We start from the raw sequence: 70,338 nt of genomic DNA on the forward strand, positions 1-70,338 counted from the left end.
GGGTTGTCTACTGTCTAGGAGGAAGGGGCTAGGGGTTGTCTACTGTCTAGGAGGAAGGGGCTAGGGGTTGTCTACTGTCTAGGAGGAAGGGGCTAGGGGTTGTCTACTGTCTAGGAGGAAGGGGCTAGGGGTTGTTGTCTACTGTCTAGGAGGAAGGGGCTAGGGGTTGTCTACTGTCTAGGAGGAAGGGGCTAGGGGTTGTCTACTGTCTAGGAGGAAGGGGCTAGGGGTTGTCTACTGTCTAGGAGGAAGGGGCTAGGGGTTGTCTACTGTCTAGGAGGAAGGGGCTAGGGGTTGTCTACTGTCTAGGAGGAAGGGGCTAGGGGGTTGTCTACTGTCTAGGAGGAAGGGGCTAGGGGTTGTCTACTGTCTAGGAGGAAGGGGCTAGGGGTTGTCTACTGTCTAGGAGGAAGGGGCTAGGAGGAAGGGGGGTTGTCTACTGTCTAGGAGGAAGGGGCTAGGGGTTGTCTACTGTCTAGGAGGAAGGGGCTAGGGGTGTCTACTGTCTAGGAGGAAGGGGCTAGGGGTTGTCTACTGTCTAGGAGGAAGGGGCTAGGGGTTGTCTACTGTCTAGGAGGAAGGGGCTAGGGGTTGTCTACTGTCTAGGAGGAAGGGGCTAGGGGTTGTCTACTGTCTAGGAGGAGGAAGGGGCTAGGGGTTGTGTCTACTGTCTAGGAGGAAGGGGCTAGGGGTTGTGTCTACTGTCTAGGAGGAAGGGGCTAGGGGTTGTGTCTACTGTCTAGGAGGAAGGGGCTAGGGGTTGTGTCTACTGTCTAGGAGGAAGGGGCTAGGGGTTGTGTCTACTGTCTAGGAGGAAGGGGCTAGGGGTTGTGTCTACTGTCTAGGAGGAAGGGGCTAGGGGTTGTCTACTGTCTAGGAGGAAGGGGCTAGGGGTTGTCTACTGTCTAGGAGGAAGGGGCTAGGGGTTGTCTACTGTCTAGGAGGAAGGGGCTAGGGGTTGTCTACTGTCTAGGAGGAAGGGGCTAGGGGTTGTCTACTGTCTAGGAGGAAGGGGCTAGGGGTTGTGTCTACTGTCTAGGAGGAAGGGGCTAGGGGTTGTCTACTGTCTAGGAGGTAGGGGCTAGGGGTTGTCTACTGTCTAGGAGGAAGGGGTTAGGGGTTGTCTACTGTCAACTGTCGTTATTTGAGATTCAGGGGCGGTAACATGTTTTGGTGGTTGTCTCCAGGGGAAAGTAGAGGCGGAGTTCCACCTGGTGACATCAGAGGAGGCAGAGAAGAATCCGGTTGGTCGAGCCCGCAAGGAGCCTGAACCCCTGGAAAAACCCAAGTATGATCTGCATTTTTTATTGGCTAATTACAAAACGATTCTATCAACCCTATTCTTCTCTCTAGCCGTCCATACAAGTAAGTCCTCCTCCTGCTTCACGAACCCGTTTAACTGCAGATCTAGGACCAGTTTTATAATTTAGCTCATAGTAAATAGGATTACATAGAGAGCGGGAGACCTGATCCTATATCAGCAGCTCTACTCTGAGCCCTGTTTAAAGTGTTTTTCTCTCTCTCTCCCATCTCTAGCCGTCCAGACACGTCATTCTCGTGGTTTGTGAACCCTTTTAAGTGCTTCTTCCACCTGATCTGGAGGAACTATAAGAAGTACATCATCATCGCTCTGGTTCTGCTCATCACAGCTCTGTTCATCGCCCTGCTGCTCTACACCCTGCCAGCAGCCATCTCACAGAAGATAGTCAATGGTTAACACACTGCACTACCACAGCTGACTGACTAGCTGGCTGACTGAATAGCTGGCTGACTGAATAGCTGGCTGACTGAATAGCTGGCTGACTGAATAATTGGCTGACTGTCAGGTCTAGGCTGACTGACTGACTGGCTGACTGGCTAGGTTGTCTACTGACTAGGAGCTGACTGACCAGGGGTTGACTCACTGACCAGCTAGGGCTTGTCTACTGTCTGAGGAAGGGGCTGACTGACCAGCTGACTGACTGACCAGCTAGGGGTTGACTGACTAGCTAGGCTGAGGGACCAGCTGACTTGTCTGACTGTCTAGGAGGAAGGGGCTAGGGTTGACTGTCAGGGGCTGACTGACTAGCTGGCTGACTGACTAGCTGGCTGACTGACTAGCTGACTGACCAGCTGACTGACCAGCTGGCTGACTGACCAGCTGACTGACTGACCAGCTGACTGACCAGCTGACTGACCAGTTGTGTCTACTGACCAGCTGACTGAAGGGGAGGGGTTGTCTAAATCAAGGACAGGGTCAGGGGTTGTGTCTAATCTAGGAAGGGGCAGGGTTGTGGACTGAATCTATAGAAAGGGGCTAGGGTTGTTACTAACTCAGGAGGAAATGATGTTGTCTAATATCAGAATAGGGGCTAGGGGTTGTCTATTAACATTTATTTAGGTAGTTGCAGAAAGGTATGTCTACTTTTAGATTCAACAATATTGACTAAGTTTGCCCAAGGGAAAAAAAATTCACTACAGTACCCTCCATGTTATTCAGTACAGTACCCTCCATGTTATTCAGTACAGTACCCATGTTATTCAGATTCAGGGCCCATGTTATTCAGTTGTCTCCATGTTATTCAGTACAGTACCACCTGTTATTCAGTACAGTACCCATGTTATTCAGCACAGTACGCCTCCATGTTATTCAGTACAGTCTCCATTTTAAGCTACAGTACCCATGTTATTCAGTACAACCCTCCATGTTATTCAGTACAGTACCCTCCATGTTATTCAGTACAGTCCTCCTCCATGTTATTCACAGAACCTCCATGTTATGCAGATCAGGATCCATGTTATCATTACAGCTCCATGTTATTACAGTACAGACCTCCATCCTATTCAGCAGTACCTCCATGTTATTCAGTACAGTATCCATTTCTCTCTCTCCATGTTATTCAGTACAGTCATCCTGTTGGTCAGTATCCATTTATTCAGTACTTCTTCCATGTTATTCAGAAGTACATCCATGTTATTCAGCTACATACCTCCATGTTATTCAGTACAGCCCTCCATGTTATTCACCCTACAGTAGCCATCTCATGTTACAGAAGATAGTCCATGTTATTCACTGCACTACCCAGCCATGTTATTCAGCTGACAGTACCCTCCATGTTATTCAGTACAGTAGCTCCATGTTATTCAGTACAGACTCCATGTTATTCAGTACAGTACCCTCCATGTTATTCAGTACAGTATCCATGTTATTCAGTACAGTACCCTCCATGTTATTCAGTGACAGTATCCTCCAGCTGTTATTCTGACAGCTGGCATGTTACAGTACCAGCTGACTCCTCTGACTGACCATTCAGACAGCTACCCTCCATGTTATTCAGACAGACCCTCCATGTTATGACTGACAGTATCCTCCAGTTATTCAGTACCAGCTGGCCTCCATGTTATTCAGTACAGTACCTCCATGTTATTCAGTACAGTATCCTCCATGTTATTCAGTGACAGTACCCTCCATGTTATTCAGCTGACAGTACCAGCTCCATGTTATTCAGTACAGTACCTCCAGTTATTCATAATCTCCATGTTATTCAGTACAGTATCCATGTTATTCAGTACAGTACCCTCCATGTTATTCAGTACAGTATCTCCATGTTATTCATACAGTATTCCATGTTATTCAGTACAGTACCCTCCATGTTATTCAGTACAGTACCCTCCATGTTATTCAGTACAGTATCCATGTTATTCAGTAATATTACAGTTTGCCTCCATGTTATTCAGTACAGTACCCTCCATGTTATTCAGTACAGTACCCTCCATGTTATTCAGTACAGTATCCTCCATGTTATTCAGTACAGTACCCTCCATGTTATTCAGTACAGTACCCTCCATGTTATTCAGTACAGTACCTCCATGTTATTCAGTACAGTACCCTCCATGTTATTCAGTACAGTACCCTCCATGTTATTCAGTACAGTACCCTCCATGTTATTCAGTACAGTATCCTCCATGTTATTCAGTACAGTATCCATGTTATTCAGTACAGTACCCTCCATGTTATTCAGTACAGTATCCATGTTATTCAGTACAGTATCCATGTTATTCAGTACAGTACCCTCCATGTTATTCAGTACAGTATCCATGTTATTCAGTACAGTACCCTCCATGTTATTCAGTACAGTACCCTCCATGTTATTCAGTACAGTATCCTCCATGTTATTCAGTACAGTACCCTCCATGTTATTCAGTACAGTACCCTCCATGTTATTCAGTACAGTACCCTCCATGTTATTCAGTACAGTATCCTCCATGTTATTCAGTACAGTATCCTCCATGTTATTCAGTACAGTACCCTCCATGTTATTCAGTACAGTACCCTCCATGTTATTCAGTACAGTACCCTCCATGTTATTCAGTATCCTCCAGTACCCTCCATGTTATTCAGTATCCAGTACCCTCCATGTTATTCAGTACAGTACCCTCCATGTTATTCAGTACAGTACCCTCCATGTTATTCAGTCCAGTATTCCTCCATGTTATTCAGTACAGTACCCTCCATGTTATTCAGTACAGTACCCTCCATGTTATTCAGTACAGTACCCTCCATGTTATTCAGTACAGTATCCAGTACAGTACCCTCCATGTTATTCAGTACAGTACCCTCCATGTTATTCAGTACAGTACCCTCCATGTTATTCAGTACAGTACCCTCCATGTTATTCAGTACAGTACCCTCCATGTTATTCAGTACAGTACCCTCCATGTTATTCAGTACAGTACCCTCCATGTTATTCAGTACAGTACAGTCCTCCATGTTATTCAGTACAGTACCCTCCATGTTATTCAGTACAGTACCCTCCATGTTATTCAGTACAGTACCCTCCATGTTATTCAGTACAGTACCCTCCATGTTATTCAGTACAGTACCCTCCATGTTATTCAGTACAGTACCCTCCATGTTATTCAGTACAGTACCCTCCATGTTATTCAGTACAGTATCCATGTTATTCAGTACAGTACCCTCCATGTTATTCAGTACAGTACCCTCCATGTTATTCAGTACAGTACCCTCCATGTTATTCAGTACAGTACCCTCCATGTTATTCAGTACAGTACCCTCCATGTTATTCAGTACAGTACCCTCCATGTTATTCAGTACAGTATCCATGTTATTCAGTACAGTATCCATGTTATTCAGTACAGTACCCTCCATGTTATTCAGTACAGTACCCTCCATGTTATTCAGTACAGTATCCATGTTATTCAGTACAGTACCCTCCATGTTATTCAGTACAGTACCCTCCATGTTATTCAGTACAGTACCCTCCATGTTATTCCATGTACAGTACCCTCCATGTTATTCAGTACAGTATCCTCCATGTTATTCAGTACAGTACCCTCCATGTTATTCAGTACAGTATCCTCCATGTTATTCAGTACAGTACCCTCCATGTTATTCAGTACAGTACCCTCCATGTTATTCAGTACAGTACCCTCCATGTTATTCAGTACAGTATCCATGTTATTCAGTACAGTATCCATGTTATTCAGTACAGTACCCTCCATGTTATTCAGTACAGTATCCATGTTATTCAGTACAGTACCCTCCATGTTATTCAGTACAGTACCCTCCATGTTATTCAGTACAGTACCCTCCATGTTATTCAGTACAGTATCCTCCATGTTATTCAGTACAGTACCCTCCATGTTATTCAGGACAGTATCCATGTTATTCAGTACAGTACCCTCCATGTTATTCAGTACAGTACCCTCCATGTTATTCAGTACAGTATCCTCCATGTTATTCAGTACAGTATCCTCCATGTTATTCAGTACAGTATCCATGTTATTCAGTACAGTACCCTCCATGTTATTCAGTACAGTACCCTCCATGTTATTCAGTACAGTACCCTCCATGTTATTCAGTACAGTACCCTCCATGTTATTCAGTACAGTACCCTCCATGTTATTCAGTACAGTACCCTCCATGTTATTCAGTACAGTATCCTCCATGTTATTCAGTACAGTATCCTCCATGTTATTCAGTACAGTATCCATGTTATTCAGTACAGTACCCTCCATGTTATTCAGTACAGTATCCATGTTATTCAGTACAGTATCCATGTTATTCAGTACAGTACCCTCCATGTTATTCAGTACAGTATCCTCCATGTTATTCAGTACAGTATCCTCCATGTTATTCAGTACAGTACCCTCCATGTTATTCAGTACAGTACCCTCCATGTTATTCAGTACAGTACCCTCCATGTTATTCAGTACAGTACCCTCCATGTTATTCAGTACAGTATCCTCCATGTTATTCAGTACAGTACCCTCCATGTTATTCAGTACAGTACCCTCCATGTTATTCAGTACAGTATCCATGTTATTCAGTACAGTATCCTCCATGTTATTCAGTACAGTACCCTCCATGTTATTCAGTACAGTACCCATGTTATTCAGTACAGTATCCTCCATGTTATTCAGTACAGTACCCTCCATGTTATTCAGTACAGTACCCTCCATGTTATTCAGTACAGTACCCTCCATGTTATTCAGTACAGTACCCTCCATGTTATTCAGTACAGTATCCTCCATGTTATTCAGTACAGTACCCTCCATGTTATTCAGTACAGTACCCTCCATGTTATTCAGTACAGTACCCTCCATGTTATTCAGTACAGTACCCTCCATGTTATTCAGTACCCTCCATGTTATTCAGTACAGTACCCTCCATGTTATTCAGTACAGTATCCATGTTATTCAGTACAGTACCCTCCATGTTATTCAGTACAGTACCCATGTTATTCAGTACAGTACCCTCCATGTTATTCAGTACAGTACCCTCCATGTTATTCAGTACAGTACCCATGTTATTCAGTACAGTATCCATGTTATTCAGTACAGTACCCTCCATGTTATTCAGTACAGTACCCTCCATGTTATTCAGTACAGTACCCTCCATGTTATTCAGTACAGTATCCTCCATGTTATTCAGTACAGTACCCTCCATGTTATTCAGTACAGTATCCATGTTATTCAGTACAGTACCCTCCATGTTATGATCCTAGCAGTTATTCATGTAGTGTGTATATTTCTAGACATGTAAGGATGGTCAATGTCTCTATTTTAACATTAATAAAGAATTGTTGTACACAAAAAACACATTTTGGGGTTATTTTTTTGTTAGCAAATTAAATAATTATTAGGCTGTTATACTAAAATAAAAGCACATTTAAATAGATTTATCTTAGACAGTTAGATAATTATGCGTTCACACAATTCCATGTGAAAGATCTCATGTTATTAGCCAGAAGTAATAGGTTGTGTCCCATAAGTCAAAGTGTTCCCGAGGAAGCCAAAAAGGCCCTTGTCCAAAGTAGAGCACCACATAGGGAATAGATGCCTTACAATACTCTACACATAGGGAATAGATGCCTTACAATACTCAACAAAAGTGTACTCTGATTGGATCTCCTGTTACTGGTAGAGTAGACCTGGTACTGTTGTTCTCCTGTTACTGGTAGAGTAGACCTGGTACCGTTGTTCTCCTGTAGAGTAGACCTGGTACTGTTGTTCTCCTGTAGAGTAGACCTGGTACTGTTGTTCTCCTGTTACTGGTAGAGTAGACCTGGTACCGTTGTTCTCCTGTAGAGTAGACCTGGTACCGTTGTTCTCCTGTAGAGTAGACCTGGTACTGTTGTTCTCCTGTAGAGTAGACCTGGTACTGTTGTTCTCCTGTAGAGTAGACCTGGTACTGTTGTTCTCCTGTAGAGTAGACCTGGTACTGTTGTTCTCCTGTTACTGGTAGAGTAGACCTGGTACCGTTGTTCTCCTGTAGTGTAGACCTGGTACTGTTGTTCTCCTGTAGAGTAGACCTGGTACTGTTGTTCTCCTGTAGAGTAGACCTGGTACTGTTGTTCTCCTGTAGAGTAGACCTGGTACTGTTGTCTCTAGAGTAGACCTGGTACTGTTGTTCTCCTGTTAGTAGAGACCTGGTACTGTTGTTCTCCTGGTACTGTTGTTCTCCTGTAGAGTAGACCTGGTACTGTTGTTCTCCTGTAGAGTAGACCTGGTACTGTTGTTCTCCTGTAGAGTAGACCTGGTACTGTTGTTCTCCTGTAGAGTAGACTTGGTACTGTTGTTCTCCTGTAGAGTAGACCTGGTACTGTTGTTCTCCTGTAGAGTAGACCTGGTACTGTTGTTCTCCTGTAGAGTAGACCTGGTACTGTTGTTCTCCTGTAGAGTAGACCTGGTACTGTTGTTCTCCTGTAGAGTAGACCTGGTACTGTTGTTCTCCTGTAGAGTAGACCTGGTACTGTTGTTCTCCTGTAGAGTAGACCTGGTAATGTTGTTCTCCTGTAGAGTAGACCTGGTACTGTTGTTCTCCTGTAGAGTAGACCTGGTACTGTTGTTCTCCTGTAGAGTAGACCTGGTACTGTTGATCTCCTGTAGAGTAGACCTGGTACTGTTGTTCTCCTGTAGAGTAGACCTGGTACTGTTGTTCTCCTGTAGAGTAGACCTGGTACTGTTGTTCTCCTGTAGAGTAGACCTGGTACTGTTGTTCTCCTGTTACTGTTAGAGTAGACCTGGTACTGTTGTTCTCCTGTAGAGTAGACCTGGTACTGTTGTTCTCCTGTAGAGTAGACCTGGTACTGTTGTTCTCCTGTAGAGTAGACCTGGTACTGTTGTTCTCCTGTAGAGTAGACCTGGTACTGTTGTTCTCCTGTAGAGTAGACCTGGTACTGTTGTTCTCCTGTAGAGTAGACCTGGTACTGTTGTTCTCCTGTAGAGTAGACCTGGTACTGTTGTTCTCCTGTAGAGTAGACCTGGTACTGTTGTTCTCCTGTAGAGTAGACCTGGTACTGTTGTTCTCCTGTAGAGTAGACCTGGTACTGTTGTTCTCCTGTTACTGGTACAGCTCTGAGTCAGTCAGTGAGAGGCCCTGCTGTGAGGATGATATCATGACAGGCTCCATCATATTGTGTCCTCCGTGTTGTCCCAGCATTAGAGAGGAGGAGTTGAACTGCAGAGGAGGGTAGTTAACATTACTAGCCCCAGTCTCACAGTGACTTCTGTTGTACAAAAAACTGTTGTTGTACTGCGATTGAGAGATGGCAGCACGGTTCCTCTGCGGAGTCTGAGTGGGGCCTGTGGTTTTGTGCTGTGTGTGTTGGCTAATCGGGCTATGATTCGCCAGCCCACTGTTCCCCTGACCCAGACCAGGTCCAGCCTGGTGTTGTGTCTGGCTCATCTGAGTCAGTTGGCAGGCCTGCAGCTTCCTCTTGGCTCTCCAGCGGGCCACTCTGAGCCGGGTCTTCTCCCGTCTCTCCTTCACCAGGTCAGCTAAGAGAGGCTGGGGAAGGTTCTTCTCCATCTCCCTCCGACGGGTCTGGCTCCTCCTCCTCAGCTCAGTTCGTCTCATTTTAAACTCCTCGTACAGACTCAGGTCTTTGGGCCACGGACGCACCATCGGCCTGGGAGCAACTCCTCGTGACATGGACATCGCTGGCTGGGACAGCCCATCTTGAGAATGAAGAGGACAGACAACAAGTCATTAGTTCAGGTGTATAATATGTAGCCTGGTTCCAGATCTGTTTGTGCTGTCTGGCCAAGTCCTCTGGTAATAGGATCATAGGACTTGGCTATACAACACAAACAGATCTGGGACCAGGCTAGGTAACATCCTACTGAACTGACACACAGTAACAACAACACAGCAGAACGTTACTCTACTCACATGTACAAGGGCTGGCTGAGCTGAACACTGTGTGCTCTGTTAATGTCCTCTGGCTCTGTGAGGAAAGGGAAGCTGTCCTCTCTCTCTGGCCCTGTGAGGGTACTGTCCTCTCTCTCTGGCCCTGTGAGGGTACTGTCCTCTCTCTCTGGCCCTGTGAGGGTACTGTCCTGTGACAGTCCAGGAGGCTCCCCTGAGTGTGCCTGTCTAAAAGGTTGCCCTGGGAGTTGAGGACCTCAGCAGCCAGGTTGAACAGCAAACTCTCAACGTCCTCCGGTTCCTGCTTGATACAGATGATCTCCACCTCGGCCTCCTCCTCTTTCACCTGGAGCTGAGGCTGGGCACTCCCAGCAGCCATGGTGGCAAAGCAATCTGCTCCGTCAGTCCTTGGTGGGGAGAGGACCAGCTGGTCCCCAGGGTCTGTGCTGGTCTCTGGTGGCTGTGTAATGATGGTCCACTCAGCCTGACACTCTTCTTCCTCCTCCCTCCTCTGGCTCTCATCAGACACCTCGGGGTCCAGGGGGGCTGGGGGCTCCTCTGGAGAGATAGAGAGGTAACATGGTGGTCAACCAACACAGGGAGAATATAGAGGGATATACTACGTCTCAGTCACTAGGGCCGTACTGGGTCAGTCACTAGGGCCGTACTGGGTCTCAGTCACTAGGGCCGTACTGGGTCTCAGTCACTAGGGCCGTACTGGGTCTCAGTCACTAGGGCCGTACTGGGTCTCAGTCACTAGGGCCGTACTGGGTCTCAGTCACTAGGGCCGTACTGGGTCTCAGTCAATAGGGCCATCAATTTACATATTCAAGCAAAAACTGAAAAATACCCATACATACTCAACAAAGCATATTTTATTTTACCTTTCAAAGGTTCCAGGTGCTCTGATGAACTGTTTATTGCAGAGACAGGGGTGATCAATGATGGGCTCTCCAGAGCTTGTGAGACCGTGGCAGTCAGGTCATCATGGTTGTCAAACGATGACGATGATGATGTGGCCCTTATAATATTCTCAGAAGGTTGGGAGGATCTGGCCAAGTTATCAGAGGGTAGAGCGATAGTGATTTGATTCCTTGACTGTACGTTTCCATTTGTAATGGCAACGTGGGTGTTGGTAACCGTCCTTCTCTGTGGTTGTGATAAACCAGAGGACTGTGCTGCCTCGGATGCAGCCGCTGAGGAACAGTGAGGTCTATGCGGATCCGAATGACCGAATGCTGTACTCTGGTTGGTCTGGTAAGTGGCAGAGTGCTCCTGCTGCCTGGCACTCAGAGCGTTCATGTACTTCCGCATTGTCTTCATCTGAGATCGGGATATGTCCAGCATCTGTCTGATGCTCTCGGTCTCTTTTTCTTTTGCTGCGACCTCCCTCTTCAGCTCGTCGAATTTAATACCGACCACCTTCAGCATCTCCCCTAACACCGTCTCAACAGCGGCACTCACCGCTCTCTCTATCACGGTACCCATCTGGCCCTGCATTAGGGAAACTGTTAGACTGATATCCATTTTTTTTCTTTACTTTTATAAATATTTTAATATCTTAATAACATCGGAGGTCAAATATCATAGTCAGTCGTCCTCCGTGAGCTGTTTAGCTAGCGACTGATTGTTGCTAATGTCGAGATAGCTAGCTAGCTACCGTCGTAGCAAGCTGACATCATCACCATGCTCCAAAGATCTAACTAAACAAGACTATTGGATCGTTTTTCATTGTTTGCAAAGTGATTCAACAAGAACGTGCCTAGATCATTTCTAAACTAATCAAATTGAAGCGTTTCCTGCTTCTTCGGACCCATGTAAACAAAGATATTCTTCATTTGATATTTCCTGTGTTTCATCAAATGCGTCCGTCATCTCTGGTGGTTTAAGTTCCGGGAAGGAACAATACATATTTGATGACCAACACAAACTGGTTGAATCACAATTGTTTCAACGTAATTTGTCGACGTATTGTGATGTGGAATCTATGTGAATTATACTTTGGATTAGTAATCAACTGTTGTTTTGATGGTGAAATTACAATCACAGTATTATATCAATGGTAACCAATTTTCAATATAGTATCAACATAGTATTTCAACCTTGTATAAAATATGTTGAATTTGTACCAACATCAGATCTTCAACGTTATATCCACTACCAAAAAACAAATAGGCTGGACAGCACCTCCTACTCTACAACTATCTATTTGGTCTCCCATCCAGGGTTTTAACCTGCTTAACTGGGATATTTATCACTGACTACTGTCAATGTGTTATCTTTCAAAATAATTATTGAGAGATCTCTTGATAACTTAAAAGATTCACTATTGTTATCAAGGTCAATCCAAAGGGTAGATTTAACAGATCAAATTAAATGTACAGTAAACCATACTTTATATATAATCAATTCAACTATTTAGGCCTATATTATATATTATATATTATATATTGCATTAGGGAAGTCATCAACAGCTACTGTTTCAATTCAACTAAAAATAGACTAGCTTTGGCTGATTTGAAATTGGATATTCAAGTTAATAATTAATATGTTGGATTCATATCTCTATCTCAACCAAATATCAATGTTAAAGAATAGGACTAAATTAAACGTTAAAGTGTATTTTGTAGTCCTAATCTTCAAATTAGATGTTTGGATGAGATGGATATGTGAATCTAACGTATCAATTCTTAGTTTGTAGTACAAACTGGATATTAAATAGTCTTTGGTTGTCAACATGGATAGTTCCATCTGAGACACTGACTTAGTTTGGCTTTAATTCCAGTTTGTCTACAAATTCATAATTAATTTGTTGGATTCATGTCTCCATCTCAACTTAAAAATCACAGTTAAAGAACAGAACTAAATCAAACTTGAAGTCCTATTCTTTCATTTAGATATTTGGTTGCGTTGACAACTAAACAAAACAATCTATATTACTTTTGTAATACAGTTTAATAGACTAAAGTTCAGACTATTTTACAAACGAATGTAAGAGTATTTATTCGACCTTAAAATGAGTATCATCCATGGCCATATTTGGAAGTTCCTGTAACTATAAATGTCTTCTTATGTCGTCATAGAAAGCGTGCAGGTCTGTGGAGATCTTCACAATTACTGTCATAGTCTGTGCAGAATCTCCAACAGCATTTACCATGTGCAGTATGTACTTGAAATGTAATCTCAACTCTAATCCAGTTCATTTGGTTGTGCTGTTATATGAAGCACAGTGGAAACACATTCATTTGTTGTATAAATACAAAATATCTGACCATTTATTCCCACTTTGAAACTTGGTTGTGCTTTTAAATGGTTGAATGCATAGCGATAACACATTTTGGGAATTCAACAGGCTTTTTGATTGGGTGAAAATAGGTTCAAATCTTCATTGATCAACACCAAATATTACACACGTTTCCAGGTTGGAATGATGTGGTGTGCCTACTGGGTAAAAAAGGTTTGCTGTGCAAATTCTGGATTTATTAGGCTTAATATAATGTTGTTTGCTAAAAATGTGAATTTAAAGTTGCATTTAGTCACATAGGAGTACTTGACTTTAAAGCATAGTGATATACTTTGCTCTCAGTGGAAGTAGGTAGGCCTATACCCTGACACATGACTGTTGACTCCTATATGGCTTTAGACACACATCAAGGCTTGTTTTGGAAAATATATATATATATATTTCACCTTTATTTAACCAGGTAGGCCAGTTGAGAACACCTTTATTTAACCAGGTAGGCCAGTTGAGAACACCTTTATTTAACCAGGTAGGCCGGTTGAGAACACCTTTATTTAACCAGGTAGGCCGGTTGAGAACACCTTTATTTAACCAGGTAGGCCAGTTGAGAACACCTTTATTTAACCAGGTAGGCCAGTTGAGAACACCTTTATTTAACCAGGTAGGCTAGTTGAGAACACCTTTATTTAACCAGGTAGGCCAGTTGAGAACACCTTTATTTAACCAGGTAGGCCAGTTGAGAACACCTTTATTTAACCAGGGAGGCCGGTTGAGAACAAGTTCTCATTTACAACTGGCCAAGATAAAGCAAAGCAGTGTGACACAAACAACAACACAGAGTTACACATAAACAACAACACAGAGTTACACACAAACAACAACACAGAGTTACACATAAAGAACAACACAGAGTTACACACAAACAACAACACAGAGTTACACACAAACAACAACACAGAGTTACACACAAACAACAACACAGAGTTACACACAAACAACAACACAGAGTTACACACAAACAACAACACAGAGTTACACATAAACAACAACACAGAGTTACACACAAACAACAACACAGAGTTACACACAAACAACAACACAGAGTTACACACAAACAACAACACAGAGTTACACACAAACAACAACACAGAGTTACACACGGACAAATTAGGCTTGTAGATCTAATGTTATTGCTGTTTTCAGCAGTTCGTCACAACCAGATGAGTGCGGACGTGATGTTGTGGCGATGCTGTGGCCTGTTTGATGATGAAAGAACCAGTAATCGTGTCTGAGTGACTCACACCCAGGCAGTTTTCAGCTGACTGGGAAAGTTTTGAGATGGAAACAAAGATAGATCAGTATGGTGCGATGTTGTTGACGAGGTGGAGTGGTGAGTAGGATCTCAAACGTTACCTTGATTTCATCTTTATTTAACCAGGCAAGTCAGTTAAAATAACAAATTCTTATTTACAATGACGGCCTACCTCGGCCAATTGTGTGCCGCCCTATGGGACTCCCAATCACCACCGTTTGTGATTCAGCCTGGATTTGAACCAGGGACTGTAGTGACGCCTCTTGCACTGAGATGCAGTGCCTCCACTGGGAGTGGTGTAGGGGATAGATGTTACGATGTTGAGGAAATGTTAACTTCGACATACAGTTCTAAATACAAAGCTTCCATATTCACAAAAGCCCATATTTACAAAGCGTCTCAGAGTTAGAGTGCTGGATCTAGGATCAGTTTGACCTTTAGGCCTAAATCACAATGAATAACCTGATCCTAGATCAGAACTCCTGTTCTTAGGCTTTTGAATAGGCTCTTAATAGGCTCTTCTGAGGCTCTTAATCCTCATGTGTTTATAACCTGATCCTAGATCAGAACTCCTGTTCTGAGGCTATTAATCCTCATATGTTTATAACCTGATCCTAGATCAGAACTCCTGTTCTTAGGCTTTTGAATAGGCTCTTAATAGGCTCTTCTGAGGCTCTTAATCCTCATGTGTTTATAACCTGATCCTAGATCAGAACTCCTGTTCTGAGGCTATTAATCCTCATATGTTTATAACCTGATCCTAGATCAGAACTCCTGTTCTGAGGCTCTTAATCCTCATATGTTTATAACCTGATCCTAGATCAGAACTCCTGTTCTGAGGCTCTTAATCCTCATATGTTTAGTGATTAACTAACCCAGCGTGCGTATGAGTGGTTACTAAAGGAATCATAATATATATATATATATATATACGTTCTCTATGCCTGTACGCATAAAGGAATGATAATATATATGTTCTCTATGTATATATACATAAAGGAAGGGATAAGAAGCCAACCATGCTACTAAACACACCATGCTAGCTTACTTAGCTAATTGACACTCTTAGCCACTGACATAAACAATATTACCGGTTTACTAAAGTCTGAGGGAGATATGGTGTGCTAACTTAAAGCTGTACAGGATTAATACAATGTAAACAATGTCATTTCACATCTGCAGTGAGAACCATGGCACTGTGCAGGAAGTGACGTCACAACTACAGTGAGAACCATGGCACTGTGCAGGAAGTGACGTCACAACTACAGTGAGAACCATGGCACTGTGCAGGAAGTGACGTCACAACTACAGTGAGAACCATGGCACTGTGCAGGAAGTGACGTCACAACTACAGTGAGAACCATGGCACTGTGCAGGAAGTGACGTCACAACTACAGTGAGAACCATGGCACTGTGCAGGAAGTGACGTCACAACTACAGTGAGAACAGGTCGAAAGAGGCAGCTTTTCGTACAACTTCTGAACTACTACTGCAGTGGTTCTCAAAGTGAGGTTCTGACTTTGTTTTAAAGGTACGAATTCAACATATTTTATCCAATATCTTTGTTGACGTTTGGTTACCATAATGACAATTCTGTGGTTATAATTTCACCCTCGAAACAACAGTTTACAGTGATTACTTTTTAAAAATCCAAAGCATTTTCCACATCACCATACGTTGACAAATTACGTTGAAACAACGTTGATTTAATCAGTTTGGATCAGATGGAAAGCATAGTCTGTCCGACCAGTGGACCGTTTACATTATCCATATAAAATACAGTTCAGAAATCTACTACGGAGGCGTCTTTGCCAGAGCAATAACCCGTCGATTTGATTGACCGTGTTCATGTTTCAGATAAGCCCAGTTTGGGTGGCTACTGGCTATAGGTATAAAGATAAACAGCTGTAACATAGTACTGCCTTCAATATTATGGGATGAAGATGGAACATATTCTGGTATATGTTGTGGGGGGGAAAAGGGGCTACCTAGTTAGCGACTAGCATTCTGCAGGCAGGCTGCCCTTCAAAGTGATAGTGTTCAGTGCAGACAGACCAACCTGGTCTCATAGATTCGACGGAACATAGTAAACGTTAATCCAGCACACTCAATTTAGTATGATATCTATTAATTTATGGTGCTTGACGCCTCAAGCACTGAGATGCATTAGAGCGCTGCGCCACACCGGGATCCCATGTTATGAGTACAGGAGGGGATTGTGGGGCCCCAGTGTTGAGGATCAGGGAATAACTACACTGTTTGTATTCGGCCATATTCCCACGTTTGAATGCGTTGGTTTGCGCTTTCAAATTTTGCTCGAATAATGCCATCTATCCATGGTTTCTGGTTAAGAGTAGGTTTTAATAGTCACAGTGGGTACAACATCTCCTATACACTTCCTGATAAACTCAGGAGGAGTATATGACTTTTTGAGTTTATGAGTATATGTTACGAATGGCAATTCATACAATATGTGACAAATTGCAATTTGTACAATATGTTACAAATTTACAAAACATATGTGTTACGAAATCCAATTTGTTGTGGCTAATGTTTGCTATGTGGCTAATGTTTGCTATGTGGCTAATGTTTGCTATGTGGCTAATGTTTGCTATGTGGCTAATGTTTGCTATGTGGCTAAGGTTTGCTATGTGGCTAATGTTTGCTATGTCACTAATGTTTGCTATGTGGCTAATGTTTGCTATGTCACTAATGTTTGCTATGTCACTAATGTTTGCTATGTGGCTAATGTTAGCCAGGTTAGGAAACGGGGATACCTAATCAGTTGTACAACTAAAATTAAATGTGTCTTCCGCATTTAACCCCTCTGAATCAGAGAGGTGCGGGGGGCAGCCTTAATCGACATCGGTGCCCGGGGACCAGTGGGTTAACTGCCTTGCTCAGGGGCAGAACCACATATTTTTGCCTTGGGGATTCGATCCAGCAACCTTTTCGGCCACTGGCCCAACACTCCTACACTTCATAGGGTTAATGTTTAAGGTTACGGTTAGGGTTAAGGTTAAGGTTATGGTTAGGGTTAGGGTTAAGGTTAAGGTTAGGGTTAGGAGTTAGGAGTTAGTTTAGGGCTAACATGCTTAGAAGTTGCAAAGTAGCAAGTAGTTGCAAAATTGCTCAAATGTTATAGTTGTCCTTGATGAGATTCAAACATGTAACCTTTGGGTTGCTAGATGTTTGCGTTATTCGCCCAGCAATCCACAACCATCCATCCATCCAAACAACATCCAAATCTTGCAACCCAGGGTCCATACAGGCCGTATGAAATCCTGCAACCCAGGGTCCATACAGTATGATTCTGTTTGTTTTGCACTCCAGAAAAGATATGATCTCCAGTTGATATTGGCTGCTAACATGAATGACTTTCAGCTAAAAAATCCAGGTGTAAAACACAGTTTATTTTTGTATCTTGCATTTTGAAAATGCATGGCTGTAGTGACCAGTAATTCACATGTACACTAGACGACAGACAGGGCGCTGTTTTGAAGCCACTGCGCCTCCATCTTAGCACTCCCCCATCAGTGTAAAAAAAATATTTTAGAAGCTATAAAAAATGCATTTATTAATGTCTACATTTGTTTTTGCCAAGTTTATTCTATTACAGACAATTGAAAGCCTACTTTTAAGTTATATTATGTGAGCTAAACATGTGTATATTTTTAATAAAATGTATAAAAACATTTTCCGTCAAGTATCATTTTTTTAAATGTATACTGTCCTTAAAACAACAAGAAAATACTTTAATACATGTAATTTTGTCCTTGAAACATCTAATTGAAAAACAGTGGAATTCCATCCATTCCTATGGAGGACTCCTTCTTCTGGGGAGTACCAATATGGCCGACCTGTGGCTTCAAACCCTCTCACTGGCAAATACATGGCAGTCGGCCATCCAGGGTTTATATACATCATTGCAGTGTCACAATCTTGAACCAACGGTCCCGAGTCAAATAGCTTGAGAACCGCTGCTTTACTATCATGTACAAACTTGTGAAACATAGACACCTACGATTGGTTCAGATTAGATCCGGTCCAAACCAATCAAATATTTGGTCTTGTTTAGGGGCGGAGCTCATTAGAATAATAGCCAGTGTGTAGAATAATACCCAAATATGCAAAGGAGAGTATTGCATAATTCTACCTTTGTGTATCTATTTTAGGATACATCACCATGACGACCATGACATTCATATTCAGAATGATGCATTTCTGTGTAGTACAGATCAGGGACCCATGATGAAATTCTGTTACCCAGATGTAAATCCACCTCGCGTACTATATAGTTCAATAACTAAAATAAAAACGGTCAAACTCAACGTGTGATGTCATAGCTGACACGTCATTCTTTTCTTTTGAGACGTCTTTGAATCTTAATTCGGAGAAGAAATTTAAAAGGAGAGTTTTGATAAAACGTGGTCGCCTAAAAAAAACAGAGGGACATTTTTACCGTAATTCTGTTATAGTGTCTCCTGACCCCTCCTGTCTCAGCCTCCAGTATTTATGCTGCAGTAGTTTATGTGTCGGGGGCTAGGGTCAGTTTGTTATATCTGGAGTACTTCTCCTGTCCTATTCGCTGTCCTGTGTGAATCTAAGTGTGCGTTCTCTAATTTTCTGCTTCTCTCTTTCTTTCTCTCTCTCGGAGAACCTGAGCCCTAGGACCATGCCTCAGGACTACCTGACATGATGACTCCTTGCTGTCCCCAGTCCACCTGGCCATGCTGCTGCTCCAGTTTCAACTGACCTGAGCCCTAGGACCATGTCCCAGGACTACCTGACATGATTACATTTACATTTACATTTAAGTCATTTAGCAGACGCTCTTATCCAGAGCGACTTACAAATTGGTGCGTTCACCTTAAGACATCCAGTGGAACAGCCACTTTACAATAGTGCATCTAAATCTTTTAAGGGGGGTTGAGAAGGATTACTTTATCCTATCCTAGGTATTCCTGAAAGAGGTGGGGTTTCAGGTGTCTCCGGAAGGTGGTGATTGACTCCGCTGTCCTGGCGTCGTGAGGGAGTTTGTTCCACCATTGGGGGCCAGAGCAGCGAACAGTTTTGACTGGGCTGCGCGGGAACTGTACTTCCTCAGTGGTAGGGAGGCGAGCAGGCCAGAGGTGGATGAACGCAGTGCCCTTGTTTGGGTGTAGGGCCTGATCAGAGCCTGGAGGTACTTAGGTGCCGTTCCCTCACAGCTCCGTAGGCAAGCACCATGGTCTTGTAGCGGATGCGAGCTTCAACTGGAAGCCAGTGGAGAGAGCGGAGGAGCGGGGTGACGTGAGAGAACTTGGGAAGGTTGAACACCAGACGGGCTGCGGCGTTCTGGATGAGTTGTAGGGGTTTAATGGCACAGGCAGGGAGCCCAGCCAACAGCGAGTTGCAGTAATCCAGACGGGAGATGACAAGTGCCTGGATTAGGACCTGCGCTGCTTCCTGTGTGAGGCAGGGTCGTACTCTGCGGATGTTGTAGAGCATGAACCTACAAGAACGGGCCACCGCCTTGATGTTAGTTGAGAACGACAGGGTGTTGTCCAGGATCACGCCAAGGTTCTTAGCGCTCTGGGAGGAGGACACAATGGAGTTGTCAACCGTGATGGCGAGATCATGGAATGGGCAGTCCTTCCCCGGGAGGAAGAGCAGCTCCGTCTTGCCGAGGTTCAGCTTGAGGTGGTGATCCGTCATCCACACTGATATGTCTGCCAGACATGCAGAGATGCGATTCGCCACCTGGTCATCAGAAGGGGGAAAGGAGAAGATTAATTGTGTGTCGTCTGCATAGCAATGATAGGAGAGACCATGTGAGGTTATGACAGAGCCAAGTGACTTGGTGTATAGCGAGAATAGGAGAGGGCCTAGAACAGAGCCCTGGGGACGCCAGTGGTGAGAGCACGTGGTGAGGAGACAGATTCTCGCCACGCCACCTGGTAGGAGCGACCTGTCAGGTAGGACGCAATCAAGCGTGGGCCGCGCCGGAGATGCCCAACTCGGAGAGGGTGGAGAGGAGGATCTGATGGTTCACAGTATCGAAGGCAGCCGATAGGTCTAGAAGGATGAGAGCAGAGGAGAGAGAGTTAGCTTTAGCAGTGCGGAGGGCCTCCGTGATACAGAGAAGAGCAGTCTCAGTTGAATGACTAGTCTTGAAACCTGACTGATTTGGATCAAGAAGGTCATTCTGAGAGAGATAGCGGGAGAGCTGGCAAAGGACGGCACGTTCAAGAGTTTTGGAGAGAAAAGAAAGAAGGGATACTGGTCTGTAGTTGTTGACATCGGAGGGATCGAGTGTAGGTTTTTTCAGAAGGGGTGCAACTCTCGCTCTCTTGAAGACAGAAGGGACGTAGCCAGCGGTCAGGGATGAGTTGATGAGCGAGGTGAGGTAAGGGAGAAGGTCTCCGGAAATGGTCTGGAGAAGAGAGGAGGGAATAGGGTCAAGCGGGCAGGTTGTTGGGCGGCCGGCCGTCACAAGACGCGAGATTTCATCTGAGAGAGAGGGGAGAAAGAGTTCAGAGCACAGGGTAGGGCAGTGTGAGCAGAACCAGCGGTGTCGTTTGACTTAGCAAACGAGGATCGGAAGTCGTCGACCTTCTTTTCAAAATGGTTGACGAAGTCATCTGCAGAGAGGGAGGAGGGGGGGGGAGGGGGAGGAGGATTCAGGAGGGAGGAGAAGGTGGCAAAGAGCTTCCTAGGGTTAGAGGCAGATGCTTGGAATTTAGAGTGGTAGAAAGTGGCTTTAGCAGCAGAGACAGAAGAGGAAAATGTAGAGAGGAGGGAGTGAAAGGATGCCAGGTCCGCAGGGAGGCGAGTTTTCCTCCATTTCCGCTCGGCTGCCCGGAGCCCTGTTCTGTGAGCTCGCAATGAGTCGTCGAGCCACGGAGCAGGAGGGGAGGACCGAGCCGGCCTGGAGGATAGGGGACATAGAGAATCAAGGGATGCAGAAAGGGAGGAGAGGATGATGATGATGACTCCTTGCTGTCCCCAGTCCACCTGGCCATGCTGCTGCTCCAGTTTCAACTGACCTGAGCCCTAGGACCATGCCCCAGGACTACCTGACATGATGACTCCTTGCTGTCCCCAGTCCACTTGACTGTGCTGCTGCTCCAGTTTCAACTGTTCTGCCTTATTATTATTCGACCATGCTGGTCATTTATGAACATTTGAACATCTTGGCCATGTTCTGTTATAATCTCCACCCGGCACAGCCAGAAGAGGACTGGCCACCCCACATAGCCTGGTTCCTCTCTAGGTTTCTTCCTAGGTTTTGGCCTTTCTAGGGAGTTTTTCCTAGCCACCGTGCTTCTACACCTGCATTGCTTGCTGTTTGGGGTTTTAGGCTGGGTTTCTTTACAGCACTTTGAGATATCAGCTGATGTACGAAGGGCTATATAAATAAATTTGATTTGATTTGATTTATCAAACTTTGCATCTTCACAGTTCTTCTAGTAAATGTGTTTTTGGGACATATTCTGTGTATATTGTTCAAAGTAGTCCTTGTGCATAGAGTTACATGGTTTGTTAAACTTTGAAATCATTGTTGTTGTTGTTGTTTTGTGAAATAAATAAGTCTGCTTGTTTATTTCCCATATCACTCTGCTCTCTCCAATATGCATCATACGTTTATTACAATTACATTCGAATATAACAAGCAGCACTTTTTTTGTTTCTTACATTCATTGTGACGAGTCGGGAAAGTCTCACCTAGGCACTTCTATCAAACACATTCTAGACTAGTAAGTAGCATCGCACTTGGCAAAAAAAAAACGCAACCTCACATCATTTAAAACCTTTTTTTCCTCTCGGTGTGATGATGCTGAATCAACGTGCAAAATGTCATCAACGTAAAGAAATCATTGTTTTCACCCAACTTGCAACATTTAAAAAAAAAGAAAGCCTCCTATACATTCTTATAACTAATAAATAACTAATAAAGCATTGGGCCTTTAAGTGTGACCAGCTCTTTCATACATTAGGCTTCAAAAGGAATGGTTCTGAATCTAATTGATTGATCTGATCAGTTGAAGGTCTCTTTACTTGGTCAACAAATGTGTCGGGAATTGTGGTTGATGGATCGTGAGCCTCTCACTCCAACTGGTACCTTCCTCATATCCATGTAGGTTGAGTTAATGTTCCCTCTTCCCGTCTGAAATACAGAAAATATTAACTGTGTCAACTTGAACCTCTTAGCATTTACCCTTTTAGCATTTACCCTTTTAGCATTTATCCTTTTAGCCTTTACCCTTTTAGCATTTACCCTTTTAGCATTTACCCTTTTAGCCTTTACCCTTTTAGCATTTACCCTTTTAGCATTTACCCTTTTAGCATTTACCCTTTTAGCGTTTACCCTTTAAGCGTTTACCCTTTTAGCGTTTACCCTTTAAGCGTTTATCCTTTTAGCACTTTGAAAGCCAAGTCAACAAACAGGTCACTGACCATCTCAAATCCCACCGTACCTTCTCCGCTGTGCAATCTGGTTTCCGAGCCGGTCACGGGTGCACCTCAGCCACACTCAAGGTACTAAACGATATCATAACCGCCATCGATAAAAGACAGTACTGTGCAGCCGTCTTCATCGACCTCGCCAAGGCTTTCGACTCTGTCAATCACCATATTCTTATCGGCAGACTCAATAGCCTCGGTTTTTCGGATGACTGCCTTGCCTGGTTCACCAATTACTTTGCAGACAGACTCCAGTGTGTCAAATCGGAGGGCATGCTGTCCGGTCCTCTGGCAGTCTCTATGGGGATGCCACAGGGTTCAATTCTCGGGCCGACTCTTTTCTCTGTATATATCAATGATGTTGCTCTTGCTGCGGGCGATTCCCTGATCCACCTCTACGCAGACGACACCATTCTATATACTTTCGGCCCGTCATTGGACACTGTGCTATCTAACCTCCAAACGAGCTTCAATGCCATACAGCACTCCTTCCGTGGCCTCCAACTGCACTTAAACGCGAGTAAAACCAAATGCATGCTTTTCAACCGATCGCTGCCTGCACCCGCATGCCCGACTAGCATCACCACCCTGGATGGTTCCGACCTTGAATATGTGGACATCTATAAGTACCTAGGTGTCTGGCTAGACTGCAAACTCTCCTTCCAGACTCACATCAAATATCTCCAATCGAAAATCAAATCAAGAGTCGGCTTTCTATTCCGCAACAAAGCCTCCTTCACTCACGCCGCCAAGCTTACCCTAGTAAAACTGACTATCCTACCGATCCTCGACTTCGGCGATGTCATCTACAAAATGGCTTCCAACACTCTACTCAGCAAACTGGATGCAGTCTATCACAGTGCCATCCGTTTTGTCACCAAAGCACCTTATACCACCCACCACTGCGACTTGTATGCTCTAGTCGGCTGGCCCTCGCTACATATTCGTCGCCAGACCCACTGGCTCCAGGTCATCTACAAGTCCATGCTAGGTAAAGCTCCGCCTTATCTCAGTTCACTGGTCACGATGGCAACACCCATCCGTAGCACGCGCTCCAGCAGGTGTATCTCACTGATCATCCCTAAAGCCAACACCTCATTTGGCCGCCTTTCGTTCCAGTACTCTGCTGCCTGTGACTGGAACGAACTGCAAAAATCGCTGAAGTTGGAGACTTTTATCTCCCTCACCAACTTCAAACATCAGCTATCCGAGCAGCTAACCGATCGCTGCAGCTGTACACAGTCTATTGGTAAATAGCCCACCCATTCTCACCTACCTCATTCCCATACTGTTTTTATACTGTTTTTTATTTATTTACTTTTCTGCTCTTTTGCACACCAATATCTCTACCTGTACATGACCATCTGATCATTTATCACTCCAGTGTTAATCTGCAAAATTGTATTATTCGCCTACCTCCTCATGCCTTTTGCACACATTGTATATAGACTGCCCATTTTTTCTACTGTGTTATTGACTTGTTAATTGTTTACTCCATGTGTAACTCTGTGTTGTCTGTTCACACTGCTATGCTTTATCTTGGCCAGGTCGCAGTTGCAAATGAGAACTTGTTCTCAACTAGCCTACCTGGTTAAATAAAGGTGAAATAAAAAATTTAAAAATTTTCAAAAAATTATCCTTTTAGCATTTACCCTTTTAGCATTTACCCCTTTAGCATTTATCCTTTTAGCATTTATCCTTTTACCGTTTACCCTTTTAGCATTTACCCTTTTAGAATTTATCCTTTTAGCATTTACCCTTTTAGCATTTACCCTTTAAGCGTTTACCCTTTTAGCATTTATCCTTTTAGCATTTATCCTTTTAGCATTTACCCTTTTAGCATTTACCCTTTTAGCATTTACCCTTTTAGCATTTATCCTTTTAGCATTTACCCTTTTAGCATTCACCATTTACCCTTTTAGCATTTACCCTTTTAGCATTTATTTAGCATTTACCCTTTTAGCATTTACCCTTTTAGCATTTACCATTTACCCTTTTAGCATTTACCCTTTTAGCGTTTACCCTTTAAGCATTTACTCTTTTAGCGTTTACCCTTTAAGCATTTACTCTTTTAGCGTTTACCCTTTTAGCGTTTACCCTTTTAGCATTTACCCTTTTAGCATTTACCCTTTTAGCATTTAACCTTTTAGCCTTTACCCTTTTAGTGTTTACCCTTTTAGCGTTTACCCTTTTAGCGTTTACCCTTTTAGCTTTTACCCTTTTAGCGTTTACCCTTTAAGCATTTACCCTTTAAGCATTTACCCTTTAAGCATTTACCCTTTTAGCATTTAACCTTTTACCCTTTACCTTTTTAGCATTTACCCTTTAATATTTACCCTTTAATATTTACCCTTTTAGCATTTACCCATTTAGCATGTATCCTTTTAGCATTTACCCTTTTAGCATTTACCCTTTAAGCATTTACCCTTTTAGCATTTACCATTTACCCTTTTAGCATTTACCCGTTTAGCATGTATCCTTTTAGCATTTACCCTTTTAGCATTTACCCTTTAAGCATTTACCCTTTAAGCATTTACCCTTTTAGCATTTACCCTTTTAGCATTTACCCTTTAAGCATTTACCCTTTTAGCATTTACCCTTTTAGCATTTACCCTTTTAGCATTTACCCTTTTAGCATTTACCCTTTTAGCGTTTACCCTTTTAGCATTTACCCTTTTAGCGTTTACCCTTTACCTTTTAACATTTACCCTTTAAGCATTTACCCTTTAAGCATTTACCCTTTTAGCATTTACCATTTACCCTTTTATCATTTACCCTTTTAGCATGTATCCTTTTAGCGTTTACCCTTTTAGCGTTTACCCTTTTAGCGTTTACCCTTTTAGCATTTACCCTTTTAGCATGTATCCTTTACCCTTTTAGCATTTACCCTTTTAGCATGTACCCTTTTAGTGTTTACCCTTTTAGCATTTACCATTTACCCTTTTAGCATTTACCCTTTTAGCATTTACCCTTTTAGCATTTACCCTTTAAGCATTTACCCTTTTAGCATTTATCCTTTTACATTTACGTTGGAAGCCTGTGAACTACTGTTGAGACAATGTTGGAAGCCTGTGAACTACTGTTATGACAACGTTGGAAGCCTGTGTATTGAATATGCTCACCATAGGTTGGGTCTGATTAGGCTGAGGAAACAAATTAAAACAGAAATATTATTATTTTAACATTTTCATTATTTCCTTTTGAAGATTATGTACAGAATTGTCCAAAATATTGGCATCAATTATATGCTTTTATAACAGTCTTGTTAGGTTAAAATTGATTAAATTGTTACTTTTCCTCATCAATCTACACACAATGCCCCATAACAACGTAGCAAAAACAGTTTATTTTTTATTTTTGCTAAAATACAGAAATCTCACATTTACATAAGTATTCAGACCCTTTACTCAGTACTTTGTTGAAGCACCTTTGGCAGTATTTACAGCCTCAAGTCTTCTTGTGTATGACACTACAATCGTGGCACACCTGTATTTGGGGAGTTTATCCCATTCTTCTCTGCAGATCCTCTCAAGCACTGTCAGGTTGGATGGGGAGCATTGCTGCACAGCTACTTTCAAGACTCTAGAGATGTTCGATCAGGTACAAGTCCGGGCTCTGGCTGGGCCAGTCAAGGACATTCAGAGACTTGTCCCGAAGCTACTCCTGCATTGTCTTGGCTGTGTTCTTAGGGTTGTTGTCCTGTTGGAAGGTGAACCTTCGCCCCAGTCTGATGTCCTGAAAGCTCTGGAGCAGGTTTTCATCAAGAATCTCTCTGTACTTTTCTCCATTCATCTTTGCCTCGATCCTGACTAGTCTCCCAGTCCCTGCCGCTGAAAAACATCCCCACAGCATGATGCTGCCACCACCATGCTTCACCGTAGGGATGGTGCCAGGTTTCTTCCAGACGTGACGCTTGGCATTCAGGCCAAAGAGTTCAATCTTGGTTTCATCAGACCAGAGAATCTTGTTTCTTATGGTCTGAGAGTCCTTTAGGTGCCTTTTTGGCAAACTCCAAGTGGGCTGTCATGTGCCTTTTACTGAGGAGTTGCTACTGTCTGGCCACTCTACCGTAAAGGCCTGATTGGTGGACTGCTGCAAGGTTCTGGAAGGTTCTCCCGGGTTCTTGGTCACCTCCCTGCCCAAGGCCCTTCTCCCCCGATTGCTCAGTTTAGCCGGGCGGCCAGCTCTTGGAAAAGTCTTGGTGGTTCCCAAACTTCTATTTAATAATGATGGAGGCCTCTGTATTCTTGGGACCTTCAATGCTGCAGACATTTTTTTGGTACCCTTTCCCAGATCAGTGCCTTGACACAATCCTGTCTCGGAGCTCTACAGAATTTTTTATTTTTATTTAACTACGCAAGTCAGTTAAGAACAAAGTCTGATTTACAATGATGGCCTACCGGGGAACAGTGGGTTAACTGCCTTGTTCAGGGGCAGAACGACAGATTTTTACCTTTTCAGCTCAGGGATTCGATTTAGCAATCTTTCGGTTACTAGTCCAATGCTCTAACCACTAGGCTACCTGCCTACTCTAACCACTAGGCTACCTGCCTCCTCTAACCACTAGGCTACCTGCCTCCTCTAACCACTAGGTTACCTGCCTCCTCTAACCACTAGGCTACCTGCCACCCCCACAAATCATGTCCAATCAATTGAATTTACTACAAGTGGACTCCAATGAAGTAGCAGAAACATCTCAATGATGATCAATGGAAACAGGATGCACCTGAGCTCAATTTCAAGTCTCATAGCAAAGGGTCTGAATACTTATGTAAATAAGGTATTTCTGTTTTACATTTTTTTTATAAATCTGTTTTCGCTTTGTCATTATGGGGTTTTGTGTCGATTTTAGAATAAGGTTATAACGTAACAAAATGTGGAAAAAGTCAAAGGGTCTGAATACTTTCTGAAGGCTCCATACATAGTTATGTTTCTCACTGCAACAACTTGAACTCAGAGCTTTAGGTTGTGCAGAACCAGCACTTCAAACATTAATGGACCGTTTCCCGGGCACAGATTGAGCCTAGTCCAAGACGTCATCTGTTTCCAGGAAACCAGTCCTATATTGGTTGGGCTCAAATCTGATCTCTCATAAAAAAATAAAGGATCCAAACCTGCATGGGGACGTATGTCAGCGAATCATACAGCTCCTCAGATCGAAGAACCTGGAAAAAAAATGACCCCAAAACATCAGAGATCAGAGAAGGGAGCAAAAGAAAAGTCCGGTGTTTGGCAATGAATAACATTAAGGAAGAGAAACTCCAATCTTCACAAACATAGCTTGAAATAATGATGGCTTTGACATGAATACTATATAAAGTAACTAACACAAGTTGTACTTGAAGCCTGTTGATTGTTTTTCTCTGACATTTCAATCAGCCAATCAGCTGTAACGGTGTATATTATAATGAGCCTGACCCTCAGCCAATCAGCTGTAACGGTGTGTATTATAATGAGCCTGACCCTCAGCCAATCAGCTGTAACGGTGTATATTATAATGAGCCTGACCCTCAGCCAATCAGCTGTAACGGTGTATATTATAATGAGCCTGACCCTCAGCCTGATATAGAAGAAGGTGATGGTGAAGCTGTAGAAGCAGAGGAACACAGACAGGCCAATCACAATCCACTTCAGTTGGTCAATCGGCTCAGCCTCAGGAGACTCAGGAGACTCAGGTAGAGGGGAAGGACACACGAGGACAGGAGCATCTCCTGCTAGTCCTAGGAACAGACAGTTAAAAACATGGAATATTTTAAACACAACCTTTTCTGGGAAAACAGGAAGTATAGCAAACACAACAGACGAGGAAATGGAGTTTAGACATGATAAAATACATTATCATAATACATTATGAAGTACTTCATGGAACATCTAGAAACTACCATTATCATAGTACATTATTATTTAAAAAAAAATATATATATATATATTGACAATCCAAGATGGCGTAGCAGTAGTTGTCCTGTCGTATCGTCTCTCTGTAAATATCGTCTCTTTTTCGTTTTAGATATTTTTAGATATTTTTTTCTTCGCATATCTTTAAAAACATTTTGCTAAACCTAAGCTTCCAAATACTCTTCTGCAACCCGCCAATGTAGCTACTTTTCCTAAAGTAGTTATATTTACTTCGGAACCGGACCCCCTCAACTGAAGCTAGCCAGCTAACTACCAGCTATGCTAGCGGTCTTCAGCTAACCGGTCATCAACTAACCTTTAGCTCGGAAAGCTCTCGCCAGTTCGAACAACGCGACGCTAACCAGAGCATAACGGACCTATTTAAAAAAAAATTACCCCCGGATTCCCACCACAAACGGAACATTCTTCAGCTGGATCTTCGCAACTAGCTATCGAGCTAAACAGCAACCCTGGTTGATTACTCCTGGCTAGCGTTTCCACCCACGTAGCTTGAAGCTAGCCCGGCCAGAGCTCCTAGCATACTCCTGGGCTACAATACCTTGACTACGACCGGTCTATCGATATCACTGCATGAAGAGGAATAAACAGACTCACCCCATCGCGACGTCCTCCAAAGGCTAACTCTCTAGCCCTCGCTATCTCCTTGCTTGCTAGTTCGGCATGCTAACTGCTAGCTTGTTTAGCCCAGGTCCGCTAATCTGTTAGCTTGTTAGCACAGGCCTGCTAACCGTCTGCATCGCCGCATCCCAAAACGCAGTGGCCCATATGTACTCTATCTCTGCCCGATTTAAAAAAAAAATTGTTTATACCTTCCGGAAACCTGCCTCACCCAATGTGATACGGAATCGCTATTATCTTTATTTTTAGAACACACTCAAGAACCTCCAGAAGCTAACCAGCTAGCTAGCTACAAGCTATTTAGTCACTGTTAGTTTTCTTAACCTGGATAACACTCGCCAGCCCAGCCCCCCTGCCCCATCCACCGCTGCCCCCTGGACTCTGATCACTTGGCTACATAGCTGACGCACGCTGGACTGTCCATTAATCACGGTACTCCATTCTGCTTGTTTGTTTTATCTGTCGGCCGAGTTGCCTAGTCAATGCCATCTCACCTGCTGTTGTTATGCTAGCTGATTAGCTGTTGTCTCACCCACTGTTTTAGCTAGCTTTCCCAATTCAACACCTGTGTTTACTGTATGCCTCGCTGTATGTATCTCTCAAATGTCAATATGCCTTGTATACTGTTGCTCAGGTTAGTTATCATTGTTTTAGTTCACAATGGAGCCCCTAGTCCCATTCCTCAGACCCCTGATACCTCCTTTGTCCCACCTCCCACATATGCGGTGACCTCACCCATTACAACCAGCATGTCCAGAGATAAAACCTCTCTCATCATCACCCAGTGCCTGGGCTTACCTCCGCCGTACCCGCACCCCACCATACCCCTGTCTGTGCATTATGCCCTGAATATATTCTACCATGCCCAGAAACCTGCTCCTCTTATTCTCTGTCCCCAACACTCTAGGCGACCAGTTTTGATAGCCCTTAGCCGCACCCTCATACTACTCCTTCTCTGTTCCGCGGGTGATGTGGAGGTAAACCCAGGCCCTGCATGTCCCCAGGCACCCTCATTTGTTGACTTCTGTGATCGAAAAAGCCTTGGTTTCATGCATGTCAACATTAGAAGCCTCCTCCCTAAGTTTGTTTTACTCACTGCTTTAGCACACTCTGCTAACCCTGATGTCCTTGCCGTGTCTGAATCCTGGCTCAGGAAGGCCACCAAAAATTGAGAGATTTCCATACCCAACTATAACATCTTCCGTCAAGATAGAACTGCCAAAGGGGGAGGAGTCGCAGTCTACTGCAGAGATAGCCTGCAAAGTAATGTCATACTTTCCAGGTCCATACCCAAACAGTTCGAACTACTAATTCTGAAAATTACTCTCTCCAGAAATAAGTCTCTCACTGTTGCCGCCTGCTACCGACCCCCCTCAGCTCCCAGCTGTGCCCTGGACACCATTTGTGAATTGATTGCCCCCCATCTAGCTTCTGAGTTTGTTCTGTTAGGTGACCTAAACTGGGATATGCTTAACACCCCGGCAGTCCTACAATCTAAGCTAGATGCCCTCAATCTCACACAAATCATCAAGGAACCCACCAGGTACAACCCTAACTCTGTAAGCAAGGGCACCCTCATAGACGTCATCCTGACCAACTGGCCCTCCAAATACACCTCCGCTGTCTTCAACCAGGATCTCAGTGACCACTGCCTCATATCCTGTATCCGCTACGGTGCCGCAGTCAAACGACCACCCCTCATCACTGTCAAACGCTCCCTAAAACACTTCTGTGAGCAGGCCTTTCTAATCGACCTGGCCCGGGTATCCTGGAAGGACATTGACCTCATCCCGTCAGTTGAGGATGCCTGGTCATTCTTTAAGAGTAACTTCCTCACCATATTAGATAAGCATGCTCCGTTCAAAAAATGCAGAACTAAGAACAGATACAGCCCTTGGTTCACTCCAGACCTGACTGCCCTCGACCAGCACAAAAACATCCTGTGGCGGACTGCAATAGCATCGAACAGTCCCCGCGATATGCAACTGTTCAGGGAAGTCAGGAACCAATACACGCAGTCAGTCAGGAAAGCTAAGGCCAGCTTCTTCAGGCAGAAGTTTGCATCCTGTAGCTCCAACTCCAAAAAGTTCTGGGACACTGTGAAGTCCATGGAGAACAAGAGCACCTCCTCCCAGCTGCCCACTGCACTGAGGCTAGGGAACACGGTCACCACCGACAAATCCATGATTATCGAAAACTTCAACAAGCATTTCTCAACGGCTGGCCATGCCTTCCGCCTGGCTACCTATACCTCGGCCAACAGCTCCGGCCCCCCCGCAGCTCCTCGCCCAAGCCTCTCCAGGTTCTCCTTTACCCAAATCCAGATAGCAGATGTTCTGAAAGAGCTGCAAAACCTGGACCCGTATAAATCAGCTGGGCTTGACAATCTGGACCCTCTATTTCTGAAACTATCCGCCGCCATTGTCGCAACCCCTATTACCAGCCTGTTCAACCTCTCTTTCATATCGTCTGAGATCCCCAAGGATTGGAAAGCTGCCGCAGTCATCCCCCTCTTCAAAGGGGGAGACACCCTGGACCCAAACTGTTACAGACCTATATCCATTCTGCCCTGCCTATCTAAGGTCTTCGAAAGCCAAGTCAACAAACAGGTCACTGACCATCTCGAATCCCACCGTACCTTCTCCGCTATGCAATCTGGTTTCCGAGCCGGTCACGGGTGCACCTCAGCCACACTCAAGGTACTAAACGACATCATAACCGCCATCGATAAAAGACAGTACTGTGCAGCCGTCTTCATCGACCTTGCCAAGGCTTTCGACTCTGTCAATCATCATATTCTTATCGGCAGACTCAGTAGCCTCGGTTTTTCGGATGACTGCCTTGCCTGGTTCACCAATTACTTTGCAGACAGAGTTCAGTGTGTCAAATCGGAGGGCATGTTGTCCGGTCCTCTGGCAGTCTCTATGGGGGTGGCACAGGGTTCAATTCTCGGGCCGACTCTTTTCTCTGTGTATATCAATGATGTTGCTCTTGCTGCGGGCGATTCCCTGATCCACCTCTACGCAGACGACACCATTCTATACTCTTTCGGCCCGTCATTGGACACTGTGCTATCTAACCTCCAATCGAGCTTCAATGCCATACAACACTCCTTCCGTGGCCTCCAACTGCTCTTAAACGCTAGTAAAACCAAATGCATGCTTTTCAACCGATCGCTGCCTGCACCCGCTTGCCCGACTAGCATCACCACACTGGATGGTTCCGACCTTGAATATGTGGACACCTATAAGTACCTAGGTGTCTGGCTAGACTGCAAACTCTCCTTCCAGACCCATATCAAACATCTCCAATCGAAAATCAAATCAAGAGTCGGCTTTCTATTCCGCAACAAAGCCTCCTTCACTCACGCTGCCAAGCTTACCCTAGTAAAACTGACTATCCTACCGATCCTCAACTTCGGCGACGTCATCTACAAAATTGCTTCCAACACTCTTCTCAGCAAACTGGATGCAGTTTATCACAGTGCCATCCGTTTTGTCACCAAAGCATCTTATACTACCCACCACTGCGACTTGTATGCTCTAGTCGGCTGGCCCTCGCTACATATTCGTCGCCAAACCCACTGGCTCCAGGTCATCTACAAGGCCATGCTAGGCAAAGCTCCGCCTTATCTCAGCTTACTGGTCACGATGGCAACACCCATCCGTAGCACGCGCTCCAGCAGGTGTATCTCATTGATCATCCCTAAAGCCAACACCTCATTCGGCCGCCTTTCGTTCCAGTATTCTGCTGCCTGTGACTGGAACGAATTGCAAAAATCGCTGAAGTTGGAGACTTTTATCTCCCTCACCAACTTCAAACATCAGCTATCTGAGCAGCTAACCGATCGCTGCAGCTGTACATAATCTATTGGTAAATAGCCCACCCATTTTCACCTACCTCATCCCCACAGTTTTTATTTATTTACTTTTCTGCTCTTTTGCACACCAATATCTCTACCTGTACATGATCATCTGATAATTTATCACTCCAGTGTTAATCTGCAATATTGTAATTATTCTTCTACCTCCTCATGCCTTTTGCACACATTGTATATAGACTCCCCTTTTTTCTCTACTGTGTTATTGACTTGTTAATTGTTTACTCCATGTGTAACTCTGTGTTGTCTGTTCACACTGCTATGCTTTATCTTGGCCAGGTCGCAGTTGCAAATGAGAACCTGTTCTCAACTAGCCTAACTGGTTAAATAAAGGTGAAATAAAAATAAATAAATAAAATAAAAATATATATTTCCCCTTTATTTAAATAGGCCATAGTGGCAAAATAATCACAGTGATAGATGTGTAGATGATGATGTGCAAGTAGAGATACTGGGGTGCAAAAGAGCAAAATAAATAAATAACAATATGCGGATGAGGTAGTTGGCTGTGTACAGGTACAGTGATCGGCAAGCTACTCTGACAGCTGATGCTTAAAGTTAGAGAGGGAGATATAAGTCTCCAGCTTCAGTGATTTTTGCAATTCGTTCCAGTCATTGGCAGCAGAGAACTGGAAGGAAAGGCGGCCAGAGGAGGTGTTGGCTTTGGGGATGACCAGTGAAATATACCTGCTGGAGCACGTGCTACGTGTGGGTGCTGCTATGGTGACCAGTGTGCTGAGATAAGGCGGGGCTTTACCTAGCAAAGACTTATAGATGATCTGGAGCCAGTGGGTTTAGCGACAAATATGAAGCGAGGACCAGCCAACGAGAGCATACAGGTCGCAGTGGTGGGTAGTATATGGGGCTTTGGTGACAAAACGGATGGCACTGTGATAGACTACATCCAATTTGTTGAGTAGAGTGTTGGAGGCTATTTTGTAAATTACATCGCCGAAGTCAAGGATCGGTCAGTTTTACGAGGGTATGTTTGGCAGCATGAGTGAAGGATGCTTTGTTTGCGAAATAGGAAACCCGATTCCAGATTTAATTTTGGATTGGAGATGCTTAATGTGAGTCTGGAAGGGGAGTTTACAGTCTAACGAGACACCTAGGTATGTATAGTTGTCCACATATTTTAAGTCAGAGCCGTCCAGAGTAGTGATGCTGGACGGGCAAGCAGGTGCGGGCAGCGATCGGTTGAAGAGCATGCATTTAGTTTTACTAGCATTTAAGAGCAGTTAGAGGCCACGGAAGGAGTGTTGTATGGCATTGAAGCTCTTTATGAAGTACTTTGTGGAATATCTAGAAACTACCATATGCCAGTCAGACACTGCAGTAATTCCTGGTGGATTTGTATTGATCAATTATGTAATCACTATCGAATGCAATGTTTAGTTACATACTGTACCCTACTGTACATCACAATGTTTAGTTACATACTGTACCCTACTGTACATCACAATGTTTAGTTACATACTGTACCCTACTATACATCACAATGTTTAGTTGCATACTGTACCCTACTGTACATCACATGCATCATTTGACCTTTCTAAACATAAAACACAGGCAATCTAAGACTGTGTCCCAAGTGGAATCCTATAGTGTATGGTGCACTAATTTAGACCAGATCCCTGGTCAAAAGTAGTGCACCCTAATAGGTATTACAGCATTTGGTGTAATGTAAATGTACAAGGCAAATGTTCCACTAACCTGGCAGCAGTTTGGTGGCGCGTTTCCCCGTTACAGTTTGGATGGGTTTCATGGTAACAGTAGATGACAAGGAGAACTCGCACTGGAACAGACCACCGATGTCCTCAGCCTTTAAGTTGTGTAATGTGAACTTGTACTGGTTCCATGTCACCTTCATGTAGGTGCAGTCAGCCATGTGACTGTTATTCACCTAATAATAATAATACATTTAATTTCATTTACAGAAGAATCTCAAGAAACGAAACAACAAACAAAGAAACAAACAATAAAGACAAAACAAAATACAACGTTGTAAAGTAATAAAATCACAGTCCTAAATTAATAAAGTTATAAAGTCATAAAGTTATGTCATAAATTAATAAAGTTATAAAGTTATGATGTTATAAAGTCATAAATTAATTCAGTTAAAGTTATGTCATAAATTAATAAAGTTATAAAGTTATGATGTTATAAAGTCATAAATTAATTCAGTTAAAGTTATGTCCTAAATTAATAAAGTTATAAAGTTATGATGTCATAAATTAATAAAGTTATAAAGTTATGATGTCATAAATTAATAAAGTTATAAAGTCATAAAGTTATGATGTTATAAAGTCATAACGTTATGATGTTATAAAGTCATAACGTTATGATGTTATACAGTCATAAATTAATAAAGTCATAAAATAATAAAGTTATGAAGTTATGGAGTTATAAAGTCATAAATTCCTAAAGTTATGTATTCATAAAGTTGAATTAAATTTAAATGAATTAAAGAATCAAGGCAGTTAAAAAAAACAAGGCTAAAAGAGTTTTGATTGGTTGGTCTGTAGATGGATAAGAGTTTTGATTGGTTGGTCTGTGGAGCGTCTTTCAGATGGTCAGGGAGAGGAGAAAGAGAGCAGAGTGCTCGGTCCCCCCATGGTCTGGACACCTGTCATGGGGACCTGAAGCAGTGGGGAGTGGCTGGAGCGGAGTGTGTGAGGTCACTCACCTGACAGACCATGGTAACATCAGCGTCATTGAGTCTGTTCAGCCTGGCGTCAATGACAAAGAGCTCACCTGTGTCTATGTGACTACAGGTGATGGAGACAGTGCCGTTGGGGTTAAGTGTCCGGTTCTCAGGCTGCATCACCTGAACCTCTGGGAGGGGAGAGACAGTCAGAGTGAAACGAGAAGACAGAAGATAACATACTGTAGAATCTTAACGGAAAGTCATCTGTTTGAGGAAACGGGACATTTTTTTCCTCACAAATAAAAAATAAAAAAATGAATCAATGGAAAACAATTTGCATTTTAGACAGTCACATTTCTTGTGGCCTTTTATCCCAGACAGGTCGAAGAGGATACACTTACATACATTTCCATGACTTTTAGTTATTATGTGTCAGGTGGATATAAATAAATACAAATCTCCATTTTCCAAAAAATGAATGACATTACTAACATGATATATATATATATTGTATATAATGAAACATAAGGCAGATATCTCACCGTGGCTGGGGCAGAGAAGGGTAAAGAGCCAGGCAGCCACAGAGAGGAGTCTGATTCTCATTTCAACTCTTCTTCTTATTTGGTTTGAACCTTTAGCTAGCTGAGTCTAACTCTGACAGAAGCCAAATGAACAGTGATGACTAGGGGAAATCTCTCCTCTTAACTCTCTCGCTCTCCTCCTATCACAGGGCTTCAGTTGGTATACTTGTCTGTCATTGGGGAGTGTCACAGACACCAAGTGGTAAAGTGGTTTAAAGTGTAGATGGATTCGGACATGATTGATTTAAATGTAATTTTGAAAATAATTTTAAAAGATGTTTAAACATATGAAACCGATGTCCCCACCCCGTTCACATTCATTTTAATATCTCATGTCTATTATCATATGAATATGAAAGACCATTTCATACGCTAAAATGGATAGGAACTGTATATGGTTTGTGTTAAAATGCAGACAGAGGACTGGTTCATGGTAAAAAATACTTCTGACCACACTGGACAATCTTTCTAGTTTTGATTTAGTAGATATGGACATATGGAGGCATTCCCATAAGAATAGATGGAGTTAGATTTAAGGGTTGTGTTTAGCTGTTGTTAATAGATGGAGTTAGCTTTAAGGGTTATGTTTTGGTGTTGTTAATAGATGGAGTTAGCTTTAAGGGTTGTGTTTTGCTGTTGTTAATAGATGGAGTTAGCTTTAAGGGTTGTGTTTTGCTGTTGTTAATAGATGGAGTTAGCTTTAAGGGTTGTGTTTTGCTGTTGTTAATAGATGGAGTTAGCTTTAAGGGTTGTGTTTTGCTGTTGTTAATAGATGGAGTTAGCTTTAAGGGTTGTGTTTTGCTGTTGTTAATAGATGGAGTTAGCTTTAAGGGTTGTGTTTTGCTGTTGTTAGCAGACTAATAGGCTCCACTAAATACGATAATTACAGCACAATACCTTATTAGTTATTAAATGCACACATGATCCTTTTCTCCATTGACCTTCAATGTAAATCTGCTGTACCAGCATGTTTACGGATATTTTCTGTTATCAGAAAAAAAGGAAAAACCCTTTGATTTCTAACTAGGTGAGCAGAATCGGTGGTTGGTGTTAAATGCCACATCCTGTTGTGTTGACTGTTTCTCTGACGTCTGTCACCAGGAACTAGACCTGAAGTCAGTCAGCAGTAAAGAGGCTAAGTCCCAAATGGCATCCTATTCCCTACATAGGATGCCATAGGGCTCTGGTCTAAAGTAGTGCACTATATAGTGCACTACTTTAGACCAGAGCCCTATAGAACTCTATTCACTCTATTCACTATTCACTGTAAAGGTGCGGTAGTCTCTAGAAGAAGAGGCCTCCTGTAGGGCACGCCTGGGTTCAAATACTATTTGAAATCTTTCAAATACTTTTAAGTGTTAGCTCTAGCCTGCCTGGAGTAGCAGGTGGATGGGGTTAGCGCGTATAGGATCTTCCTGTTGTTTCCGTTGTAACTGTCAAGTGGCCAATCAAGCCCAGTTAAAGCATTTGAAGTGATTTCAAATAGTGCTTGAACCCAGAGCTGCGTGGGGCCCGATCCTGACATCCTGTTATTTATGCTGTAAAAGCGCACACTGGAAACCGTGTCCCAAATGGCACCTTATTCACTACCAAAGTGTCCTATGGGCCCTGGTTAGAAGCAGTGCACTATATAGGGAATATGGTGTCAGTGGGGAAACTGCCAGATGCTGGGAGATGGATGGATAATGAAGAAGTGCTTTGGAGGTTTGATCCACTTTTCTTTCTTATTATTACTATCGTAACAAGACTGCATCAATTTAGAGGAATATTTTTAAGAAAATGTTGTTGTGGGGGTCAACGGTCAGAGTTCTTGACACCTGGTAATCGACAATGCCTTCCGAAACTATTCTATACCCCTCAAATGATTCCACTAGTTGTTGTGCTACTAGTTGTTGTCGTTGGCTGCGATTACAGCTGTGAGTATTTCTGAGTATCGAAGAGCTTTACTCATCTTGATTGTACATTATTCTCTTTAAAATTCTTCAAGCTTTGTCAAGTTGGTTGTGATCATTGCTAGAAAGCCATTTTCAAGTATTGCCATAGATGTTCAAGCCAATTTTAGTCAAAAATGTAATAGACCAGCTCTTCAGGAATATTAAATGTATATAGCCTTGTGTTTTAGGTTATTGTCCAGCTGAAAGGTGGATTCGTCTCCCAGTGTCTGTTGGAAAGCAGACTGCACAAGGTTTTCCTCTAGGATTTTGACTGTGCTTAACTCCATTACGTTTATTTTTATCCTGAAAAACTCCCCAGTCCTTAACGATGACAAGCATACCCATAACATGATGCATCCACCACCAGAATGCATGTTTTGGAATATTTTTATTCTGTACAGGCTTCCTTCTTTTCACTCTGTCATTTAGGTTAGTATTGTGGAGTAAATTAGGTTAGTATTGTGGAGTAATTTAGGTTAGTACTGTGGAGTAATTTAGGTTAGTATTGTGGAGTAATTTAGGTTAGTATTATGAATTAACTCCGGCAACTGAGTAAGAAAGGACACCTATATCACTGTAGTGACTGGGTGTATTGATACACCATCCAAAGTGTAATTAATAACTGCACCATGTTCAAAGGATAATTCAATGTCTGCTTTTTAATTTTTACCCATCTACCAATAGGTGGCCTTCTTTGCGAGGCATTGCAAAACTTCGCTGGTGTTTGTGGTTGAGTTTGATTCAACTGAGTGACCTTACAGAAAATGTAATATGTGGGGTACAGAGATGAGGTAGTCATTCAAAAAATCATATTAAACACTATTATTGTACACAGAGTGAGTTCATGCAACAGTATAATGTGATTGTTAAGCAAATTTGTATTCCTGAACTTATTTAGGCTTGCCATAACAAAGTTGAATAGTTATTGACTCATGAACTTTCAGCTTCTAATTTGTAATTAATTTGTAAAAATGACATAATTCCACTTTGACATTATGGTGTGTTGTGTGTGTGAGCCCAGAGACACACAATCCATTTTAAATTCAGGCTGTAACAATACAATGTGGAAAAAGGCAATACTTTCTGAAGGCCACTGTATCATGAATTGAATTACTGTTAGGGTAAGGAATTATTCAGCTATACTATTTCTTAAAAAGACACATTTTTAGGATTTTGTGAGTGATTGGTAAATAAATATTTATTTATTTATATAAATATTTCTAAAAGTAAAACTAATTATATTATAATAGTTTTAATTATAGTAGTTATAATATAATAATTATAACATGCTACAGATTTGTATTTTCATATTTCTTCAATCCAGACAGGAAAAGATAACTCATCAAATGCTGTCTTGAGTCTCGACAAGAGTCTCGACCACAATATCAATATTGATCTTTATCGTGGTCATGTGTCACAGTGTCTCCTGACTCCTCCTGTCTCAGCCTCCACTATTTATGCTGCAGTAGTTTATGTGTCGGGGGGCTAGGGTCAGTTTGTTATATCTGGAGTATTTCTCCTGTCTTATCCAGTGTCCTGTGTGAATTCAAGTATGTTCTCTCTAATTCTCTCTTTCTATCTCAGAGGACCTGAGCCCTAAAATCATGCCTCAGGACCACCTGGCCTGATGACTCCTTGTTGTCCCCAGTCCACCTGGCCATGCTGCTGCTCCAGTTTCAACTGACCTGAGCCCTAGGACCATGCCTCAGGACCACCTGGCCTGATGACTCCTTGTTGTCCCCAGTCCACCTGGCCATGCTGCTGCTCCAGTTTCAACAGTTCTGCCTGCGGCTATGGAACCCTGACCTGTTCACCACCTGTCCCAGACCTGCTGTTTTCAACTCTCTAGAGACAGCAGGAGTGGTAGAGATACTCTTAATGATCGGCTATGAAAAACCAACTGACATTTACTCCTGAGGTGCTGACTTGTTGCATCCTCAACAACTACTGTGATTATTATTATTTGACCATGCTGGTAATCTATGAACATCTGAACATCTTGGCCATGTTCTGTTATAATCTCCACCCGGCACAGCCAGAAGAGGACTGGCCACCCCTCATAGCCTGGTTCCTCTCTAGGTTTCTTCCTAGCTTCTGGCCTTTATAGGGAGTTTTTCCTAGCCACCGTGCTTCTACACCTGCATTGCTTGCTGTTTGGGGATTTAGGCTGGGTTTCTGTACAGCACTTTGAGATATCAGCTGATGTAAGAATACATTTAATTTGATTCGTGTTTTTGTGTAGTTGGACAAAGAAATAAATGTAGTCATTTAATATAAATGCCATCTCAATATTAGTGCTACTGGTGAAATCTCTGAGTAAGATCACACTCTGAGTGTGCAATAACCAATGGGCTATTCAACACAACGTGTGTTTATAAGAAATGATCGTGACAAAGATGGAAATTATTGATCAAAAGCAGCAAATAATTTATTCGAGACAAGTCGGTAGACTTGATTTCACTATTTCTTTATATTACAACACAATGAAACATATAGAATGTATTTTTTATTTTTTATTCTTCATTGGAAGTTCCCATAATCAAATCTTCCATCCTTCTGTGACATCATTGGTACAATTGCTTCAAATCTTCTCTTCCTCTGTAGAACGTAAAAGGTTTAAATACACCACTATATCTATTAAAATGGACATAGAGTATCAACAGAAGTGGCTCTTGTTATCAGGTGAATGTTGTTGCGCGCGAAAGAGTGATCGATGTTAAAAGCAGAAGTTGTTGTTTTTGTTGTTGTTGTTGTTGTTGTAAGAGCTCACCTGATGAACGAGGAGGATAGCAATGGCAGAGATTACTATCAATACTACGGCCAGTCCTGCTAAGGGTAGTCTGACGGATGTTTCTCCTGTTACATCATCTCTTCTCTGGGCCTCTGGTGGGGTAAAGCACCCTGGTTCCTCTACAGAAATTCATCACAATCTTTAACAGTCATATCTGAATTCAATACGCATGTTGTTTTTTAGAACTGAGAGATCAATCCTAACTTCAAAATCTGCGTCTTTAACCCAAATTCTCACACAAATCACAATTGAATCAAAGTGTGGGTTCAAAGTTCACATGATAAGTACGTGCATAATGTCTGTATGGATCATTAGCATTAAGCCTTTAGATCGATTAATCCCCAATATTAAATTGCATTCAGTATTACCTGTTATATAGAGTAGGGTACCATTCCCAAACGTCCTCAGGTATGGCGGAGGGTACAGGACTTCTACGGCACAGCGGTACAGGTCAGTGTCATTACCCCTGAGACCAGAGATAGTCAGGCTCACCTTGCCTGGCCTTAACTGGCCCCGACAACGCACCTCCCCCACTCCCTCCACCTGGAAGGCTGTGCTGTTGTGGGTGAAGGAGGAGGTGCACACCTTCTGTTCTTCCTGCTCCCCGTACATCCCCCGGTACAGAGTGATCCATAGCTCCTCCGGTTCATGTCTCCCTGTGTGGTGGTAGGAGCAAAACAGCTCCACCTCACCACGATGACTCACCACACGGTACGGCTGGGTGACCCTCAGGGCTGGAGAGAGAGGCGGGAGAGGGGTGGGTAGAGAGAGAGAGAGAGAGGTGGGAAGAGAGAGAGAGAGAGAGGTGGGAAGAGAGAGAGAGAGAGAGAGAGGTGGGAGAGAGAGGTGGGTAGAGAGAGAGAGAGGTGGGTAGAGAGAGAGAGAGATGGTGAGAGAGAGAAAGGTGGGAGAGAGAGAGAGAGAGAGAGAGAGAGGTCAGATTCCCTCACTGCAACACAATACATCTAACAACTAACTCTGCATTGACTAAATCTAGTCCTTAAAGAAATGTCTTGTATCATATTTGAAAATAACTCACCATTCCACACTGGGAGGCAAAGACCGAGACAGAGAAATGTCAACAGGCTGAGACTCATGATGACGAGAAGAAATACACCTCCAAAAAATATAATCTTCAAGTCTTTCTTTTATATGACCAAGTCTTTCGGAAACAGTTTTGAGATTGTGCTGATTTGATCGACACCATAGAAGCGTGCTTCAATACCAGTAAGACCAAACCACCAATTCAGGTTCATTATTCCATTTATCAACGGAAACTATGCAAGTGAATATAAAGAGAAAAAACACCCAGAGTAAAACACTGAAAATGATTAGTCATATTGAAAATGCTGATTTGTGATATTTTTTTATTTTTTTTTGACGTCAAGCTAAATGTCGATTGGATGATGTTCAGCGCTTCAGAACGCTGAGAACAAATTTATTTATTTATTTTTAAATTTTATTTCACCTTTATTTAACCAGGTATTTATATATATATATAACCCTTTATTTAACCAGGTATTTATATATATATATATAACCCTTTATTTAACCAGGTAGGCAAGTTGAGAACAAGTTATCATTTACAATTGCGACCTGGCCAAGATAAAGCAAAGCAGTTCGACAGATACAACGACACAGAGTTACACATGGAGTAAAACAAACAGACAGTCAATAATACAGTATAAACAAGTCTATATACAATGTGAGCAAATGAGGTGAGATAAGGGAGGTAAAGGCAAAAAAGGCCATGGTGGCAAAGTAAATACAATATAGCAAGTGGAATGATAGTTTTGCAATGGAAGAATGTGCAAAGTAGAAATAAAAATAATGGGGTGCAAAGGAGCAAAATAAATAAATAAACAAGGGCACTGCGTTCATCCACCTCTGGCCTGCTCGCCTCCCTACCACTGAGGAAGTACAGTTCCCGCGCAGCTCAGTCAAAACTGTTCGCTGCTCTGGCCCCCCAATGGTGGAACAAACTCCCTCACGACGCCAGGACAGCGGAGTCAATCACCACCTTCCGGAGACACCTGAAACCCCACCTCTTTCAGGAATACCTAGGATAGGATAAAGTAATCCTTCTCACCCCCCTTAAAAGATTTAGATGCACTATTGTAAAGTGGCTGTTCCACTGGATGTCATAAGGTGAACGCACCAATTTGTAAGTCGCTCTGGATAAGAGCGTCTGCTAAATGACTTAAATGTAATGTAAATGTAAATTAAATACAGTTGGGAAAGAGGTAGTTGTTTGGGCTAAATTATAGGTGGGCTATGTACAGGTGCAGTAATGACGGAGTAGGGGAAGATTGATGAGGGTCACACCACTATTATAGTAGATTAAGTGGTTTGTCTGAAATGGGACCCTATTCCCACATGGTCTGGTCAAAAGGAGTGCCCTAATAATGGGAATAGGTTGCCATTTGAATGAGGGATTATGCACCAACGGCAATCTAACTATTTACGTGTGGTTAGCAGAGATGTGCAGTAGACAGGAGATTTAATAAGATTTGAACTGTTTTCTAGAATAGGTTTGAAAACATCAAGGAGGCCTCCCTCGTCCTTATATAGAACACTACAGAGTCAAAAGGAGTGCACTACAGAGCCCTATAGACCCTGGTCAAAAGGAGTGCACTACAGTCCTATAGACCCTGGTCAAAAGGAGTGCACTACAGAGCCCTATAGACCCTGGTCAAAAGGAGTGCACTACAGAGCCCTATAGACCCTGGTCAAAAGGAGTGCACTACAGAGCCCTATAGACCCTGGTCAAAAGGAGTGCACTACAGAGCCCTATAGACCCTGGTCAAAAGGAGTGCACTACAGAGCCCATAGACCCTGGTCAAAAGGAGTGCACTACAGAGCCCTATAGACCCTGGTCAAAAGGAGTGCACTACAGAGCCCTATAGACCCTGGTCAAAAGGAGTGCACTACAGAGTCCTATAGACCCTGGTCGAAAGGAGTGCACTACAGAGTCCTATAGTCCCTGGTCAAAAGGAGTGCACTACAGAGTCCTATAGACCCTCTGGTTAGGGGCTGAGTCCTACCGAGTCACAATGAAGAACCTCTGGTTAGGGGCTGAGTCCTATCGAGTCACAATGAAGAACCTCTGGTTAGGGGCTGAGTCCTACCGAGTCACAATGAAGAACCTCTGGTTAGGGGCTGAGTCCTACCGAGTCACAATGAAGAACCTCTGGTTAGGGGCTGAGTCCTACCGAGTCACAATGAAGAACCTCTGGTTAGGGACTGAGTCCTACCGAGTCACAATGAAGAACCTCTGGTTAGGGACTGAGTCCTACCGAGTCACAATGAAGAACCTCTGGTTAGGGGCTGAGTCCTACCGAGTCACAATGAAGAACCTCTGGTTAGGGACTGAGTCCTACCGTGTCACAATGAAGCACCTCTGGTTCGGGGCTGAGTCCTACCGAGTCACAATGAAGAAGTTCTGGTTAGGGACTGAGTCTTACCGAGTCACAATGAAGAACCTCTGGTTAGGGACTGAGTCCTACCGAGTCACAATGAAGAACCTCTGGTTAGGGGCTGAGTCCACCGAGTCACAATGAAGAACCTCTGGTTAGGGACTGAGTCCTACCGAGTCACAATGAAGAACCTCTGGTTAGGGACTGAGTCCTACCGAGTCACAATGAAGAACCTCTGGTTAGGGGCTGAGTCCTACCGAGTCACAATGAAGAACCTCTGGTTAGGGGCTGAGGCCTACCGAGTCACAATGAAGAACCTCTGGTTAGGGGCTGAGTCCTACCGAGTTACAATGAAGAACCTCTGGTTAGGGGCTGAGTCCTACCGAGTCACAATGAAGAACCTCTGGTTAGGGACTGAGTCCTACCGAGTCACAATGAAGAACCTCTGGTTAGGGGCTGAGTCCTACCGAGTCACAATGAAGAACCTCTGGTTAGGGACTGAGTCCTACCGAGTCACAATGAAGAACCTCTGGTTAGGGGCTCATTCCTACCGAGTCACAATGAAGAACCTCTGGTTAGGGGCTGAGTCCTACCGAGTCACAATGAAGAACCTCTGGTTAGGGGCTGAGTCCTACCGAGTCACAATGAAGAACCTCTGGTTAGGGGCTGAGTCCTACCGAGTCACAATGAAGCACCTCTGGTTCGGGGCTGAGTCCTACCGTGTCACAATGAAGCACCTCTGGTTAGGGGCTGAGTCCTACCGAGTCACAATGAAGAACCTCTGGTTAGGGGCTGAGTCCTACCGAGTTACAATGAAGAACCTCTGGTTAGGGGCTGAGTCCTACCGAGTCACAATGAAGAAGCTCTGGTTAGGGGCTGAGTCCTACCGAGTCACAATGAAGAAGCTCTGGTTAGGGGCTGAGTCCTACCGTGTCACAATGAAGAACCTCTGGTTAGGGGCTGAGTCCTACCGAGTCACAATGAAGAACCTCTGGTTAGGGGCTGAGTCCTACCGAGTCACAATGAAGAACCTCTGGTTAGGGGCTGAGTCCTACCGAGTCACAATGAAGAACCTCTGGTTAGGGGCTGAGTCCTACCGAGTCACAATGAAGAAGTTCTGGTTAGGGACTGAGTCCTACCGAGTCACAATGAAGAACCTCTGGTTAGGGGCTGAGTCCTACCGAGTCACAATGAAGAACCTCTGGTTAGGGGCTGAGTCCTACCGAGTTACAATGAAGAACCTCTGGTTAGGGGCTGAGTCCTACCGAGTCACAATGAAGAAGCTCTGGTTAGGGGCTGAGTCCTACCGTATCACAATGAAGAACCTCTGGTTAGGGGCTGAGTCCTACCGAGTCACAATGAAGCACCTCTGGTTAGGGGCTGAGTCCTACCGAGTCACAATGAAGAACCTCTGGTTAGGGGCTGAGTCCTACCGAGTCACAATGAAGAACCTCTGGTTAGGGGCTGAGTCCTACCGAGTCACAATGAAGAAGTTCTGGTTAGGGACTGAGTCCTACCGAGTCACAATGAAGAACCTCTGGTTAGGGGCTGAGTCCTACCGAGTCACAATGAAGAACCTCTGGTTAGGGGCTGAGTCCTACCGAGTCACAATGAAGCACCTCTGGTTAGGGGCTGAGTCCTACCGTGTCACAATGAAGCACCTCTAGTTAGGGGCTGAATGTCACAATGAATAACCTCTGGTTAGGGGCTGAGTCCTACCGAGTCACAATGAGGAACCTCTGGTTAGGGGCTGAGTCCTACCGAGTCACAATGAAGCACCTCTGGTTAGGGGCTGAGTCCTACCGAGTCACAATGAAGAACCTCTGGTTAGGGACTGAGTCCTACCGAGTCACAATGAAGAACCCCTGGTTAGGGGCTCATTCCTACCGAGTCACAATGAAGAACCTCTGGTTAGGGGCTGAGTCCTACCGAGTCACAATGAAGCACCTCTGGTTCGGGGCTGAGTCCTACCGTGTCACAATGAAGCACCTCTGGTTAGGGGCTGAGTCCTACCGAGTCACAATGAAGAACCTCTGGTTAGGGGCTGAGTCCTACCGAGTCACAATGAAGAACCTCTGGTTAGGGGCTGAGTCCTACCGAGTCACAATGAAGAACCTCTGGTTAGGGGCTGAGTCCTACCGAGTCACAATGAAGAAGCTCTGGTTAGGGGCTGAGTCCTACCGTGTCACAATGAAGAACCTCTGGTTAGGGGCTGAGTCCTACCGAGTCACAATGAAGAACCTCTGGTTAGGGGCTGAGTCCTACCGAGTCACAATGAAAAACCTCTGGTTAGGGACTGAGTCCTACCGAGTCACAATGAAGAACCTCTGGTTAGGGGCTGAGTCCTACCGAGTCACAATGGAGAACCTCTGGTTAGGGGCTGAGTCCTACCGTGTCACAATGAAGCACCTCTGGTTAGGGGCTGAGTCCTACCGAGTCACAATGAAGAACCTCTGGTTCGGGGCTGAGTCCTACCGTGTCACAATGAAGCACCTCTGGTTAGGGGCTGAGTCCTACCGAGTCACAATGAAGAACCTCTGGTTAGGGGCTGAGTCCTACCGAGTCACAATGAAGAACCTCTGGTTAGGGGCTGAGTCCTACCGAGTCACAATGAAGAACCTCTGGTTAGGGGCTGAGTCCTACCGAGTCACAATGAAGAAGCTCTGGTTAGGGGCTGAGTCCTACCGTGTCACAATGAAGCACCTCTGGTTAGGGGCTGAGTCCTACCGAGTCACAATGAAGAAGTTCTGGTTAGGGACTGAGTCCTACCGAGTCACAATGAAGATCCTCTGGTTAGGGGCTGAGTCCTACTGAGTCACAATGAAGAACCTCTGGTTAGGGGCTGAGTCCTACCGAGTCACAATGAAGAACCTCTGGTTAGGGGCTGAGTCCTACCGTGTCACAATGAAGCACCTCTGGTTCGGGGCTGAGTCCTACCGTGTCACAATGAAACACCTCTGGTTAGGGGCTGAGTCCTACCGAGTCACAATGAAGAAGTTCTGGTTAGGGACTGAGTCCTACCGAGTCACAATGAAGAACCTCTGGTTAGGGACTGAGTCCTACCGAGTCACAATGAAGAACCTCTGGTTAGGGGCTGAGTCCACCGAGTCACAACCTCTGGTTAGGGAAGAAGTCACAATGAAGAACCTCTGGTTAGGGACTGAGTCCTACCGAGTCACAATGAAGAACCTCTGGTTAGGGGCTGAGTCCTACCGAGTCACAATGAAGAACCTCTGGTTAGGGGCTGGACTGAGTCACAATGAAGAACCTCTGGTTAGGGGCTGAGTCCTACCGAGTCACAATGAAGAACCTCTGGTTAGGGGCTGAGTCCTACCGAGTCACAATGAAGAACCTCTGGTTAGGGACTGAGTCCTACCGAGTCACAATGAAGAACCTCTGGTTAGGGGCTGAGTCCTACCGAGTCACAATGAAGAACCTCTGGTTAGGGGAACCTGAGTCCTACCGAGTCACAATGAAGAACCTCTGGTTAGGGGCTGAGTCCTACCGAGTCACAATGAAGAACCTCTGGTTAGGGCTGAGTCCTACCGAGTCACAATGAAGAACCTCTGGTTAGGGGCTGAGTCCTACCGAGTCACAATGAAGCACCTCTGGTTAGGGGCTGAGTCCTACCGTGTCACAATGAAGCACCTCTGGTTAGGGGCTGAGTCCTACCGAGTCACAATGAAGAACCTCTGGTTAGGGGCTGAGTCCTACCGAGTCACAATGAAGAACCTCTGGTTAGGGGCTGAGTCCTACCGAGTCACAATGAAGAACCTCTGGTTAGGGGCTGAGTCCTACCGAGTCACAATGAAGAACCTCTGGTTAGGGGCTGAGAGTCACAATGAAGAACCTCTGGTTAGGGGCTGAGTCCTACCGAGTCACAATGAAGAACCTCTGGTTAGGGGCTGAGTCCTACCGAGTCACAATGAAGAACCTCTGGTTAGGGCTGAGTCCTACCGAGTCACAATGAAGAACCTCTGGTTAGGGGCTGAGTCCTACCGAGTCACAATGAAGAACCTCTGGTTAGGGGCTGAGTCCTACCGAGTCACAATGAAGAAGTTCTGGTTAGGGAAGAACCGAGTCACAATGAAGTCCTCTGGTTAGGGGCTGAGTCCTACCGAGTCACAATGAAGAACCTCTGGTTAGGGGCTGAGTCCTACCGAGTCACAATGAAGAACCTCTGGTTAGGGGCTGAGTCCTACCGAGTCACAATGAAGAACCTCTGGTTAGGGGCTGAGTCCTACCGAGTCACAATGAAGAACCTCTGGTTAGGGGCTGAGTCCTACCGAGTCACAATGAAGAACCTCTGGTTAGGGGCTGAGTCCTACCGTGTCACAATGAAGAACCTCTGGTTAGGGGCTGAGTCCTACCGAGTCACAATGAAGAACCTCTGGTTAGGGGCTGAGTCCTACCGAGTCACAATGAAGAAGTTCTGGTTAGGGACTGAGTCCTACCGAGTCACAATGAAGAACCTCTGGTTAGGGGCTGAGTCCTACCGAGTCACAATGAAGAACCTCTGGTTAGGGGCTGAGTCCTACCGAGTCACAATGAAGCACCTCTGGTTAGGGGCTGAGTCCTACCGTGTCACAATGAAGCACCTCTGGTTAGGGGCTGAGTCCTACCGAGTCACAATGAAGAACCTCTGGTTAGGGGCTGAGTCCTACCGAGTCACAATGAAGAACCTCTGGTTAGGGGCTGAGTCCTACCGAGTCACAATGAAGCACCTCTGGTTAGGGGCTGAGTCCTACCGAGTCACAATGAAGAACCTCTGGTTAGGGACTGAGTCCTACCGAGTCACAATGAAGAACCTCTGGTTAGGGGGGTCACTGAAGTCCTGAGTCCCGAGTCACAATGAAGCACCTCTGGTTCGGGGCTGAGTCCTACCGTGTCACAATGAAGCACCTCTGGTTAGGGGCTGAGTCCTACCGAGTCACAATGAAGAACCTCTGGTTAGGGGCTGAGTTACAATGAAGAACCTCTGGTTAGGGGCTGAGTCCTACCGAGTCACAATGAAGAACCTCTGGTTAGGGGCTGAGTCCTACCGAGTCACAATGAAGAACCTCTGGTTAGGGGCTGAGTCCTACCGTGTCACAATGAAGAACCTCTGGTTAGGGGCTGAGTCCTACCGAGTCACAATGAAGAACCTCTGGTTAGGGGCTGAGTCCTACCGAGTCACAATGAAGAACCTCTGGTTAGGGACTGAGTCCTACCGAGTCACAATGAAGAACCTCTGGTTAGGGGCTGAGTCCTACCGAGTCACAATGAAGAACCTCTGGTTAGGGGCTGAGTCCTACCGTGTCACAATGAAGCACCTCTGGTTAGGGGCTGAGTCCTACCGAGTCACAATGAAGAACCTCTGGTTCGGGGCTGAGGGTCACAATGAAGCACCTCTGGTTAGGGGCTGAGTCCTACCGAGTCACAATGAAGAACCTCTGGTTAGGGGCTGAGTCCTACCGAGTTACAATGAAGAACCTCTGGTTAGGGGCTGAGTCCTACCGAGTCACAATGAAGAACCTCTGGTTAGGGGCTGAGTCCTACCGAGTCACAATGAAGAAGCTCTGGTTAGGGGCTGAGTCCTACCGTGTCACAATGAAGCACCTCTGGTTAGGGGCTGGGGCCTACCGAGTCACAATGAAGAAGTTCTGGTTAGGGACTGAGTCCTACCGAGTCACAATGAAGATCCTCTGGTTAGGGGCTGAGTCCTACCGAGTCACAATGAAGAACCTCTGGTTAGGGGCTGAGTCCTACCGAGTCACAATGAAGAACCTCTGGTTAGGGGCTGAGTCCTACCGTGTCACAATGAAGCACCTCTGGTTCGGGGCTGAGTCCTACCGTGTCACAATGAAGCACCTCTGGTTAGGGGCTGAGTCCTACCGAGTCACAATGAAGAAGTTCTGGTTAGGGACTGAGTCCTACCGAGTCACAATGAAGATCCTCTGGTTAGGGACTGAGTCCTACCGAGTCACAATGAAGATCCTCTGGTTAGGGACTGAGTCCTACCGAGTCACAATGAAGAACCTCTGGTTAGGGGCTGAGTCCTACCGAGTCACAATGAGGAACCTCTGGTTAGGGACTGAGTCCTACCGAGTCACAATGAAGAACCTCTGGTTAGGGGTTGAGTCCTACCGAGTCACAATGAAGAACCTCTGGTTAGGGACTGAGTCCTACCGTGTCACAATGAAGAACCTCTGGTTAGGGGCTGAGTCCTACCGAGTCACAATGAAGAACCTCTGGTTAGGGGCTGAGTCCTACCGAGTCACAATGAAGAACCTCTGGTTAGGGGCTGAGTCCTACCGTGTCACAATGAAGCACCTCTGGTTAGGGGCTGAGTCCTACCGAGTCACAATGAAGAACCTCTGGTTAGGGGCTGAGTCCTACCGAGTCACAATGAAGAACCTCTGGTTAGGGGCTGAGTCCTACCGAGTCACAATGAAGAACCTCTGGTTAGGGGCTGAGTCCTAGTCACAATGAAGAACCTCTGGTTAGGGGCTGAGTCCAATGTCACAATGAAGCACCTCTGGTTAGGGGCTGGGTCCTGAGTCACAATGAAGAACCTCTGGTTAGGGACTGAGTCTTACCGAGTCACAATGAAGATCCTCTGGTTAGGGGCTGAGTCCTACCGAGTCACAATGAAGAACCTCTGGTTAGGGGCTGAGTCCTACCGTGTCACAATGAAGCACCTCTGGTTAGGGACTGAGTCCTACCGTGTCACAATGAAGCACCTCTGGTTCGGGGCTGAGTCCTACCGAGTCACAATGAAGAAGTTCTGGTTAGGGACTGAGTCTTACCGAGTCACAATGAAGAACCTCTGGTTAGGGACTGAGTCCTACCGAGTCACAATGAAGAACCTCTGGTTAGGGGCTGAGTCCTACCGAGTCACAATGAAGAACCTCTGGTTAGGGACTGAGTCCTACCGAGTCACAATGAAGAACCTCTGGTTAGGGGCTGAGTCCTACCGAGTCACAATGAAGAACCTCTGGTTAGGGGTCACAATGAAGAACCTCTGGAGGGGTCCTACCGAGTCACAATGAAGAACCTCTGGTTAGGGGCTGAGTCCTACCGAGTCACAATGAAGAAGCTCTGGTTAGGGGCTGAGTCCTACCGTGTCACAATGAAGCACCTCTGGTTAGGGGCTGGGGCCTACCGAGTCACAATGAAGAAGTTCTGGTTAGGGACTGAGTCCTACCGAGTCACAATGAAGATCCTCTGGTTAGGGGCTGAGTCCTACCGAGTCACAATGAAGAACCTCTGGTTAGGGGCTGAGTCCTACCGAGTCACAATGAAGAACCTCTGGTTAGGGGCTGAGTCCTACCGTGTCACAATGAAGCACCTCTGGTTCGGGGCTGAGTCCTACCGTGTCACAATGAAGCACCTCTGGTTAGGGGCTGGGGCCTACCGAGTCACAATGAAGAAGTTCTGGTTAGGGACTGAGTCCTACCGAGTCACAATGAAGAACCTCTGGTTAGGGACTGAGTCCTACCGAGTCACAATGAAGATCCTCTGGTTAGGGACTGAGTCCTACCGAGTCACAATGAAGAACCTCTGGTTAGGGGCTGAGTCCTGAGTCACAATGAAGAACCTCTGGTTAGGGACTGAGTCCTACCGAGTCACAATGAAGAACCTCTGGTTAGGGGCTGAGTCCTACCGAGTCACAATGAAGAACCTCTGGTTAGGGACTGAGGAGTCACAATGAAGACCTCTGGTTAGGGACTGAGTCCTACCGAGTCACAATGAAGAACCTCTGGTTAGGGGCTGAGGGTCACAATGAACCTCTGGTTAGGGACTGAGTCCTACCGAGTCACAATGAAGAACCTCTGGTTAGGGGCTGAGTCCTACCGAGTCACAATGAAGAACCTCTGGTTAGGGACTGAGTCCTACCGAGTCACAATGAAGAACCTCTGGTTAGGGGCTGAGTCCTACCGAGTCACAATGAAGAACCTCTGGTTAGGGGCTGAGTCCTACCGAGTCACAATGAAGAACCTCTGGTTAGGGGCTGAGTCCTACCGAGTCACAATGAAGAACCTCTGGTTAGGGGCTGAGTCCTGAGTCACAATGAAGAACCTCTGGTTAGGGGCTGAGTCCTACCGTGTCACAATGAAGCACCTCTGGTTAGGGGCTGAGTCCTACCGAGTCACAATGAAGAACCTCTGGTTAGGGGCTGAGTCCTACCGAGTCACAATGAAGAACCTCTGGTTAGGGGCTGAGTCCTACCGAGTCACAATGAAGAACCTCTGGTTAGGGGCTGAGACCGAGTCACAATGAAGAACCTCTGGTTAGGGGCTGAGTCCTACCGAGTCACAATGAAGAACCTCTGGTTAGGGGCTGAATGTCACAATGAGCACCTCTGGTTCGGGGCTGAGTCCTACCGTGTCACAATGAAGCACCTCTGGTTAGGGGCTGAGTCCTACCGAGTCACAATGAAGAACCTCTGGTTAGGGACTGAGTCCTACCGAGTCACAATGAAGAACCTCTGGTTAGGGGCTGAGTCCTACCGAGTCACAATGAAGAACCTCTGGTTAGGGGCTGAGTCCTACCGAGTCACAATGAAGAACCTCTGGTTAGGGGCTGAGTCCTACCGTGTCACAATGAAGCACCTCTGGTTAGGGGCTGAGTCCTACCGTGTCACAATGAAGCACCTCTGGTTAGGGGCTGAGTCCTACCGAGTCACAATGAAGAAGTTCTGGTTAGGGACTGAGTCTTACCGAGTCACAATGAAGAACCTCTGGTTAGGGACTGAGTCCTACCGAGTCACAATGAAGAACCTCTGGTTAGGGACTGAGTCCTACCGAGTCACAATGAAGAACCTCTGGTTAGGGGCTGAGTCTGGTTGAAGAACCTCTGGTTAGGGCTGAGTCCTACCGAGTCACAATGAAGAACCTCTGGTTAGGGGCTGAGTCCTACCGAGTCACAATGAAGAACCTCTGGTTAGGGACTGAGTCCTGAGTCACAATGAAGAACCTCTGGTTAGGGGCTGAGTCCTACCGAGTCACAATGAAGAACCTCTGGTTAGGGGCTGAGTCCTACCGAGTCACAATGAAGAACCTCTGGTTAGGGCTGAGTCCTACCGAGTCACAATGAAGAACCTCTGGTTAGGGGCTGAGTCCTACCGAGTCACAATGAAGCACCTCTGGTTAGGGGCTGAGTCCTACCGTGTCACAATGAAGCACCTCTGGTTAGGGGCTGAGTCCTACCGAGTCACAATGAAGAACCTCTGGTTAGGGGCTGAGTCCTACCGAGTCACAATGAAGAACCTCTGGTTAGGGGCTGAGTCCTACCGAGTCACAATGAAGAACCTCTGGTTAGGGGCTGAGTCCTACCGTGTCACAATGAAGAACCTCTGGTTAGGGGCTGAGTCCTACCGTGTCACAATGAAGAACCTCTGGTTAGGGGCTGAGTCCTACCGAGTCACAATGAAGAAGTTCTGGTTAGGGACTGAGTCCTACCGAGTCACAATGAAGAACCTCTGGTTAGGGGCTGAGTCCTAGTCACAATGAAGAACCTCTGGTTAGGGACTGGAGTCACAATGAAGAACCTCTGGTTAGGGGCTGAGTCCTACCGAGTCACAATGAAGAACCTCTGGTTAGGGGCTGAGTCCTACCGAGTCACAATGAAGAACCTCTGGTTAGGGGCTGAGTCCTACCGTGTCACAATGAAGAACCTCTGGTTAGGGGCTGAGTCCTACCGTGTCACAATGAAGCACCTCTGGTTAGGGGCTGAGTCCTACCGAGTCACAATGAAGAAGTTCTGGTTAGGGACTGAGTCCTACCGAGTCACAATGAAGATCCTCTGGTTAGGGACTGAGTCCTACCGAGTCACAATGAAGAACCTCTGGTTAGGGGCTGAGTCCTACCGAGTCACAATGAAGAACCTCTGGTTAGGGGCTGAGTCCTACCGAGTCACAATGAAGAACCTCTGGTTAGGGACTGAGTCCTACCGAGTCAACAAGAAGTTAGGGGCTGAGTCCTCTGGTCACAATGAAGAACCTCTGGTTAGGGGCTGAGTCCTACCGAGTCACAATGAAGAACCTCTGGTTAGGGGCTCATTCCTACCGAGTCACAATGAAGAACCTCTGGTTAGGGGCTGAGTCCTACCGAGTCACAATGAAGAAAGAAGTCACAATGAAGAACCTCTGGTTAGGGGCTGAGTCCTACCGAGTCACAATGAAGAACCTCTGGTTGAGGGGCTGAAGAGTCCTACCGAGTCACAATGAAGAACCTCTGGTTAGGGGCTGAGTCCTACCGAGTCACAATGAAGAACCTCTGGTTAGGGGCTGAGTCCTACCGAGTCACAATGAAGAACCTCTGGTTAGGGGCTGAGTCCTACCGAGTCACAATGAAGAACCTCTGGTTAGGGGCTGAGTCCTACCGAGTCACAATGAAGAACCTCTGGTTAGGGGCTGAGTCCTACCGAGTCACAATGAAGAACCTCTGGTTAGGGGCTGAGTCCTACCGAGTCACAATGAAGAACCTCTGGTTAGGGGCTGAGTCCTACCGAGTCACAATGAAGAAGCTCTGGTTAGGGGCTGAGTCCTACCGTGTCACAATGAAGAACCTCTGGTTAGGGGCTGAGTCCTACCGAGTCACAATGAAGAACCTCTGGTTAGGGGCTGAGTCCTACCGAGTCACAATGAAGAACCTCTGGTTAGGGACTGAGTCCTACCGAGTCACAATGAAGAACCTCTGGTTAGGGGCTGAGTCCTACCGAGTCACAATGAAGAACCTCTGGTTAGGGGCTGAGTCCTACCGTGTCACAATGAAGCACCTCTGGTTAGGGACTGAGTCACAATGAAGAAGTTCTGGTTAGGGACTGAGTCCACCGAGTCACAATGAAGAACCTCTGGTTAGGGGCTGAGTCCTACCGAGTCACAATGAAGAACCTCTGGTTAGGGGCTGAGTCCTACCGTGTCACAATGAAGCACCTCTGGTTAGGGGCTGAGTCCTACCGTGTCACAATGAAGCACCTCTGGTTAGGGGCTGGGGCCTACCGAGTCACAATGAAGAAGTTCTGGTTAGGGGGACGAGTCCTACCGAGTCACAATGAAGAACCTCTGGTTAGGGACTGAGTCCTACCGAGTCACAATGAAGATCCTCTGGTTAGGGACTGAGTCCTACCGAGTCACAATGAAGAACCTCTGGTTAGGGGCTGAGTCCTACCGAGTCACAATGAAGAACCTCTGGTTAGGGGCTGAGTCCTACCGAGTCACAATGAAGAACCTCTGGTTAGGGGCTGAGTCCTACCGAGTCACAATGAAGAACCTCTGGTTAGGGGCTGAGTCCTACCGAGTCACAATGAAGAACCTCTGGTTAGGGGCTGAGTCCTACCGAGTCACAATGAAGAACCTCTGGTTAGGGGCTGAGTCCTACCGAGTCACAATGAAGAACCTCTGGTTAGGGGCTGAGTCCTACCGAGTCACAATGAAGAACCTCTGGTTAGGGGCTGAGTCCTACCGAGTCACAATGAAGCACCTCTGGTTAGGGGCTGAGTCCTACCGTGTCACAATGAAGCACCTCTGGTTAGGGGCTGAGTCCTACCGTGTCACAATGAAGCACCTCTGGTTAGGGGCTGGGTCCTACCGAGTCACAATGAAGAAGTTCTGGTTAGGGACTGAGTCCTACCGAGTCACAATGAAGACCTCTGGTTAGGGCTGAGTCCTACCGAGTCACAATGAAGACCTCCTGAGTCCTACCGAGTCACAATGAAGAACCTCTGGTTAGGGGCTGAGTCCTACCGAGTCACAATGAAGAACCTCTGGTTAGGGGACTGAGTCCTACCGAGTCACAATGAAGAACCTCTGGTTAGGGGCTGAGTCCTAATGAAGTCACAATGAAGAACCTCTGGTTAGGGACTGAGGTCACAATGAAGAACCTCTGGTTAGGGGCTGAGTCCTACCGAGTCACAATGAAGAACCTCTGGTTAGGGGCTGAGTCCTACCGAGTCACAATGAAGAACCTCTGGTTAGGGCTGAGTCCTACCGAGTCACAATGAAGAACCTCTGGTTAGGGGCTGAGTCCTACCGAGTCACAATGAAGCACCTCTGGTTAGGGGCTGAGGTCACAATGAAGACCTCTGGTTAGGGGCTGAGTCCTACCGAGTCACAATGAAGAACCTCTGGTTAGGGGCTGAGTCCTACCGAGTCACAATGAAGAACCTCTGGTTAGGGGCTGAGTCCTACCGAGTCACAATGTGTCACAAGAAGCACCTCTGGTTAGGGGCTGAGTCCTACCGTGTCACAATGAAGCACCTCTGGTTAGGGGCTGAGTCCTACCGAGTCACAATGAAGAAGTTCTGGTTAGGGGAGTCCTGAGTCACAATGAAGATCCTCTGGTTAGGGACTGAGTCCTACCGAGTCACAATGAAGAACCTCTGGTTAGGGACTGAGTCCTACCGAGTCACAATGAAGAACCTCTGGTTAGGGGCTGAGTCCTACCGAGTCACAATGAAGAACCTCTGGTTAGGGGCTGAGTCCTACCGAGTCACAATGAAGAACCTCTGGTTAGGGGCTGAGTCCTACCGTGTCACAATGAAGCACCTCTGGTTCGGGGCTGAGTCCTACCGTGTCACAATGAAGCACCTCTGGTTAGGGGCTGAGTCCTACCGAGTCACAATGAAGAACCTCTGGTTAGGGACTGAGTCCTACCGAGTCACAATGAAGACCCTCTGGTTAGGGACTGAGTCCTACCGAGTCACAATGAAGAACCTCTGGTTAGGGACTGAGTCCTACCGAGTCACAATGAAGAACCTCTGGTTAGGGGCTGAGTCCTACCGAGTCACAATGAAGAACCTCTGGTTAGGGGCTGAGTCCTACCGAGTCACAATGAAGAACCTCTGGTTCAGTCACAATGAAGAACCTCTGGTTAGGGGCTGAGTCCTACCGAGTCACAATGAAGAACCTCTGGTTAGGGGCTGAGTCCTACCGAGTCACAATGAAGAACCTCTGGTTAGGGGCTGAGTCCTACCGAGTCACAATGAAGAACCTCTGGTTAGGGCTGAGGGTCACAATGAAGAACCTCTGGTTAGGGGCTGAGTCCTACCGAGTCACAATGAAGAACCTCTGGTTAGGGGCTGAGTCCTACCGTGTCACAATGAAGAACCTCTGGTTAGGGGCTGAGTCCTACCGAGTCACAATGAAGAACCTCTGGTTAGGGGCTGAGTCCTACCGAGTCACAATGAAGAACCTCTGGTTAGGGGCTGAGTCCTACCGAGTCACAATGAAGAACCTCTGGTTAGGGGCTGAGTCCTACCGAGTCACAATGAAGAACCTCTGGTTAGGGGCTGAGTCCTACCGTGTCACAATGAAGAACCTCTGGTTAGGGGCTGAGTCCTACCGAGTCACAATGAAGAACCTCTGGTTAGGGGCTGAGTCCTACCGAGTCACAATGAAGAACCTCTGGTTACAAGTCCTGAGTCACAATGAAGAACCTCTGGTTAGGGGCTGAGTCCTACCGTGTCACAATGAAGAACCTCTGGTTAGGGGCTGAGTCCTACCGAGTCACAATGAAGAACCTCTGGTTAGGGGCTGAGTCCTACCGAGTCACAATGAAGAACCTCTGGTTAGGGGCTGAGTCCTACCGAGTCACAATGAAGAACCTCTGGTTAGGGGCTGAGTCCTACCGAGTCACAATGAAGAACCTCTGGTTAGGGGCTGAGTCCTACCGAGTCACAATGAAGCACCTCTGGTTAGGGGCTGAGTCCTACCTGGTTAGGGAGTCACAATGAAGAACCTCTGGTTAGGGGCTGAGTCCTACCGAGTCACAATGAAGAACCTCTGGTTAGGGGCTGAGTCCTACCGTGTCACAATGAAGAACCTCTGGTTAGGGGCTGAGTCCTACCGTGTCACAATGAAGCACCTCTGGTTAGGGGCTGAGTCCTACCGAGTCACAATGAAGAACCTCTGGTTAGGGACTGAGTCCTACCGAGTCACAATGAAGAACCTCTGGTTAGGGACTGAGTCACAATGAAGAACCTCTGGTTAGGGACTGAGTCCTACCGAGTCACAATGAAGAACCTCTGGTTAGGGGCTGAGTCCTACCGAGTCACAATGAAGAACCTCTGGTTAGGGGCTGAGTCCTACCGAGTCACAATGAAGAACCTCTGGTTAGGGGCTGAGTCCTACCGAGTCACAATGAAGCACCTCTGGTTAGGGGCTGAGTCACAATGAAGAACCTCTGGTTAGGGGCTGAGTCCTACCGAGTCACAATGAAGAACCTCTGGTTAGGGGCTGAGTCCTACCGAGTCACAATGAAGAACCTCTGGTTAGGGGCTGAGTCCTACCGAGTCACAATGAAGAACCTCTGGTTAGGGGCTGAGTCCTACCGAGTCACAATGAAGCACCTCTGGTTAGGGGCTGAGTCCTACCGTGTCACAATGAAGCACCTCTGGTTAGGGGCTGAGTCCTACCGAGTCACAATGAAGAACCTCTGGTTAGGGGCTGAGTCCTACCGAGTCACAATGAAGAACCTCTGGTTAGGGGCTGAGTCCTACCGAGTCACAATGAAGAACCTCTGGTTAGGGACTGAGTCCTACCGAGTCACAATGAAGAACCTCTGGTTAGGGACTGAGTCCTACCGAGTCACAATGAAGAACCTCTGGTTAGGGGCTGAGTCCTACCGAGTCACAATGAAGAACCTCTGGTTAGGGGCTGAGTCCTACCGTGTCACAATGAAGAACCTCTGGTTAGGGGCTGAGTCCTACCGAGTCACAATGAAGAACCTCCTGAGTCCTGGTCACAATGAAGAACCTCTGGTTAGGGGCTGAGTCCTACCGTGTCACAATGAAGAACCTCTGGTTAGGGGCTGAGTCCTACCGAGTCACAATGAAGAACCTCTGGTTAGGGACTGAGTCCTACCGAGTCACAATGAAGCACCTCTGGTTAGGGACTGAGTCCTACCGAGTCACAATGAAGAACCTCTGGTTCTGGTTAGAGTCACAATGGGCTGAGTCCTACCGAGTCACAATGAAGAACCTCTGGTTAGGGGCTGAGTCCTACCGAGTCACAATGAAGAACCTCTGGTTAGGGGCTGAGTCCTACCGAGTCACAATGAAGAACCTCTGGTTAGGGGCTGAGTCCTACCGAGTCACAATGAAGAACCTCTGGTTAGGGGCTGAGTAGGTCACAATGAAGAACCTCTGGTTAGGGGCTGAGTCCTACCGAGTCACAATGAAGAACCTCTGGTTAGGGGCTGAGTCCTACCGAGTCACAATGAAGAACCTCTGGTTAGGGGCTGAGTCCTACCGTGTCACAATGAAGCACCTCTGGTTAGGGGCTGAGTCCTACCGAGTCACAATGAAGAAGTTCTGGTTAGGGACTGAGTCTTACCGAGTCACAATGAAGAACCTCTGGTTAGGGACTGAGTCCTACCGAGTCACAATGAAGACCCTCTGGTTAGGGACTGAGTCCTACCGAGTCACAATGAAGAACCTCTGGTTAGGGGCTGAGTCCTACCGAGTCACAATGAAGAACCTCTGGTTAGGGGCTGAGTCCTACCGAGTCACAATGAAGAACCTCTGGTTAGGGGCTGAGTCCTACCGAGTCACAATGAAGAACCTCTGGTTAGGGCTGAGTCCTACCGAGTCACAATGAAGAACCTCTGGTTAGGGACTGAGTCCTAGTCACAATGAAGAACCTCTGGTTAGGGACTGAGTCCTACCGAGTCACAATGAAGAACCTCTGGTTAGGGGCTGAGTCCTACCGAGTCACAATGAAGAACCTCTGGTTAGGGGCTGAGTCCTACCGAGTCACAATGAAGAACCTCTGGTTAGGCTGGAGTCACAATGAAGAACCTCTGGTTAGGGGCTGAGTCCTACCGAGTCACAATGAAGCACCTCTGGTTAGGGGCTGAGTCCTACCGAGTCACAATGAAGAACCTCTGGTTAGGGGCTGAGTCCTACCGAGTCACAATGAAGAACCTCTGGTTAGGGACTGAGTCCTACCGTGTCACAATGAAGAACCTCTGGTTAGGGGCTGAGTCCTGAGTCACAATGAAGAACCTCTGGTTAGGGGCTGAGTCCTACCGAGTCACAATGAAGAACCTCTGGTTAGGGACTGAGTCCTACCGAGTCACAATGAAGCACCTCTGGTTAGGGACTGAGTCCTACCGAGTCACAATGAAGAACCTCTGGTTAGGGGCTGAGTCCTACCGAGTCACAATGAAGAACCTCTGGTTAGGGGCTGAGTCCTACCGAGTCACAATGAAGAACCTCTGGTTAGGGCTGAGTCCTGAGTCACAATGAAGAACCTCTGGTTAGGGGCTGAGTCCTACCGAGTCACAATGAAGCACCTCTGGTTAGGGGCTGAGTCCTACCGTGTCACAATGAAGCACCTCTGGTTAGGGGCTGAGTCCTACCGAGTCACAATGAAGAACCTCTGGTTAGGGGCTGAGTCCTACCGAGTCACAATGAAGAACCTCTGGTTAGGGGCTGAGTCCTACCGAGTCACAATGAAGAACCTCTGGTTAGGGGCTGAGTCCTACCGAGTCACAATGAAGAACCTCTGGTTAGGGGCTGAGTCCTACCGAGTCACAATGAAGAAGCTCTGGTTAGGGGCTGAGTCCTACCGTGTCACAATGAAGAACCTCTGGTTAGGGGCTGAGTCCTACCGAGTCACAATGAAGAACCTCTGGTTAGGGACTGAGTCCTACCGAGTCACAATGAAGAACCTCTGGTTAGGGACTGAGTCCTACCGAGTCACAATGAAGAACCTCTGGTTAGGGGCTGAGTCCTACCGAGTCACAATGAAGAACCTCTGGTTAGGGGCTGAGTCCTACCGTGTCACAATGAAGCACCTCTGGTTAGGGGCTGAGTCCTACCGAGTCACAATGAAGAACCTCTGGTTAGGGGCTGAGTCCTAACGAGTTACAATGAAGAACCTCTGGTTAGGGGCTGAGTCCTACCGTGTCACAATGAAGAACCTCTGGTGAGGGGCTGAGTCCTACCGAGTCACAATGAAGAACCTCTGGTTAGGGACTGAGTCCTACCAGTCACAATGAAGAACCTCTGGTTAGGGCTGAGTCCTACCGAGTCACAATGAAGAACCTCTGGTTAGGGACTGAGTCCTACCGAGTCACAATGAAGAACCTCTGGTTAGGGGCTGAGTCCTACCGAGTCACAATGAAGAACCTCTGGTTAGGGGCTGAGTCCTACCGAGTCACAATGAAGAACCTCTGGTTAGGGGCTGAGTCCTACCGAGTCACAATGAAGCACCTCTGGTTAGGGGCTGAGTCCTACCGTGTCACAATGAAGAACCTCTGGTTAGGGGCTGAGTCCTACCGAGTCACAATGAAGAACCTCTGGTTAGGGGCTGAGTCCTACCGAGTCACAATGAAGAACCTCTGGTTAGGGGCTGAGTCCTACCGAGTCACAATGAAGAACCTCTGGTTAGGGACTGAGTCCTACTGAGTCACAATGAAGAACCTCTGGTTAGGGACTGAGTCGAGTCACAATGAAGAACCTCTGGTTAGGGGCTGAGTCCTACCGAGTCACAATGAAGAACCTCTGGTTAGGGGCTGAGTCCTAAGTCACAATGAAGAACCTCTGGTTAGGGGCTGAGTCCTACCGAGTCACAATGAAGCACCTCTGGTTAGGGGCTGAGTCCTACCGTGTCACAATGAAGAACCTCTGGTTAGGGGCTGAGTCCTACCGAGTCACAATGAAGAACCTCTGGTTAGGGGCTGAGTCCTACCGAGTACAATGAAGAACCTCTGGTTAGGGGCTGAGTCCTACCGAGTCACAATGAAGAACCTCTGGTTAGGGGCTGAGTCCTACCGAGTCACAATGAAGAACCTCTGGTTAGGGGCTGAGTCCTACCGTGTCACAATGAAGAACCTCTGGTTAGGGGCTGAGTCCTACCAAGTCACAATGAAGCACCTCTGGTTAGGGGCTGAGTCCTACCGAGTCACAATGAAGAACCTCTGGTTAGGGGCTGAGTCCTACCGTGTCACAATGAAGCACCTCTGGTTAGGGGCTGAGTCCTACCGTGTCACAATGAAGCACCTCTGGTTAGGGGCTGAGTCCTACCGAGTCACAATGAAGAACCTCTGGTTAGGGGCTGAGTCCTACCGAGTCACAATGAAGAACCTCTGGTTAGGGGCTGAGTCCTACCGTGTCACAATGAAGAACCTCTGGTTAGGGGCTGAGTCCTACCGAGTCACAATGAAGAACCTCTGGTTAGGGGCTGAGTCCTACCGAGTCACAATGAAGAACCTCTGGTTAGGGGCTGAGTCCTACCGTGTCACAATGAAGAACCTCTGGTTAGGGGCTGAGTCCTACCGAGTCACAATGAAGAACCTCTGGTTAGGGTCACTGAAGCACCTCTGGTCCTACCGTGTCACAATGAAGCACCTCTGGTTAGGGGCTGAGTCCTACCGAGTCACAATGAAGAACCTCTGGTTAGGGACTGAGGAGTCACAATGAAGTCTGGTTAGGGACTGAGTCCTACCGAGTCACAATGAAGAACCTCTGGTTAGGGGCTGAGTCCTACCGAGTCACAATGAAGAACCTCTGGTTAGGGGCTGAGTCCTACCGAGTCACAATGAAGAACCTCTGGTTAGGGGCTGAGTCCTACCGAGTCACAATGAAGAACCTCTGGTTAGGGGCTGAGTCCTACCGAGTCACAATGAAGAACCTCTGGTTAGGGACTGAGTCCTACAGAGTCACAATGAAGAACCTCTGGTTAGGGACTGAGTCCTACCGAGTCACAATGAAGCACCTCTGGTTAGGGACTGAGTCCTACCGAGTCACAATGAAGCACCTCTGGTTAGGGGCTGAGTCCTACCGAGTCACAATGAAGAACCTCTGGTTAGGGGCTGAGGGTCACAATGAAGAACCTCTGGTTAGGGCTGAGTCCTACCGAGTCACAATGAAGAACCTCTGGTTAGGGGCTGAGTCCTACCGAGTCACAATGAAGCACCTCTGGTTCGGGGCTGAGGTGTCACAATGAAGACCTCTGGTTAGGGGCTGAGTCCTACCGAGTCACAATGAAGAACCTCTGGTTAGGGGCTGAGTCCTACCGAGTCACAATGAAGAACCTCTGGTTAGGGGCTGAGTCCTACCGAGTCACAATGAAGAACCTCTGGTTAGGGGCTGAGTCCTACCGAGTCACAATGAAGAACCTCTGGTTAGGGGCTGAGTCCTACCGAGTCACAATGAAGAACCTCTGGTTAGGGGCTGAGTCCTACCGTGTCACAATGAAGAACCTCTGGTTAGGGGCTGAGTCCTACCGAGTCACAATGAAGAACCTCTGGTTAGGGAGTCCTGAGTCAATGAAGAACCTCTGGTTAGGGACTGAGTCCTACCGAGTCACAATGAAGAACCTCTGGTTAGGGGCTGAGTCCTACCGAGTCACAATGAAGAACCTCTGGTTAGGGGCTGAGTCCTACCGAGTCACAATGAAGAACCTCTGGTTAGGGGCTGAGTCCTACCGAGTCACAATGAAGAACCTCTGGTTAGGGGCTGAGTCCTACCGAGTCACAATGAAGAACCTCTGGTTAGGGGCTGAGTCCTACCGTGTCACAATGAAGAACCTCTGGTTAGGGGCTGACGAGTCACAATGAAGAACCTCTGGTTAGGGACTGAGTCCTACCGAGTCACAATGAAGAACCTCTGGTTAGGGGCTGAGTCCTACCGAGTCACAATGAAGAACCTCTGGTTAGGGGCTGAGTCCTACCGAGTCACAATGAAGAACCTCTGGTTAGGGGCTGAGTCCTACCGAGTCACAATGAAGAACCTCTGGTTAGGGGCTGAGTCCTCCGTGTCACAATGAAGCACCTCTGGTTAGGGCTGAGTCCTACCGTGTCACAATGAAGCACCTCTGGTTAGGGGCTGAGTCCTACCGAGTCACAATGAAGAACCTCTGGTTAGGGGCTGAGTCCTAGAGTCACAATGAAGAACCTCTGGTTAGGGGCTGAGTCCTACCGAGTCACAATGAAGAACCTCTGGTTAGGGACTGAGTCCTACCGAGTCACAATGAAGAACCTCTGGTTAGGGGCTGAGTCCTACCGAGTCACAATGAAGAACCTCTGGTTAGGGGCTGAGTCCTACCGAGTCACAATGAAGAACCTCTGGTTAGGGGCTGAGTCCTACCGAGTCACAATGAAGAACCTCTGGTTAGGGGCTGAGTCCTACCGAGTCACAATGAAGCACCTCTGGTTAGGGGCTGAGTCCTACCGTGTCACAATGAAGAACCTCTGGTTAGGGGCTGAGTCCTACCGAGTCACAATGAAGAACCTCTGGTTCTGAGTTAGTCACAATGAAGAACCTCTGGTTAGGGGCTGAGTCCTACCGAGTCACAATGAAGAACCTCTGGTTAGGGGCTGAGTCCTACCGAGTCACAATGAAGAACCTCTGGTTAGGGGCTGAGTCCTACCGTGTCACAATGAAGAACCTCTGGTTAGGGGCTGAGTCCTACCGAGTCACAATGAAGAACCTCTGGTTAGGGGCTGAGTCCTACCGAGTCACAATGAAGAACCTCTGGTTAGGGGCTGAGTCCTACCGAGTCACAATGAAGCACCTCTGGTTCGGGGCTGAGTCCTACCGTGTCACAATGAAGAACCTCTGGTTAGGGGCTGAGTCCTACCGTGTCACAATGAAGAACCTCTGGTTAGGGGCTGAGTCCTACCGAGTCACAATGAAGAAGCTCTGGTTAGGGGCTGAGTCCTACCGTGTCACAATGAAGAACCTCTGGTTAGGGGCTGAGTCCTACCGAGTCACAATGAAGAACCTCTGGTTAGGGGCTGAGTCCTACCGAGTCACAATGAAGAACCTCTGGTTAGGGGCTGAGTCCTACCGTGTCACAATGAAGCACCTCTGGTTAGGGGCTGAGTCCTACCGAGTCACAATGAAGAAGTTCTGGTTAGGGACTGAGTCCTACCGAGTCACAATGAAGAACCTCTGGTTAGGGGCTGAGTCCTACCGAGTCACAATGAAGAACCTCTGGTTAGGGACTGAGTCCTACCGAGTCACAATGAAGCACCTCTGGTTAGGGGCTGAGTCCTACCGAGTCACAATGAAGAACCTCTGGTTAGGGGCTGAGTCCTACCGAGTCACAATGAAGAACCTCTGGTTAGGGACTGAGTCCTACCGAGTCACAATGAAGAACCTCTGGTTAGGGGCTGAGTCCTACCGAGTCACAATGAAGAACCTCTGGTTAGGGACTGAGTCCTACCGAGTCACAATGAAGAACCTCTGGTTAGGGACTGAGTCCTACAAAGTCACAATGAAGCACCTCTGGTTAGGGACTGAGTCCTACCGAGTCACAATGAAGAACCTCTGGTTAGGGGCTGAGTCCTACCGAGTCACAATGAAGAACCTCTGGTTAGGGGCTGAGTCCTACCGAGTCACAATGAAGAACCTCTGGTTAGGGGCTGAGTCCTACCGAGTCACAATGAAGAACCTCTGGTTAGGGGCTGAGTCCTACCGAGTCACAATGAAGAACCTCTGGTTAGGGGCTGAGTCCTACCTGTCACAATGAAGAACCTCTGGTTAGGGGCTGAGTCCTACCGAGTCACAATGAAGAACCTCTGGTTAGGGGCTGAGTCCTACCGAGTCACAATGAAGAACCTCTGGTTAGGGGCTGAGTCCTACCGAGTCACAATGAAGAACCTCTGGTTAGGGGCTGAGTCCTACCGAGTCACAATGAAGAACCTCTGGTTAGGGGCTGAGTCCTACCGAGTCACAATGAAGAACCTCTGGTTAGGGGCTGAGTCCTACCGAGTCACAATGAAGAACCTCTGGTTAGGGGCTGAGTCCTACCGAGTCACAATGAAGAACCTCTGGTTAGGGGCTGAGTCCTACCGAGTCACAATGAAGAACCTCTGGTTAGGGGCTGAGTCCTACCGAGTCACAATGAAGAACCTCTGGTTCTGAGTTAGTCACAATGAAGCACCTCTGGTTAGGGGCTGAGTCCTACCGAGTCACAATGAAGAACCTCTGGTTAGGGACTGAGTCCTACCGAGTCACAATGAAGAACCTCTGGTTAGGGGCTGAGTCCTACCGAGTCACAATGAAGAACCTCTGGTTAGGGGCTGAGTCCTACCGAGTCACAATGAAGAACCTCTGGTTAGGGGCTGAGTCCTACCGAGTCACAATGAAGAACCTCTGGTTAGGGGCTGAGTCCTACCGTGTCACAATGAAGCACCTCTGGTTAGGGGCTGAGTCCTACCGAGTCACAATGAAGAACCTCTGGTTAGGGGCTGAGTCCTGAGTCACAATACCTCTGGTTAGGGGCTGAGTCCTACCGTGTCACAATGAAGCACCTCTGGTTAGGGGCTGAGTCCTACCGAGTCACAATGAAGAACCTCTGGTTAGGGGCTGAGTCCTACCGAGTCACAATGAAGAACCTCTGGTTAGGGGCTGAGTCCTACCGAGTCACAATGAAGAACCTCTGGTTAGGGCTGAGTCCTACCGAGTCACAATGAAGAACCTCTGGTTAGGGACTGAGTCCTACCGAGTCACAATGAAGAACCTCTGGTTAGGGGCTGAGTCCTACCGAGTCACAATGAAGAACCTCTGGTTAGGGGCTGAGTCCTACCGAGTCACAATGAAGAACCTCTGGTTAGGGGCTGAGTCCTACCGAGTCACAATGAAGCACCTCTGGTTAGGGGCTGAGTCCTACCGTGTCACAATGAAGCACCTCTGGTTAGGGGCTGAGTCCTACCGAGTCACAATGAAGAACCTCTGGTTAGGGGCTGAGTCCTACCGAGTCACAATGAAGAACCTCTGGTTAGGGGCTGAGTCCTACCGAGTCACAATGAAGAACCTCTGGTTAGGGGCTGAGTCCTACCGAGTCACAATGAAGAACCTCTGGTTAGGGGCTGAGTCCTACCGTGTCACAATGAAGAACCTCTGGTTAGGGGCTGAGTCCTACCGAGTCACAATGAAGAACCTCTGGTTAGGGGCTGAGTCCTACCGAGTCACAATGAAGAACCTCTGGTTAGGGGCTGAGTCCTACCGTGTCACAATGAAGAACCTCTGGTTAGGGGCAACCGTGTCACAATGAAGAACCTCTGGTTAGGGGCTGAGTCCTACCGTGTCACAATGAAGAACCTCTGGTTAGGGGCTGAGTCCTACCGAGTCACAATGAAGAACCTCTGGTTAGGGGCTGAGTCCTACCGTGTCACAATGAAGAACCTCTGGTTAGGGGCTGAGTCCTACCGAGTCACAATGAAGAACCTCTGGTTAGGGGCTGAGTCCTGAGTCACAATGAAGAACCTCTGGTTAGGGGCTGAGTCCTACCGTGTCACAATGAAGAACCTCTGGTTAGGGGCTGAGTCCTACCGAGTCACAATGAAGAACCTCTGGTTAGGGGCTGAGTCCTACCGAGTCACAATGAAGAACCTCTGGTTAGGGGCTGAGTCCTACCGAGTCACAATGAAGAACCTCTGGTTAGGGACTGAGTCCTACCGAGTCACAATGAAGAACCTCTGGTTAGGGGCTGAGTCCTACCGAGTCACAATGAAGAACCTCTGGTTAGGGGCTGAGTCCTACCGAGTCACAATGAAGAACCTCTGGTTAGGGCTGAGAGTCCAATGAAGAACCTCTGGTTAGGGGCTGAGTCCTACCGAGTCACAATGAAGAACCTCTGGTTAGGGCTGAGTCCTACCGAGTCACAATGAAGAACCTCTGGTTAGGGACTGAGTCCTACAAAGTCACAATGAAGCACCTCTGGTTAGGGACTGAGTCCTGTCACAATGAAGAACCTCTGGTTAGGGGCTGAGTCCTACCGAGTCACAATGAAGAACCTCTGGTTAGGGGCTGAGTCCTACCGAGTCACAATGAAGAACCTCTGGTTAGGGGCTGAGTCCTACCGAGTCACAATGAAGAACCTCTGGTTAGGGGCTGAGTCCTACCGAGTCACAATGAAGAACCTCTGGTTAGGGGCTGAGTCCTACCGAGTCACAATGAAGAACCTCTGGTTAGGGGCTGAGTCCTACCGAGTCACAATGAAGAACCTCTGGTTAGGGGCTGAGTCCTACCGAGTCACAATGAAGAACCTCTGGTTAGGGGCTGAGTCCTACCGAGTCAATGAACAATGAAGTCACAACCTCTGGTTAGGGGCTGAGTCCTACCGAGTCACAATGAAGAACCTCTGGTTAGGGGCTGAGTCCTACCGTGTCACAATGAAGAACCTCTGGTTAGGGGCTGAGTCCTACCGAGTCACAATGAAGAACCTCTGGTTAGGGGCTGAGTCCTACCGAGTCACAATGAAGAACCTCTGGTTCTGGTTACCGGTCACAATGAAGAACCTCTGAGTCCTACCGTGTCACAATGAAGAACCTCTGGTTAGGGGCTGAGTCCTACCGTGTCACAATGAAGAACCTCTGGTTAGGGGCTGAGTCCTACCGAGTCACAATGAAGAACCTCTGGTTAGGGGCTGAGTCCTGTCACAATGAAGAACCTCTGGTTAGGGGCTGAGTCCTACCGAGTCACAATGAAGAACCTCTGGTTAGGGGCTGAGTCCTACCGAGTCACAATGAAGAACCTCTGGTTAGGGGCTGAGTCCTACCGAGTCACAATGAAGAACCTCTGGTTAGGGGCTGAGTCCTACCGAGTCACAATGAAGAACCTCTGGTTAGGGGCTGAGTCCTACCGAGTCACAATGAAGAACCTCTGGTTAGGGGCTGAGTCTGGTCACAATGAAGAACCTCTGGTTAGGGGCTGAGTCCTACCGAGTCACAATGAAGAACCTCTGGTTAGGGGCTGAGTCCTACCGAGTCACAATGAAGAACCTCTGGTTAGGGGGGCTGAAGTCCTACCGAGTCACAATGAAGAACCTCTGGTTAGGGGCTGAGTCCTACCGTGTCACAATGAAGAACCTCTGGTTAGGGGCTGAGTCCTACCGAGTCACAATGAAGAACCTCTGGTTAGGGGCTGAGTCCTACCGAGTCACAATGAAGAACCTCTGGTTAGGGGCTGAGTCCTACCGAGTCACAATGAAGAACCTCTGGTTAGGGGCTGAGTCCTACCGAGTCACAATGAAGAACCTCTGGTTAGGGGCTGAGTCCTACCGAGTCACAATGAAGAACCTCTGGTTAGGGGCTGAGTCCTACCGAGTCACAATGAAGAACCTCTGGTTAGGGGCTGAGTCCTACCGTGTCACAATGAAGAACCTCTGGTTAGGGGCTGAGTCCTACCGAGTCACAATGAAGAACCTCTGGTTAGGGGCTGAGTCCTACCGAGTCACAATGAAGAACCTCTGGTTAGGGGCTGAGTCCTACCGTGTCACAATGAAGAACCTCTGGTTAGGGGCTGAGTCCTACCGTGTCACAATGAAGAACCTCTGGTTAGGGGCTGAGTCCTACCGTGTCACAATGAAGAACCTCTGGTTAGGGGCTGAGTCCTACCGAGTCACAATGAAGAACCTCTGGTTAGGGGCTGAGTCCTACCGTGTCACAATGAAGAACCTCTGGTTAGGGGCTGAGTCCTACCGAGTCACAATGAAGAAGCTCTGGTTAGGGGCTGAGTCCGAGTCACAATGAAGAACCTCTGGTTAGGGGCTGAGTCCTACCGAGTCACAATGAAGAACCTCTGGTTAGGGGCTGAGTCCTACCGTGTCACAATGAAGCACCTCTGGTTAGGGGCTGAGTCCTACGAGTCACAATGAAGAAGTTCTGGTTAGGGACTGAGTCCTACCGAGTCACAATGAAGAACCTCTGGTTAGGGGCTGGGAGTCACAATGAAGAACCTCTGGTTAGGGCTGAGTCCTACCGAGTCACAATGAAGAACCTCTGGTTAGGGGCTGAGTCCTACCGAGTCACAATGAAGAACCTCTGGTTAGGGGCTGAGTCCTACCGAGTCACAATGAAGAACCTCTGGTTAGGGGCTGAGTCCTACCGAGTCACAATGAAGAACCTCTGGTTAGGGGCTGAGTCCTACCGAGTCACAATGAAGAACCTCTGGTTAGGGACTGAGTCC

The 70,338-nt window shown here is 46.4% G+C and overlaps 5 protein-coding genes, 1 long non-coding RNA gene and 1 pseudogene across 7 annotated transcripts in view; 4 read left to right on the forward strand and 3 right to left on the reverse strand.

Annotated features, from left to right (window-relative positions):
* The window catches only part of fer1l6 (fer-1 like family member 6), an 82,356-nt gene extending 80,497 nt beyond the window's left edge, over positions 1-1,859 (forward strand). The window contains 2 exon segments of the mRNA XM_065018448.1: positions 1,188-1,288; positions 1,537-1,859. Coding sequence (XP_064874520.1) covers positions 1,188-1,288; positions 1,537-1,717 — 282 coding nt within the window. The 3' untranslated portion in view covers positions 1,718-1,859.
* Positions 1,860-3,675: 1,816 nt separating this feature from the next.
* Positions 3,676-5,266, forward strand: LOC135571772 (dynein heavy chain-like; the record flags this gene model as incomplete). The annotated part of the gene is given in 3 exon segments (XM_065018486.1): positions 3,676-3,843; positions 3,846-4,380; positions 4,566-5,266. Coding segments are annotated over 3 exon segments (1,404 nt in total), but the record flags the coding sequence as incomplete, so codon positions are not given.
* A 96-nt stretch (positions 5,267-5,362) lies between these two features.
* Positions 5,363-7,134, forward strand: LOC135571773 (dynein heavy chain-like; annotated as a pseudogene).
* A 1,631-nt stretch (positions 7,135-8,765) lies between these two features.
* On the reverse strand, positions 8,766-11,525 carry si:ch211-67e16.4 (uncharacterized). Its single transcript, XM_029654898.2, has 3 exons — positions 10,537-11,525; positions 9,677-10,210; positions 8,766-9,462 (listed from the first exon to the last, which is right to left on the reverse strand). The coding sequence occupies exons 1-3, from the start codon at positions 11,177-11,179 to the stop codon at positions 8,846-8,848; spliced, it is 1,794 nt and encodes a 597-aa protein (XP_029510758.1). The 5' UTR covers positions 11,180-11,525; the 3' UTR covers positions 8,766-8,845.
* Positions 11,526-21,817: 10,292 nt separating this feature from the next.
* On the reverse strand, positions 21,818-36,390 carry si:ch211-67e16.3 (uncharacterized). Of its 2 annotated transcripts, XM_029654895.2 has the most exons (7): positions 36,254-36,390; positions 35,751-35,899; positions 34,778-34,967; positions 28,204-28,370; positions 27,765-27,815; positions 25,773-25,793; positions 21,818-22,354 (listed from the first exon to the last, which is right to left on the reverse strand). In XM_029654895.2, the coding sequence occupies exons 1-7, from the start codon at positions 36,312-36,314 to the stop codon at positions 22,250-22,252; spliced, it is 744 nt and encodes a 247-aa protein (XP_029510755.1). In that variant the 5' UTR covers positions 36,315-36,390; the 3' UTR covers positions 21,818-22,249. The 2 variants fall into 2 exon arrangements, with proteins under 2 accessions (XP_029510755.1, XP_064875741.1); XM_065019669.1 differs by lacking the exon at positions 25,773-25,793.
* Positions 36,391-37,836: 1,446 nt separating this feature from the next.
* Positions 37,837-40,891, forward strand: LOC135572194 (uncharacterized). The gene is made up of 2 exons (XR_010464110.1): positions 37,837-37,996; positions 39,811-40,891. It is a non-coding gene; the product is annotated as an uncharacterized LOC135572194 (long non-coding RNA).
* On the reverse strand, positions 40,673-43,091 carry cd28 (CD28 molecule). The gene is made up of 4 exons (XM_065019674.1): positions 42,057-43,091; positions 41,386-41,751; positions 40,997-41,136; positions 40,673-40,824 (listed from the first exon to the last, which is right to left on the reverse strand). The coding sequence occupies exons 1-4, from the start codon at positions 42,112-42,114 to the stop codon at positions 40,747-40,749; spliced, it is 642 nt and encodes a 213-aa protein (XP_064875746.1). The 5' UTR covers positions 42,115-43,091; the 3' UTR covers positions 40,673-40,746.
* Positions 43,092-70,338: the final 27,247 nt, after the last annotated feature.

Source organism: Oncorhynchus nerka, linkage group LG1 (assembly GCF_034236695.1).
Source record: "Oncorhynchus nerka isolate Pitt River linkage group LG1, Oner_Uvic_2.0, whole genome shotgun sequence".
Lineage (NCBI taxonomy): Eukaryota > Metazoa > Chordata > Actinopteri > Salmoniformes > Salmonidae > Oncorhynchus > Oncorhynchus nerka.

What these genes read in the sequence shown, in the direction of transcription:
- si:ch211-67e16.4 (XM_029654898.2), bottom strand. Translation starts at nt 11,179, where the DNA reads ATGGATATCAGTCTAACAGTTTCCCTAATGCAGGGCCAGATGGGTACC. An exon ending in GCACCTGGAACCTTTGAAAG is followed by an intron (nt 10,211 to 10,536) that starts GTAAAATAAAAT and finishes CTATCTCTCCAG; the next exon opens with AGGAGCCCCCAGCCCCCCTG. An exon ending in CTCAGCCAGCCCTTGTACAT is followed by an intron (nt 9,463 to 9,676) that starts GTGAGTAGAGTA and finishes TTCATTCTCAAG; the next exon opens with ATGGGCTGTCCCAGCCAGCG.
- si:ch211-67e16.3 (XM_029654895.2), bottom strand. Translation starts at nt 36,314, where the DNA reads ATGAGAATCAGACTCCTCTCTGTGGCTGCCTGGCTCTTTACCCTTCTC. An exon ending in ATGTTACCATGGTCTGTCAG is followed by an intron (nt 34,968 to 35,750) that starts GTGAGTGACCTC and finishes TATTATTATTAG; the next exon opens with GTGAATAACAGTCACATGGC. An exon ending in TCTTCTATATCAGGCTGAGG is followed by an intron (nt 27,816 to 28,203) that starts GTCAGGCTCATT and finishes TTTTTTTTCCAG; the next exon opens with GTTCTTCGATCTGAGGAGCT.
- cd28 (XM_065019674.1), bottom strand. Translation starts at nt 42,114, where the DNA reads ATGAGTCTCAGCCTGTTGACATTTCTCTGTCTCGGTCTTTGCCTCCCA. An exon ending in TTGCCTCCCAGTGTGGAATG is followed by an intron (nt 41,752 to 42,056) that starts GTGAGTTATTTT and finishes CTCTCTCTCCAG; the next exon opens with CCCTGAGGGTCACCCAGCCG. An exon ending in CTATCCTCCTCGTTCATCAG is followed by an intron (nt 40,825 to 40,996) that starts GTGAGCTCTTAC and finishes TACGTTCTACAG; the next exon opens with AGGAAGAGAAGATTTGAAGC.